Source organism: Dama dama, chromosome 18, assembly GCF_033118175.1.
Source record: "Dama dama isolate Ldn47 chromosome 18, ASM3311817v1, whole genome shotgun sequence".
Taxonomy (NCBI): domain Eukaryota; kingdom Metazoa; phylum Chordata; class Mammalia; order Artiodactyla; family Cervidae; genus Dama; species Dama dama.
Window position 1 is genome coordinate 111,167,815 of NC_083698.1, and position 69,976 is coordinate 111,237,790.

At 56.2% G+C, this 69,976-nt stretch overlaps 1 protein-coding gene across 1 annotated transcript; it reads left to right on the forward strand.

The window, feature by feature from the left end:
- Window positions 1-1,624: 1,624 nt before the first annotated feature.
- Window positions 1,625-15,121, forward strand: INSIG1 (insulin induced gene 1). The gene is made up of 6 exons (XM_061166196.1): window positions 1,625-1,750; window positions 2,424-2,858; window positions 5,595-5,719; window positions 6,908-7,074; window positions 7,611-7,710; window positions 13,208-15,121. Exons 2-6 carry the CDS (start codon window positions 2,447-2,449, stop codon window positions 13,235-13,237), a joined length of 834 nt encoding a protein of 277 aa, XP_061022179.1. The 5' UTR covers window positions 1,625-1,750; window positions 2,424-2,446; the 3' UTR covers window positions 13,238-15,121.
- The last annotated feature ends 54,855 nt before the right edge of the window (window positions 15,122-69,976 follow it).

The following is a 69,976-nucleotide window of genomic DNA, read 5'->3' on the forward strand; positions in this document are numbered from 1 at the left end:
AGTCTTTTACACTTTTATAGAAGTAGATTAGGTGAGGTTCATGCCAGGTTGGCACCTTGGACTGGGGTGGGGGAGGGGGGAGGGGGGAGGGGGGGGTGTATGACATCCACACAACCAGGCTGTGTCTAGCCAGTCAGGTGGAGGAGATTTAGAGAAACTAGTTCTGACCCTGGGGTAACAGGAAATGTCTACTCAGCACTTCTCAAGTTACCTAGTGAAACATCCTTATGGTCCAGGAGAGTAAACACACCCCCTGAAAGCATTACTTTTCCTTGAGGTCTCTGGATTATCACTCATGTGAATCCCATCCTCACCTCCACCCCCAAAATGAAGTTTGAGAAATGTTGGTACCTCAGGAAGGCTTTTTTTTTTTTAAGGAAGGCTTTTTTAATCTTCTGGCATTAAGTCAGAAACCCCAGTGTTGAAGAGATCACACAATATGGCATTTCACACTGCCTAAACCTGTAGGGTCTCTTGGCTGTGAGCAGATTTGCTATTTAGAGCACAAACTTCCTCTCAATCTCTGCTCACCAGCAGACAGTGGGAAAAGACCAGAGTTTTTCTCCTGTTCTTCAAGGACATCTTAAACAATACAATCTTGCTCAACGAGATGTGGGTTTTCAGTTGGCATGGGGCCTGCCCTCCTCTTTAGACGGCCAGACTCATGTGGCAAACAAGATATAAATACATGACACCAACAAGATAAAATAATATCTTATTTTTATCCCAAGTGGTTTTGATGGTTTGTTTTCCACTGAGAGACAGTTAGAAACTAGAAGAAACTATTTTATGAGTGAAGATTTCATCATTTACATTTTCGTAAAAGGGGCTCGGGTCAGAAAAGGTTTCTGAAACCGCTCTGGTGGCTGGGAAACACGGCTGAGCCCTTAGACGTGCCAGCACCTTCTGGTCACTGCAGGCACTAACTCACTTTATACCAGCAGGTGCGGTGACCGATCAGGAACCTTAGACAGCAGGGCATGGAACGGAAGTCAGAGCATCACCACGGGACTCGCCGGGGCAGAGAGTGACCATCTGGAGGGGAGGCTTTTGAACGGGTCATGTCTGGGACAGGGTCCGGAGGCTAAGGTCTTCCAGCACCGGACGCCAGGCTCGCGGGTGCCAACTGCTGGGAAACCGCCCTCCCGCGGCCGCCGTCCACCCGAGGCCCCGGGCGCTCTAGGCCAACCCCGTCCGTCCGTCAGTCAGTCAGGCAGTGCTCCCTCCCCTCGGCCGGTCCATCGGCCCGTCAGTTAGTCAGTCCCCCTCCCCCGCTCCACCCTCTAGCCAGCCCATCGGTCCCCCCGCCTGTCGTCCTCTCGAAGCAACGCGTCCCCTCCCCCGAGCCCGTCGGTCAGGCCGTCCCCCGTCATCCCCCACCACCAGCTAGCGTCCGGCCCCCGGGCGCGCTCAGCCCGCCGTCCGTCCGTCCGCGCTCCCGAGCCAGCGCGCCGGGCGCGGGGCGGCGGTGGCGTGTGATGACGTCATATGGGCCGCCCGCCCGCGATTGGCCGCAGCCTCCTCACCAGACCCCGAACGGACGGGCGCGCGGGCAGGGCGGGGCGCGCGGAAGCCACGTCCCCGGGCGGCGGGCCGGGCGCGGCCACGTGACCCGGGGGCCCCGCCGCCCGCCTTATAAGCGGCGCGGCGCGCGGACCGCCGCGGGCCCGACTCCAGGCGGTCTGGGCCGGCACCCTTCTCCGTGTCCCTCCTCCCTCGGCGAGCCCGCGGGCGGGCGCCCCTCGGCCAGGTACGCGGGGCACGGCGAGGGCGGCGGGGTAGGGGCTCCTGGGCGGGCCGGGCTGGGATGTCCGGGTGCCGACCTCTCCACTCCGGGCAGCCGCCCCTCTAGGCCGCCTTCCTTTGGGGGTCCCTCGGGCCTGGGCGCAAGCCCTGACCCCAGCCCCGGTCCCTGCGCTGGGGGCCAGCACCCCCGACCCCCAGGTGCGCACCCAGCACCCCCGACCCCCAGGTGCGCTCTACCGGTGCGCCTCCCGGAGCGGGAGGACCCCGGCAACTTGTTCTGGGGCGACCTGCCCCGGGTCCTGCCTGGCTGAGTCCGCCTCCTGCAGACGGACGGGGTCTGGAAAACTTCTGGGCTGGACGGGCCAGAACTTCAGGGCTTCTGTGGAGGGCCGTCGTGGCGGGAGCGCAACGCTCAGGTGCACCCAACCTGCCTGCCTGCCTCGGAAAGCAGTCGGTGCATCTGCTTGGCTGGGGCTGTGGGCAGGGTCCTTGCAGCCGCTCCCCACCCGCGGGCACCTGCCGGGTGTGACTAACTTCCGGAAGGCCTTGGGGGTTTTCCTGGACCTGCTGGTGGTGAACCAGAGCAGAGCCCTCCTTGACTGGGCCTCCCTGGACCCGACCTCTTTTGGAAGTGAACTTGGTCAGGGTTCCACCTCCACGCCCCCTTTTCGTTCTAGGAAAGCCTGCAGACGGGTGGCTCATGCCCAGACTGGACGACCACCTCTGGAGAGGTCCCTGTGCTAAGGGCACGAAGCACAGAAGCCGCCCGAGGGCTACCAGTGCCAGAGGGCTGGTAGCCAAAGCGGGAGAGATGATCAACTCCTCGGGGTCAGGCCCCTCTCTGCTGGCGGCCCACGGCGCCCTGGGCACCGACCCTGCTCATGGGCCTCAGAGCACTGGTGTGGGGGGCCAGGGCAGCAGCAGCCACGTCAATAGTTGGCATCACCACCTGGTGCAGAGGAGCCTGGTGCTGTTCTCGGTGGGGGTGGTCCTGGCCTTGGTGCTCAACCTCCTGCAGGTCCAAAGGAACGTCACCCTGTTCCCAGACGAGGTCATCGCCACCATCTTCTCCTCCGCCTGGTGGGTTCCTCCGTGTTGCGGGACAGCAGCGGGTGAGTAGACACCGGAGATGTCTGTTGGGTTAGGAAGTGTGTTTGGCCTCTGAGAACTGTTTATTTGAGAATGGAACCATCCAGAGAGGGGCAGTGTGCATCTCCAGTGAGTGTATCTAGAGGAGAAGGGGCGAGAGGAGGAGCCCACATGCCAGGACTCTGGATGCCGCTGACAGGGACCAGGCGGGCAGTGATTGGCTGTTCCTCGCCCGTGCCAGGCTGACCGAGGTCCTTCCCTCTTACTGATCTGGCCCTGAGGACAGTGTTGAGGGGCCCACAGCTGTCACCTCGAGCGAGCCGCGCCATTGGCCACCGGTGGAACTGGTGAGCCGAGGAACTGCCACGTGATTGGCTGGCCTCGGGAACATGCTACCCGCTGGGCAACCGAAAACAAACTGTCACGTGGGCGAGTGGGCAGAGCTGCCCCAGGGCCTCCCTGCACTTCCTTTTTCAGGACTACCCCGTGAACGTGCCAAAACCAGGCCTTCTCCCCCACCCCCACCAAAAAAAAAAACAAAACAAAAAACGCCAGGGTCCCTGGATGAAGGAAAACAAATGTCTTATCCAGAGTTTAGATTTTAGTGCACCTGGCCAGAGTCTGACCCAGACAAAACCTGACTCAGAGTCTGCAGTCTTAACAGACTAGACAGATGGACTATATCTCTGAGTAAAATTTCCTGGTCATCTGGCTGGTTTTAGGAAAAAAACGCTGAACTGATCTCAGCCCAGTAGGGCGCTTAGCACTTCTCTGGTCACCCAGCATTCTCTGTGGCCTGAGGTCTGCCAGTGGTTGAAGTGCAGAGTGAGCAGCCTGACCCTGGCAGGCATCCTAGGCTGGTGGGCAGGACAGGTGTGAACCCGGGTGACCAGGCCGGCTCCTGTCTGCCCTGTGGCTGGCATTTATGGACTGTTTTATATGCTTTGCTTCCCCTGGTCCTTACGAGACTCTGCTGCAGCTCCATCTCACAGACATGGAAAGCGTAAGGGGACACGCCGAGTGGCAGGCGCACCGTCCGTAGCTGGGTGTGTCCCCTGCACTGAGAACGCAGCACTTTGTCAGCAGCCTCCCTTAGAGCAGGGGGGGAAGCCCCAGGCTGGAGTGGGGAGCCTCATGGGAGGGGTGCTGCAGGGAGGAGGCTCTCATCGTTCTCAGGGAGTCAGGCTTCTGCTGTTTTCTAAGCCCCATCGGTAGGCCTTTTTACTATCCAGACTCCTTTTTGGGCACTGGACCTAGGTGCACACTTCCATTTTTTCATTCTCATGTGATATAGTAGTTCCTTTGACTGGAACAGTTGATCTCAAAACCATTGAACCATTTGGTTTAGGCTTTATTTGTAACAGAAGCTTCAAGGAATTCCAGGGATATCTGATACATGACGTCTGGTACCCTAGCTGCTTTTTTTAAGCCATCAGTCAGGGGCATAAAGGGAAAACGCTATAGTACATTTTCACCTACTTGAATCTGAAAGGCTAAGATTAAGATACAGTGACTTAAGTGATGGAACTGTTTGGGTTCTGTTTTTCAAGACTCCAGAATTATGGGGATTCCCTGGCAGTCTAGTGGTTAGGACTCGGTGCTTTCACTGTGGTGGCCCAGGTTCAATCCCTGATCAGGGAACTAAGATCCCACAAGCTATGCCATGTGGGTCCCCACCCCCCCCCAAGAAAAAAGTCCAAAATCAGAACTTGATAAAATGTAATATGGAATTGAAATTGTTTAATCGACTCTTGGGTTAAAGCTGTGTTCCTCGTTTCTCTGTTTGGGAGCTGAACTGGGTCCCTCTTCTCTTGGGACCCCAGGGGCACCGTGCATGACTCTCAGGCCTCAGTACCTGGCTGACGTCACCTGGCCTGCCTCCCGGCCAGTCACCACGTGCCCTGGTCCTTCTTGCTTTGGCTTTTTCCACTTTACTTTGCCCCGGAACACCGAGCCTTCCCTCTCTAAATTCTCTGGGAACTCTCAGGCTTTAAAGTCCTGTGTCTGTGAAAACGGTTCCAAGCCAACAGTACGCTCTTCCTCCTGCTCCCTCTGGTTACATAACCCTCATCATTTTACACACGAGGGGACAAACGCGAGCGCCAGGTTCCAGCGGGGCGAGCGGGGGGTGAGGCCTTGTTTCCCGTGCTCCAGCCCTGGTTCGGGGCCTGGACGCAGGGCCAGTGGGGCGAGGTTGTCCTGTGCACTGACCACGGCAAGGGTGCACGGTGCACACACGGGTCTCCTGCAGAAAACGCTGCAACCCCTTAGCCGTCAGGGGCAGGACCACCCTCTGGGAACGTGGCCTGCGTGACCCAGACGGCACAGTCGGGTCAACATGGGGGTCCCAGGCCTGCATGGTGTCAGAACGGGTGCTGTGGCCTCCAGGCCCTGCAGGTGCGCCCCTCTCACTGGGCTGGGGAGGAGCACCGAGGTCCCCAGGGCGGCCCCCCACAGAGGTGCGGGGGTGCTTCCCATGTGGATGATTAAATCCCCCGGCTCCATTCCTTCTATAGGGCAAGCCAAAGAGCCGCAGTTTTATTTAAAATTGTAAAGAATGACATGGATTTTTTTGGTTTATATTCGAGGAGAACAAAGATGTAACAGTTTAAAAATAAAAGATGTAAAGTTAGTTTAAATATCTGATGGCTGGTAAATCTGGGAAAGGGAATGGTTTGAATAACGCACTAATGATCGCCACGTAGCGGTCACGTGTGTGCCGGCGCGCTCAGACCCTGCCGCCTCGTCTTCCCCCGCAGCTGTGGTCGGCCTGCTGTACCCCTGCATCGACAGCCACCTTGGGGAGCCGCACAAGTTCAAGCGGGAGTGGGCCAGCGTGATGCGCTGCGTGGCCGTCTTCGTTGGCATCAACCACGCCAGTGCTGTATCCTTCCAGAGCAGCCTCTCACGTTAATGTCAATGGGTGTCTATCGCGTCCTGGGTCAGTTGAACTATCCTCTTACAAATATCATTTCAAACCATGTTGCTCAGTTTCCTCTCAGCAGAGCTTTCGAAATGGTCCTGAAAAGTCCTTTTGGTTCATTTCAGGAAACAGTTAAAACAACCCTGGGAACAGAGTGGAAATCTTTATAGTCTGTCCCTTTCTCGGTCACTACCTGTTGGATCCTCGGAGTTTGGTAAATTCCCTGTACGTTTCTGCCTCCCATCCTTCCACAGCGCAGACCTGGTTCCTCTGCTGCAGTGAGAAGTGGGGAGAGCTTCACTCTTCGTGGCCGACCCTTCCCGAAGGCAGAGCAGAAGCCCGTCTGCTTCTCCGCCCTCCCCGGCCATGATCAGGGAAGGCCCAGGGCTGATCAGAGGAGGTGGCCTCAGGAATAGGGTTCCCAGTGGAGGTTACCTTCAAGGTCAGGTTCTGGCATCCACTGGTGGGCTGCCTGGGAAAACACAGTGCAGTTTTCAGGAAGATGGGCCATGGTTTACCAGGTCTCAGGAGACGTATGGTTTCTTTCTCACAGAGAGATTATATTTTTAAATTCTGGAGGAAGCTGTTTTTAGAGTTTCTGCTGCATAAATCTGGTCTACCCTGATTTTAATGATAAGAACGTCAAGAAAAGGTATTACAAGAGAGCCTGGCTCTGACGAGTTTGTCCGCAGTTGATAAAGCAGTGTTGTGGAGGAGGCCAGCTGTCTCCATCCGCTGTGACCACGTCATGTTGAATGCCATTCCCATGAGATGTCTCCTTGCAGACATGGAGCAAAGACCGGGCCTGCTCAGTTCAAACTGCTAGTAAGAACAAGAAGTAAAAGTGGGACTGTGGATGACTTACTAGAATGTAGTTGTTTTGTGGTTGAAATAAATCCAAGCAGGGTTTTGTGCACAGCTTTTAGGACTTTGACGGGTAAAGTCAAGTTTTCAACGCAGGGATCCCAGAGGCACCCCAGGGCATCCTGATCAAGTAGCCTTGCATCCAGCACATGCTCTCTGCAGCTCTCCCCGAGGCTTCTGTGGGTGGAGAATTAGGTGGTGCACACGTGTAGGCCCCGGGGCTCGCTTGTGTGTTGTTGACCGTATTAGAAATTGTTGCACTTTTCCTTAACTTTGCATCGCCAGAAACTGGATTTTGCCAATAACGTTCAGCTCTCCTTGACGTTAGCAGCCCTGTCTCTGGGCCTCTGGTGGACATTTGACCGTTCAAGAAGCGGCCTGGGGCTGGGCATCACCATCGCCTTCCTCGCCACCCTGATCACGCAGCTGCTGGTGTACAATGGGGTCTATCAGTAAGCACGTGCTCTCAAGTGTCCCCTCTGTCCAGAAGCTGTCACTCCACTTTTACTCAGAATACCCACGAAGCTGAGGTGCCGTGTTCTGTTTGTAATTACACGGCATGAGCTTAGACATGAAATCTTCAAAAGCATTGCTTATTGTTGATTCCCATAAAAATGCACCGTCTGTAGTTTAAGGAAAACCAAGCCATGGTGGAGAGCTTTGCATTGTTCTTCAGTCTCTTAAGCTCTGTCCAGGTCTTTGTGACCCATGCTGGACTGCAGCACACCAGGCTTCCCTGTCCTCCACCATCTCCCGGAGTTTCCTCAAACTCATGTGCATCGAGTCGGTGATGCCATCCAAGCATCTCATCCTCTGCTGCCCCCTTCTCCTGCCCTCAGTCTTTGCCGGCATCAGGGTCTTTTATAGAGTTGACTCTTCGCATCAGGTAGCCCCGGTGGGTGGTGAGCATAGGTGAGACGTGTTAATGTGGCTGGCGTGCTGTGTGCCTGCCCACCATGCAGGGCTCACGTCTTCCTTTCCCCCGCAGGTACACGTCCCCAGATTTCCTCTACATCCGCTCCTGGCTCCCCTGCATATTCTTCTCGGGAGGCGTGACCGTGGGAAACATAGGACGGCAGCTAGCCATGGTACGTAAATTTGTCACATTGGCACCTGATGGTAGCTTTCAGCTTGATCAGCTTGGTTTACATAAGACGTTATCATTTGTGTCAATAAATGTATAGTCAGGAGCAACAGTTATTCAGATAAGCATGCATTTTTTAAAAAGCTATATCCCCAGGTCATTCTTTGCTAACTTGTAAAGGTTCAGGGGTTTGTAAGCTCACAGTGAGAGTTGCAGAGGAACCGGAGTTCCCCTCACATGGCAGGTCTGTCAACAGCTTTTCTGAACTGCCGCTCCTGTAATGACTGGCAGAGACGAGTTACAGAAATAGCTAAATGAATGATTTATGATGAGTCTCCTCCCGGCTGCACGGCGCGGGTACAAGCGACACCATGCTAGGGGCAGGGTGCCATGCCAGGCCCGTGAGAGTGCGGGTGGGGCTGGGAGGGCACCGAGTGTCCCTGGGTGGGTGGACTCCAGCATGTACCCTGGCTAAGGACTAAAGGGAGTCACGCTGAGTCCCGGATGGAGCCGTTTCCCAAGAGCCAGAAAGGCAGACACAGTCAGGATAACTTGGCAGTTCTGCTGGCGGTGAAAGACCATGACACTTGAGCACTTTGATGAAGGAGCGTGCAACATGGACATTTAACTGTTTTGAATGGAGTTCAACTCGAAGGCTTAAATAAAATGAATTTAGAAAAGGAAACTAGAGTCTTATCAGGGCCATTTCTCTGAGACACGCTCTGGGACTTCCTTAGAAACTTGTCTTGGTCCCTCATGCTTTTTTTTTTTAAAAAAAAAAACATAAAAACAGGACATTTATTTGTGCCCACTGAGCCTGGCTTGGGAGCCGCCTGCTTGGCTGTTTGACAAAAATGGAAGTAACTTAAAAATGAGAATCTGTGATGTTTCCCACTGGCTCCTGAGTCCACGCCATCCTTCCCCCTCCACCCTTGTGATTGTCTGGACCCGCCGCCAAAACAAAAACTGTCGACGGTTTGTCTCTGGACCCCTTGTGAGCATGCGTGGCCCTGCCCGGTGACCACAGCCTTGGACCCCCGTGCTGATCCCCACGCCCCTGGTGGTTCCGGGGAGAGGGAGGCAGCTGCATGCTTGCCGTCTGCCTGGAGATGTTCACTCAGTGCCGCTTAGTTAGGGTTCTTAGTAAGGCTTTCGAGATAGAGGTTGTCTTCAGCTCCCGTGACTCTTCACGGAGTTAAAGTTGACAACATTCAGCAAACTGGTTACTACTTGGGGAGGAGGGGTGGATGCTGTCATACGTTTACGAAGAAGGGTTTTTGAATGAATTTTGTAAATAAGCGTCCTTTCAATAGAGGTAGATGCTGCACACCACACACAGGTTTGTAACAGCAGAAACGGTTGGCGGAGACTCACAGGAGTGCGTGGTCAATTCTTTGGCAATGACACCAAGTGAAGGTGGTTTTAGCAGCTGTCCTTCCATCCTTGTCTTCCTGCTGCTGTTCAGTCGCTCACTCGTGTCCGACTCTTTGCGACCCCATGGACTGCAGCACGCCAGGCTTCCCTGTCCTTCACCATCTCCTAGAGCTTGCTCAGACTCATGTCCATCGAGTCGGTGATGCCATCCAACCGTCTCATCCTCTGTTACCCCCTTCTACCTTCAGTCTTTCCCAGCATCAGGGTCTTCTCCAATGAGTTGGCTCTTTGCATCAGGTGGCCAGAGTACTGGAGCTTCAGCATCTGTCCTTCCAATGAATATCCAGGGTAGATTTCCTATAGGATGGACTGGTTTGTCATAGACATTTTCATTTTTTTTTTGAAAAGATGAAAAGAAAAGTTTTAAACAGAACTTAAGATAACTGGCATAATTATAGTTCCCCTTTCTTAAAGGTGTTTCTTCTTTTTTACTCTTCAAAATTGGGGACCATCTTATCTTTGGATGTTACTGTTGTGTCTTGAAACTGGAAGAGGCTGGTGAGTGTTGCAGTCATCAAAGGGAAAGAGCCCCCACCGTGGTCTCTGAGTCCAGCCCTCCCTCTGTCTTTCCATCTGTGCACATATTTTTATGTGTATATTTGGCCACGCCTCATGGCTTGTGGTACGTTAGTCCCCAACCAGGGCCTGGACACCAGCCCCAGCAGGGCGAGCTGCTGACTGGGAGACCAGTAGACTGCTTAGATGTGTGAAGCCGGAGGGGCAGTCACAGCTGGTTTTACAGATGCCCCCTCCGCTGCCAACCACTCCAGGGAGGGAAGGAGCAAAGCCCCTTTCCCCGAGCCCCCAGACCCCAGCAGAGGACACGGTCTGTGTGATCACAGGCAGGGCGGTCATGGCTCGGGTTGCAGCCGTGTTTCTGGGAGAGTGGGGGAGAGAATGAGGCAGGGTTACTTCTGTTATAGCTACTCGGGGCCCGAGAGTGAGGCACGGGGTTCAGATGGTCTTAAAGGGTCGGCCTCTACTGGCAGAGGTGGGCAATAGTGAGGAGCCGGATTGGTGGGGGCAGGCGGGGGGAGCGCTCTGCAGGAACGAAGTGGCCACTTCTGACAAGTAGCTGGTTGGGGTTGTTCTTTTCTCTTTTGCAACTTTAAAGTTTACCATTGTTCTGCAGTTGACCCTTGAAGAACAGATGGATTAGGGGCACCAGCCCTCCGAGAAATTGAAAACCTGACTGTATTGGATGAATCCTATATTAATGGATACAGCCACCCAGGGACCGTGTTGAAAAAATCTGCCCAAGTGAAGCCTCGCTGTAACTCTCATTGTTCAAGGGCCAGCTATACTTGGTAACCGCAGCACTGGCGGTGTGCAGGAGCTCGTGGCTGTGGTCTCTGCAGCGGGCAGACCTGTGTCAGGAGGGGGCAGGCCCGTCAGCTGTGTCCTGGGGAGGTTGTCCGTGGCGCGGTGACCGCAGGACTGTGGCCCTCTGCCTTTGCACAGCGCCACCTATGCCCTGGGAGCAGAGCCTTGGCTCTGGGTTGTGGGTGACAGGAAGGCAAAGAATCGGTTCCCCAACCCCCTGCAGAGCCCCCGGACCCTCATCCCCACCCCGGCCTCCCCTCCCCCAGTCTGTCCAGCCTGGCCCCTGCCTTTCTGTTTGTCTCTTCCATCCTTCAGGGCATCGTAAGTGAATTGAACTGAAAATCACTCTGTCATGTCCAACTCTTCATGACCCCATGGACTACACAGTCCATGGAATTCTCCAGGCCAGAATACTGGAGCTTTTCCCTTCTCCCAGGGTTCTTCCCAACCCAGGGATCGAACCCAGGTCTCTTGCATTGCAGGCAGATTCTTTACCAGCTGAGCCACAAGGGAAGCCCAAGAATACTGAAGTGGGTAGCCTATCCCTTCTCCAGGGGATCTTCCTGACCCAGGAATCTCGAACCAGGGTCTCCTGCATTGCAGGTGGATTCTTTACCATCTGAGCTACCAGGGAAGTCTTCTGTAAATGACTGTCCCCTGACAGCAGTAGGGAATCTTAAAAAGCCCCCCTTTGTCCGGCAGGAATTACACGGCCTTCACAGCCTATCAGTTGACCTCTGAACCTGACACTGACCCCTCCTCTTCACAAACCCTCCATCCACTTCAGCCTTTCCTGCCATCACCATGGGATGGCAGACCGCCTTTCTAGAATGTGATGTTGCAGGAGCAAAAAGATACGCGTGTGAAGCCAAAATTGTATTTTTCATGCAACTAGAATTGGAAGTTACATTTGCTTCAAATTGCACCAGGGCTGAAGAACGAAAAATATATTTATAATAAGGTTTGTCTTAGACATCTGTGACTACCCGTGACTTGACCGTCCCTGCCGGAAGGACCTTCTGCTTTCCCCACCACCCGGCAGCCAATGGCTGTGATGGGCTGGAGCAGGGGCATGGCCTCTGCCCTCTGACCCTGCCTGACCACCCACCGCCCAGTCCCAGTCCCCCAGAGAAGTGCCAGGGCCAGGCACAGAGGCTCGTGCCCCCCAGCGCCCTGGGGTGTGCACCCTGGTGGCTTGGGTTTGCGTCTGTGGGTGCCTGGACAGCGCAGCACCTTGTTAGACTCTTTCTTGCCTAAGTCTTTAAAAAGATCAAGTTAAACATTTTTTTAGAGAAAGAGAATATTCTAGCTAGGTTTTTCTTTTCTTTCTTCAAAGAAAGGGGAAAAACTAACAGCTGCTATGTAAAGGTGAGCTTACTCTTCATTTAGAATTTGAAAGCTCACTTCCAACCCAGGAAAGGACTCGGTGCCTTAGAAATGGGGTCGGTTGGCACCTCGATGACGGTCCTGTTCGCACGTCCGTGGCCACTGTCCTCGCTTTCAGAGCAGCCTCCCTGCGGTCCTCGGACAGAGGACACTTCTGAGACATATTCTAGCAGCAGTGTTGTAGGATGAACTTTTGGTTTCAAATGTCTCCAAGTGAGGCTTTGTAGTGGAATGTGATTTGAGTGCAGAAGACAAAGGGCTGAAGGCGTCGACCCGAGGTGGGCACCGGTCAGCACAGGCCAGGGTTTCCAGTGTGACAGGCCTGCAGCCCACCCCCTCCTGTCCGCTCAGTCCTGCCCTTAAACGTGCTTCCTGGCCCGGGTGGGCGTGCCCCAGAGCCACAGGCTGGCTTTGCTCGAGTGTTCCATGGTTCACGTTGCTTTTTCTATGCGGTATTTGTTGTCTGTTTCTGTGTTTAAACGAGAGTCTGTAGCATCATTTTATCGAGTTCGTGCCTGTTGTTTGCAGATGAAAGTCTCTTCTCGGGAAAAGTAAGGCTTCCCACTGCTGCCTGAGGAGTGTGGCCCTGTTCCCAGAGCCCAGGCCCAGGACGCTGGGTCTCCAGTGCACTTCCCCGGCCAGTGGGGCGTGGTGTGCCTCTCCCGTCCGCGATGCGGCGGCTCCTGGCCGTCACGGCGGTGGTGTTGTCAGGCTGGCGTCCGTTGGCACTTGGCCGAGTCCTGCGGTGGCGGTGTGTGGCCAGGACTGTCAGCCCACTTTGGAGATGGGGGTTGGAGCCCAGGAGGCTGAGCGCCTGGCATCTGGTGCAGAGTGGGCTGGCCCGTGTGGCTCGCTCGGCCTCTCGGCAGGGGTTAGGATGAGACGCAGGATCCCCGGCTCTGGCAGGAGGCAGGGGCCTGTCCTCACACAGCCCCGTGACCTCAGGAAGGTCAGCCTCTGGTCTCGGACCTGCTCCCCCAGCGGGGTGTCTTGTCTTCAGTTGAGGGCCCACCAGGCCTGGCCCAGACGGCGGCCGCAAGTGCGGGGTGCCCTCCCCGAGTGTCCGCGCCAGTCGGTGAGGAGGTGCTCGCAGACAAGGCTCCTGGGCGGCGGTGCCGCCTCTCGTCCTGTCTGTTGCACCCCCGGACAGACTGGGTCGGCTGAGACCCAGCTCAGGGCCCCGAGGGCATTGCCGTGGGGCTGGGGGAGCCTGCCTGCCGCCTGTTTCTGGTCTCCACCCTCGCCTCCAGCGCAAAGGAATTCTTCGTCTCTCACTTTGTAGGGTCTGCTTAAATTGCTAATTAAAACACACACATCCAGTGCTAACATGCTCTCTTTTTTTCTCTTTCTCTACACAGGGTGTCCCCGAAAAGCCACACAGCGATTGAATCTTCAGACCCACGGATCCTGAAGAGTGGCGAGGTTTGGGAAGAAAATCTGTGATACTGGGTAGTGACGAAGACTATCTCTTTTCCTCAGTAATCTTTTCGGATGGGGCTGACTGTTCCAGTGACCCCTGGGACACACTTCACCTGTGTCAGAGCAGCAGCGCGGGCGGAAGGCCGCTGGTGTTGGCCCCTTGCGGGACGGTGTCCGGACCCGCATCCGCCGGGGGCTCCGCGAGCAGGCCGGCCGGGCACCGGGTCCCGAGGACTCAGTCTCCCGTGTTATTAAATGCCAAGTTGCCATATTTCCCAGCCTCGAACTAAAGCCTAACTACCAGCTCTGGTTTCGTATCAGCGCCCCGGGGATGGCTCGATGGTGCTTACAAAGATAAAGTGTGGTAAAATAGGAATATTACTGATCCAAAAGATTTTAAAAATAGGGCTGTGTTGTGAAAGAAGAGAAGGCGGTGGTGGCAGCAAGTGCAGGGCGGCCGCGCCGGGCGGGCGGGCACAGCGTGCCCCCGGTGGCCGTGTGGGGCGCCGCGCAGACAATCGTGCAGAGAGGAGGCGGTGCGTGGGAGGTCGTGGCTCTGCGCTGCGATGGGTTGGACTTTCCACCCCCGTATTCACAGAGTTTGCCCAGAATCCGCATCGTCTCGAAGGGGGCACCTGCTGGCCACACGTCTCCGTCTTGGCCCAAACCGTGAGTTTTCTTTGATACTCGCTCGGGAAGAAGAGACCACTTTTTCCCCACAGCCCTATGGGATTTGCAATCTGTGATTGCCTTGTGAAAAGAAGAGTGCGTACGTCACTGCATTAAACATTCGGTGTTTCTAAATACTCAAAAGACGTGGTGAGCACAATGTATTCATTTAATGGCATAGACCATGTTGGACCCGGTCTGCAAGTCCTGGGTCTTCAACTTCAAGTGCAATGTATAGGAAAACCAATCTGAGCCTTGTATTCTCTTTAAATATTTATTATTATTATTTTTTAAACGTATGAGATGTTAAAGAGGGTTCTCCATTTCAGTGCTGCATGGAGGCAAAATTCAGCAATAATTTCTTTTCAGTTGTGAAGTTACTTTGTTGTCGTGCCCTCCCGCTGAGCCCCAGTCCTTTGAAATACTCCCAGTTTGGGGGGTTTAGTAAACTTGTAATTTTTACTTACAAATTCACCCTTTCTATATTTTGCAATTGAAAACATTTCGGTTGTTTTGAATCCTGTGAATGTGGCTTGATGGTAAGATTCCTCGGGCAGCCGGCAGTCGGGGGGCTGGGGACGTGGGAGCCCCTGCCGGCAGCTGTGGACTCTCCACGTCCCCAGCTCCTCTCACCCAATGGTCCCCGTCTCAGTTTGCTTTTGTTTTAAGGAAAATATCCTGGAGTAAATTTTAGGTTACCGTAGTGACTTTGTTTTAGAGAATTTCCTTTAAAAGAAAATAGGACCATTCTGAACTTTGCAGTGACCCCCTTATGACATTTTCCGAAAACGAGAACCATCAACTATGTGAAAAGATTTTTCAATGAGGATGTCAGCTTTTTTGTGAAAAAAACCAGAAGTTATTAGATGAAAGCAGTCATTGAATCTTTCCAATATACTTGATCATGCACAATGAGTATTTTTCTCTCTTAAACTGGAAATAAATTTATGTCTGTTAGAAGCAGTGTAGCCAAAAGATGTGAATCTGAAGAATTTCGTTGCCAATATTTTCTAGCAAGTATATGAACCAAAGTCATTTGAGTTTGTGAAATTGTTAAATAGTATGAGCAGAATTTGCACTATACCAGATTGGAACATCTAGTGAGATTCACATTCATACTAAGTTTTCAGCATTGTGTTCTTTTGCATTCATTTTTTTTACTTTTATTAAAGGTTCAAAACCAACCATTGGATTTATGGGTTTTTCTTTTAGAGAGAGGAGTGGGAGCTCCCTCTGTAGGATAGTCACACTTGGAATGGAAGAATATTTTATAGCTTTCCAAAATTTACTAAGTTGCCACACAGTCTCTCGGGAAAAATATTTTTTCCTCGTGGTGGAAATGGATGTGTTTAACCTCCCGCCCTGCCCACTGGTGTTGGGCAGTGGGACATCTCCAGCCTGCCCACCCCCAGGAATACTGTCCTCCATCTTGACGTGAGAGGGCCCTTCTCCCTGTCGTAGGACACGGGGTGTCTGGACACCCAGGAAAAGGGTAGAGGAAGCCTCCAGGCCGTTAACGGCCAGTGCGTCCAGGGCCCTGAGTGAGGGCCCGCGTGGCAGAGGTCCACTGTCCCCGGCGCCTGCTGGACAGGGTCATCCCCGGTGTTGAAGGTGTCGCGGATGTGCTGCATGCACACACACCGCCTGGTGTGAACGCCTGCGCTGCCAGGGCTGGGTGCTGGGTGGGACAAGAATCAGAACTGGCCTCAGAGGCGCTCATCCCAGGGTGAGAAACACAGACCCCTGGGCCAGGCTGGGGAGGGCGCGGTGCTGCCGACTCTCTAGAGAAGTAACAGCTGTGTGGTTAGGCGCCTAAAGCAGCCAGAGCATCCTTCCCACATGACCTGCATCCACCTGAGGGCAGGGCTCCTGTCAGCGCAATCCCACCTAGGGCTTGGCACAGCTGGCTGCGGCCCGGGCTCCACACACTTCCAGGAAGCAGCCAACAGGCCACCTGGGCGCCCACCTCCACCCTCCAGCAACTACACCGTGCTTGACGTGGTTTTGCAAGATTTATTTTCAGTTGTGAAACAGCATTGCAATGATAAAGAAAGCCCTTACCTTCTTATACTCAAACCCAATACATGTACAATATAGTCCAAAGCCATAGCTTTCTCCTACATGGAACACAGAACTGTTCATGTATGGAAAATTGATAGAGCCGTCCCACCACAGGGACTGGAAGGTTTTGCCTGAGGTTAATCCAATCTATGAGACTCCTGGGCTTCCCTGATAGCTAGTTGGTAAAGACAATGCAGGAGACCTGGGTTTGATGCCTGGGTTGGGAAGATCCCCTGGAGAAGGGAAAGGCAACCCACTCCAGTATTCTGGCCTGGAGAATTCATGGACTGTATAGTCCATGGGGTGGCAAAGAGTCAGACATGACTGAGCGACTTTCATTTTCACTTGTACTATAAGACTCCCAACACAGAATAGCAAGTCCCCTACCTAACAGGGAGCGGTGTTCCAAGAGCGAGTTTGTGAAGGTCAGTTTGTTCTTAAGTCCAACAGAGCTAGCCTAGGTACCCAACTAATACAATCAACTATACAGTACTATACTATAATAGGTTTGTAATACTTTCCATGCAAATAAGACATAAAAAATAAAAATAAAACATTTTAAATCTTACGATACCTTCAAGAGTACAGTAGTACAGTACACCAGGGGCTTCCCAGGTAGCGCTTGTGGTAAAGAAGCCACCTGCCAATGCAGGAGATGTGAGAGACTCAAGTTCGATCCCTGGATCAGGAAGATCCCCTGGAGGACGGCACAGCAACCGCCTCCAGGATTCTTGCCTGAAGAATCCCACGGACAGAGGAGCCTGGTGGGCTACAGTCCATGGGGTTGCAAAGAGTTGGAAACGGTTGAAGCAACTTAGCACGCATGCACAGGACGGCAGCTGGCATCAAGTGAACAAGAAGAGTGAAAATTTGTACTTAAAGGTTCAAATGTAGGGGACTTACTGTGATGCCTGCTCTGAACTAGTCTCAGCCTGTGTTTTAGAGTAAAGTTTGGGGAGTGAAATGTTTTCTGGAATTTTTCTGGTCTGTGAGCAGGTGGTTGAATTACCCCAGTTCACTAAAGGTCAGTTTGTGAGTCAACAAGGATTTCCGTGTCCTGTCTCTACAGCTGCAGATGCGAGGCTGAGCAAACAGGAGCTCAAGATGGGGATATGGGTATTGTGTTTATTTAGCCAGTTTCCAGAGTCTCCTGAGATCCTACCCAAGGAGTGCTTCTGGAAATTTGTCTAAAGAACAGGATTAGACATAATCAAGTCGTGTGGATTATAGACAATGCCTTTATATTGGTGGTGAAAAGACAGGAGTGAAAGGGGCCAATTTAAATCTAAGCTTGCCTTTTCTACTTCATGTTTTAAAATAGACCTTTTGCTAAGAAGGTTCACCTTCTGAGAGTTTCAGATAATCTCTTTGTAATACTATAACTAGCAGATAAAGTCTTAGAGTTGGAATATACCTTTGAAAAGTATTAATATTGTTGTTCAGTCACTAAGTCATGTCCAACTCTGTGACCCAGACTGCAGCACACCAGGCTTCCCCGTCCTTCACTATCTCCAGAGTTTGCTCAAATATGTGTCCATTGAGTCAGTGATACCATCCAACCATCTCAAACCCTGTCCCTTCTCCTGCCTTCAATCTTTCCCAGCATCAAGGTCTTTTCCAATGGGCTGGCTCTTTGCACCATGTGGCCAATATCACAAAGTATTAATAAAGATATTCAAGCTCAGCTCTAACACATCATATCTTACACAGAAGCTGGCCAACTACCCAGTTACCTACGATCACACTTGCTCCTGAAGAGGCAGCAGACTAACCAACAATAAACTAGCCACAGAGGGGATTTGATCCCAGAACATGGCCAAACTATGCAAAGAAAGATGCGTGAGATGTGCTTCCAAGTCCTAGGACCCGCTTGGTCCTCTGTCGGTTTTCTGAGTATATCTTCAGAGACGCAAATGTGAAGAATCTTGTCCTGAACAATTGTTAACCCCAAGTGCCTGGCTCAAGGCTGCGGCTCTGCTGAGACGGTGTCCTGGGTGTGGTCCTGCCTATGTCTGTAATTTGGCAAGATGGTGGCATGTGAAAAGCAGTTACCACGTTTTCATTCATTAGCCACCATTTTTCCAGTGCTTTGGCTCCGTCTTATGAGTTCTCTACGTAAGAGAGACCATGTTGTCCCCTGTGATATGTCTCCCCCAGTTCAGGGTATACGACAGTCAAGGGCAATGAGTTGAAAGTTCACTAATTTTCTCATTAGAATCTGGCTCCTTGTGTTTTTTCTGTCTTCTCTCAGGTAGGTTCTCTATTGAAAATTTTAGAGTTTAGCTTTGGTGGAAAGTGGCCTAAGTTCAGTTCAGTTCAGTTCAGTTCAGTCGCTCAGTCATGTCCAACTCTGCGACCCCATGGACTGCAGCACGCCAGGCCTCCCTGTCCATCACCAACTCCTGGAGTTTATTCAAACTCATGTCCATGGAGTCGGTGATGCCATCCAACCATCTCATCCTCTGTCGTCCTCTTCTCTCGCCTTCAATCCTTCCCAGCATCAGGGTCTTTTCCAAGGAGTCAGTTCTTCACATTAGGTGGCCAAAGTATTGGAGTTTCAGCTTCAGCATCAGTCCTTCCAATGAATAGTCAGGACTGATCTCCTTTAGGATGGACTGGTTGCATCTCCTTGCCGTCCAAGGGGCTCTCAAGAGTCTTCTCCAGTTTCAAAAGAACAGCATGTATACTATCTATGATGAAACAGATCACCAGCCCAGGTGGGATGCATGAGACAGGTGCTCGGGCCTGGTGCACTGGGAAGACCCGGAGGAATCGGGTGGAGAGGGAGGTGGGAGGGGGGATCGGGATGGGGAATACGTGTAAATCTATGGCTGATTCATATCAATGTATGACAAAACCCACTGAAATGTTGTGAAGTAATTAGCCTCCAACTAATTAAAAAAAAAAAAAAAAAAGTCTTCTCCAACACCATAGTTCAAAAGCAGCAATTCTTTGTCGCTCAGCTTTCTTTATGGTCCAACTCTCACATCCATACATGACTACTGGAAAAACCATAGCTTTGACTAGATGGACCTTTGTTGGCAAAGTAATGGCTCTGCTTTTTAATATGCTGTCTAGGTTGATCATAGCTTTTCTTCCAAGGAGCAAGCATCTTTTAATTTCGAGGCCTCTAAAAATGGTTCACTATTCACTTGACCCAGAAAACCCCACAAAATCATGCAAGTCAAGAGGTTCAAGCTACGTGTTTACTTTAGGAATCGTCGTGATGCTGCCCAGGCCGTGAAGGGTGTGTGGACACTGTGACTGGGCCCGGGGCGCCCCAGCTGCTTGCTGTCCTCCTCGCATGCTGGGTCATGTGACTGCCGTCCCACCGCTCTTCAGACTGCGTCTCATTTGCCATCTGACGGCTCCCAGGCCTGTCGTGACCCTCCTTCCCTCCCAGGGGCCCGGTGACCATGCCAGTGGGTGCCGCTGGGATCACCCTTTCCGCCAGTTCAATCTCATTAGTTGCAAAAGGACCCAACTAGGACAGGGTGGGGGGGCGGGGGTGGGTGGGTGTGAGCAGATAAGCTCTGAGGGAGTCTGAGATGAGGGGGCGACTTGACAGGAGCCCCTCCAGCCCACCCCTAACAATCTGCTCTGCGGCCCCAGCCTGTGCGGGCAGACCTCCAGCCCACCACGTGACCAGCTGTCAGCCCATTCCGGGGTGGGGGGGTGCACCCGCCGACGAAAGGTCAACATGCCAACAGATCCCCAGAAAGCTCCCCAGGTCCGAGGCAGGAGTGTGCACTTCACTGCCCTCACGGGATCAGAAATGGCCCTCGGGTCCTCTCGGAAACCTGGGGTACGTGGGGAAGCCCTGTCTGGGGGCTTCTCATAAAGGAAACCCTTGTTTCCCAACATCCACAGACAGCTCTTTGCATCTGTTTTAAATGGTCGTCAAGAAACAGAAAAAATGTTCCTGAACCCTTGACCGACGTGCACCAGCAGATGCAGTGCGTGCACCATGGGCAGGTCAGACTCCTGCCCTGACGCTGGGGTCCCGCTGTCCACCCAGGAGGTCCGGTTTCCGCTTCCAGACACACACAGCTCTTTGGGGACTGCGTTTCTGCTTGGCAACCCTAATCCTTCTCCGTAACAGGTTTTCAAAAGGAATCTGAGAAGGAGGAAGATGGGTAGGTAGGTAGGGTGTCAAACACTCAGCTGCCGGTCATCATGAAACCAACTTTTAACTTAAAATAGCCCAAAGTTTTAAATCCAACACCTGGACCTAGCACTTGGCTGTCCGATAAAGGCATTGGAGGACCCTGGCTCTCCACTGAGCAAGAAGAAAAGTCAGGAAAAGCTTTCTTTCCTGAAACAGTGTTGCCTCCTGTTTTCAATCCAAAGGCTGCTTCCTCACAGACCCCAGGGGTCTCTTCACCCTTCACCCTTGTGTTCTGGACGACACTGTGTTCCCCAAGAGAAGCTACGTGGAAGGCCTAGCCCCAGCCTCGGATGGGACCTTACTTGGGAAGAGCCTTTGAGGATTTAAGCTGACCCAGCAGGATGAGGGCTTTCATCAAAAGGGGAGCCGTGGGGGAGTTCCCTGGTGGTCCAGTGGCTGGGACTGGGCGCTTTCACGGCTGGGGCCCCGGGTTCAAGCCCTAGTTGGGGACGGTGGACACAGACCAAGTGGAGGCGGCAGGGAGGACTCCTCTGCGGACAGGGGATTGGCCCCGAGGAACGCCGGAGGCTGTCCCGCGCACAGGAGCCCTGGGCCTTCGGAGGGAGGGTGGTCCTACACCTGGACTTGAGTTTTCTGACCTCCAGAACTGGAAACAACAAATCTCTGCAGTTTTTTTTTTTTTTATTTCCTACAGCTTTTACTTCTCCAGGAGCATAAATGGATATCCTATGTATTCAATCATTTCATCTGAACTTGGAGAGTGTCTTTTTCTGTACAGTATGTTGAAATCTGGAAATCTCTTGTGGCTCAGCGGTGAAGAATCCTCCTGCAATACAGGAGACACAGGTTCAATCCTGGGTCAGGAAGATCCCCTGGAGAAGGAAATGGCAACCCACGCCAGTATCCTTGCCTGGAGAATCCCATGGACGGAGGAGCCTGGCGGGCTGTGGTCCTTAGGTTCACAAAGAGTTGGACACGACAGAGGGACTAAACCACCAACCCCCACCATGTTAAAATCTGATCCGAGTCAGCCACCCCACCCTAAGATGTGCTATCCAGGCCGCACTGCAGATGGCTGAACACGACAGAAGTATTTGCCACAGAATTTCTTACGTGGAAGACTCTCTTGTGTGGGCCCACTTTATTTCTCAGGGAGGGAAGAGAGACGGGTGGGAGAATGCCACCCAGTAAATCAAGTGGAACTAAGAGGCTTTACTTAGTCAACAAGGGAGAGTTTGCTGGTCTTTGAAAACATAATTGGTTGAGATTAAAATCAGCACTAACCAGGTAGAATTTCAACACCCAGGGTCGAATTCTCCTGCTGAGAAGCTCAGTTAATCTCCTCTGTGCAACTGGCCCTTAGGGCAGCTGACTTGAAAAAGGAAAACAGGAAAACAGAGGCCAGGGTTCCCTCCCCAGGGGGCCCTCACCGTGGGTTCAGTCCAGACTTGACAGCCAATCCCTCTCCTCCTGCCCCGCAGCTGCCCAGGGGCCCACAGACGCTCCAGACCGTGGGGACACAGGGCTGGAATGCTCCTTTATTACTGGGCACGTGATCACGGTAAAGAGGGGAATATCTCAGGAACTGTCCACACCCGCCCCGTCCCCACTTCCACATCACAGCTGAGGAGCTGACCACCCCAGAGGAGGCTGGGCTAGCCGAGCCTGTCTAGCCAAGATCCCTGGGACCTTCTCAACCCAGGGGCTGAACCGAGTCTCCTGGGTCTCCTGTGTTGGCAAGCGGGTTCTTTACCACTGTGCCACCAGTGCTCTCCCCGGCTGGCTGTTCTTTTTGCTCACTCAGTCATGTCCGACGCTTTGCGACCCCATGGACTGTAGCCCACCAAGCTCCTCTGTCCCTGGGGATTCTGCAGGCAAGATTACTGGAGTGTGCTGCCATGCCCTCCTCCAGGGGATCTTCGTTTGTTCTTTGGTTGTAACTATTTCTCACTTGTAGGGCCTGCTTGTGTATTAAGATGCTCACTCTGTCTTTCTGTTCAGGAGACTGTATGTTCTGGCTTCCTGAGACAGTTCCAGCTCCTACCTCTTTTCTTAGCATAATTACTAGTATCTCTCCCTTCATGCCCTGAAATGTCTGAGTTGGAGGGACAAACAATATCTAACCTGTTCTGTCTCTCTCTGGGTTCCCAAGTCTTATTTACAAAGGCCAAGTATTAATACGCAACAGATTGTCTATAAGTTGACGAGGCTGTCTGTCACTGGAGGTAAACATTTCAGTTCTTCCTTGGAGCAGCTCTTAGTTTTAAGAAAAATCACCAGGACAGACCCTTCAGCAATATAAATACAATACACTATTACAGTACTTAGCATAGATAATCTGTCTAACGTCTGCAGAATCAATGAGCAAATGGATGGAGGAATCGAGCAATAGGGTGTTTCTGTTACGTCTTTAGCTGAAGGCGAAACAGTGGGAACACACCAAAGAAAAATCAGATCTAAACCAAGGCTCTGGAGGGACTAAGCAGAATGAAGCACCTCTGACCTCCCCTCCTCCTAAGTGTTCTGAAGAACAGAATCTGCCTGGGACTGTGCTATCAGCCACATGCTCTGTTATGCAATCAACAATCTCAGAGGAAGCAGAGAAGCCACAAGGTGCATGAACAGCTTGGTGGGTGGGGAGCCGGGGCCTCCTCACCACTGAGCGCCCAGGGACACACGGGTGCTTGCTCTGGAGCCTGACAGATACGCACGCTGAACATGCTGCTGATGGAGGCCCTACCGAAAGCCGCGGGTTACCATGGAGTGGCCAGCACAGCGGTCATAATGACCAGCGCGCTCACAGAGGGTCTCCTGGGGCCTGGGTGTGTGCCGGCCACTCTCAGCACTTGGTCTGTGTCGTCTCGTTTAACCCTCATAATAATCTGATGCGTTTGAACTGTGGTGTTGGAGAAGACTCTCGAGAGACCCTTGGACTGCAAGGAGGTCAAACCAGACCATCCTAAAGGAAGTCAGTCCTGAATATACATTGGAAGGACTGATGCTGAAGCTGAAACTCCAATGCTTTGGCCACCTGATGCGAAGAGCCGACTCACTGGAAAAGACCCTGATGCTGGGAAAGATTGAGGGCAAGAGGAGAAGGGAGAGTCAGAGGATGAGATGGTTGGATGGCATTGCTGACTCAACGGACCTGAGTTTGAGCAAACTCTGGGAGATAGTGGAGGACAGGGAAGCCTGGCCTGCTGCGGTCCACGGGGTCACAGAGTCGGACACGACTCAGCAACCGAACAACCACCACCTGATAAGGTGGAGCCTGGTCCCATTTCAAGATTAGGGAACAGGGCACAGGGCAGTCACGCAACTTGCCTAAGGAAACACAGCAAACGTCAGAGCCGGGGTCAGAATCCAGACAGTCTAAGTCGTAACCACAGGTCCAAAGAAGAGTAGTTAGAGCACCTCAACAGATGAAGACCTGGGAGTCAAAAACAGAACAAAGAAGACAAGTGAGTGCCTGGACTAAAAGCTTTAAAGGACTGACTCATGGCCCGGTTTCACGGAAATGCCTCTACAGATTGCATCTTCTAAGTCACATTAACTTTAAAAGCAGCCTTCAGAACCCAGGCCAACCTAAGTCAAGGAGTCCTTAAGCCCTAGAGCTCAGGGACCAGTAATCAAGATCGAATGCCTGGAAAACGCTCATCAGCTGCTCAAGTGGTGCCCTCTGGCCCTCGGGGGCGGGAGGTGGCATTTCCAGCCACTTGGCAATAGTCAGTGGCCTGACGTCAACCCCGTAATCCTTGACTCATTCAGAATTATATCCAGGAGTGGTTTGGGGGTTTTTGCTCTGTTTGTTTTTTAAGGTATTGAGGTTGGCCAAAAGTTCATTTGGTTTTTTCCATAAGATGACCCTAGCAGCGCTCAGTTATCTTTAACTTCGTCCGGGACAATTTTGTTAGACTGTATTGTGACAGCTGTCATATCAGCACTTAAAAAACTTATCAGAAGTGGTGAATTTTTGTGTGGCCATTTTAATTTAAAGACGGAAGGAAGAAAGCAACATTTTTAGCATAGTATGCTTTATTATTTCACTAAAGCTAAAAACGCAACTGAAATGCAGAAAAAGAAGCTCTGTGCAGTGTATGGAGGAGGCGCTGTGACTGGTGGAACACGTCGAAAGCGGTTTGCAAAGCTTTGTGCTGGAGACTTCTCACTGGACGATGCTCCAGGACTGGGTAAACCAACTGAAGTTGATAGCAACCAAATCAAGACATTGATTGAGAACAATCAAAGTTATGCCACGTGGGAGATAGCTGACATACTCAAGAATATCCAGATCAAGTGCTGAAAATCACTCGCGCCAGCCTGGTCGTTCATTGCTCTGATGTTTGGGCTCCACATAAGTTAAATGAAAAGTCACCTTGATCATATTTCTGCATGCGATTTTCATTACGGTTTTGAAACAAATTGTGACAGAGGTACAGCTGGAAGCCGGTTCTGTGTCCTTCCCTCACTGGACCTTGCTTTATGGGGATACCCTCTGGAGAGAGTCCCAGCCTCCCCAGTGCAGAGGAGGAGGGGCCAAGCTTGTTGGGAGGGCAGAGGACCATTCTATCCTGTAGCAGCGGAGATGTGTGGGTTCCACTGGGCTTCAGGCCAAGAAAGGGGGCTTCTTCCAAAGGGGGAGCTCCAGAGCAAGACCCCCTCTGCCCGCTGACCCAGGAGGCCCTCTCCAGCCCCCACTGCCGCTGGCCTGGCTCCATCCCACAGAGCAGGGCCAGCAGTGGGGCTGGCCAGCCTGGGTGATCAGCGCTCAGACCTCTGGGGCCAGGCTGACCCAGCTTGAGAGAGCCACACCCGCCATTCAGGACCTACAGCTGAGACCCCCACACAACCAGGCTCCCAACACTGCCCGACAGCTCACACACAGACCCCTCGGTCCTGGCCACTGCACAGCAGTTCAGTTCAGTTCAGTCGCTCAGTCGTGTCCAACTCTTTGCAACCCCATGGACTACAGCACGTCAGGCTTCCCTGTCCATCACCAACTCCTAGAGGTTGCTCAGACTCATGTCCATCCCGTTGGTGACGGCAGCCAACCATCTCATCCTCTGTCATCCCCTTCTCCTCCTGCCTTCAATGTTTCCCAGCATCAGGGTCTTTTCAAATGAGTCAGCTCTTCGCATCAGGTAGCCAAAGAATTGGAGTTTCAGCTTTAGCATCAGTACTTTCAATGACTATTCAGGACTGATTTCCTTTAGGATGGACTGGTTGGGTCTCCTTGCAGTCCAAGGGACTCTCAAGAGTCTTCTCCAACACCACAGTTCAAAAGCATCAGTTCTTCAGTGCTCAGCTTTCTTTATAGTCCAACTCTCACATCCATACATGACCACTGGAAAAACCATAGCCTTGACTAGACAGACCTTTGTTGGTAAGGTAACGTCTCTGCTTTTTAATATACTGTCTAGGTTGGTCATAGCTTTTCTTCCAAGGAGCAAGCGTCTTTTAATTTTATGGCTGCAGTCACCATCTACAGTGATTTTGGAGCCCAAAATAACAGTCTGTCACTGTCTCCATTGTTTCCCCATCTGCTTGCCATGAAGTCTCACCGGATGCCATGATCTTAGTTTACTCAATGTTGAGTTTTAAGCCAACTTTTTCACTCTCCTCTTTCACTTTCATCAAGAGGCTCTTTAGTTCTTCTTCGCTTTAGGCCCAGTGACTTCAACCAGTTTATGGGTCAGAGAGGGGCTGCCCCAAAAATGTGGATTCTGCTGGGAGTGGTCATCCCCGGACAGGGGACCACCTGTAGCCCTTTCCACTGCCAGTGAGGGCAAGACAGGGCCTAGTGAGAGGGGCAGTGGAGAGGCAGAGTGGGGTGAGGGGAGGGACAGGCAGGGTGACCACGAGGTTCTCACCCGTTTCCATGACGTGGGGACAGAGGCTCAGCCAGACCCTGTCTCAGACCTCCTCCTTGGGCTCCAGCTTGGAACCCTGCTCACTTCCTGGAGAGCACCGAGGCAGAGACGCCAGTCCAGGGCGCCTCAGGCCAGCTTCCCCAGCCCAGCAGCCACATCGATGGGCCTGCGGCTGATTCGTCTGAACAGCTTTGTCCTGGGTCCTGCATGAGGGCCCGGGAGCACAGACCCAGAATGTCTCTGAGATGGAAGGACCTTCCCTCCGGAGGTCCGCATCCAACAGCCCAACTGTACAGAATGCCTCGTTTCCTGACAGGGACCCAGTGGGCACTCCTCTCACCCAGCCTGGCACAGAGCACGTGCCCATAGGTACCCGAGGAGCGAAGGCTGGGAGGGGTCCAGTTGGTGCTAGAAGAGGGCAAATCCAGTGCCCAGAGCCGAGGGGTGAGGGCGCTGTGCCCCGTGCCCAGACGAGGGGAGTCTGGAACGCGGCCCTGGTGCCCGCCCAGCCCTGGGGACTCAACGTCAGGACACCCCCGCCCCGGATCGGGGCTCCCCGGCCTCAGCACTGACCATGGGGACCAGGGACCCGTTAGCCGTGGGCTGCCCTGGGCCCTGCAGGGTACTGGCAAGCATCTCAAGCCTCTGCCTAGCTGCTCCTTTCCAGTGAAAAACGTCCCCACACGTGCTCCGTGTCCCGGGGGGTACAGCCTCATGGACGGAAGCACAGACCCGCCACCTGTGTACCCAGCAGGGCCGACCCCACACCAGGGCCCCAACCCTAGGCCTCCCCTATCTGCACCCCAGCACACACCTGGGGAAGAGAAGGGGACCCTGCTTCCTCAGAGCCGGTGTTCCGGAAAGATCAGCCCTCCCCCCGCTGTCTCCTACCAAGCCCTCTGGATTTCTGATGACCCGGGACCCACCTCCCCGGAAACCACTTCCCGCTGCTGCAGGCCCATCCGGGCAGGGCCGGCCTCTGCTTCTCAGATCTCCCGCGGCTGCCCCCAGTAGCGATCCTGCTTTGTCGGTGGTCAGGGAGCTCCTTGGAGCTTGGGCTTTCCCGGACACCCGGGGGGCTGCATTTGAGGAGAAAGGAGTTCCTGTCCAAGACCGCCTCCATCACTTCCCACCCCTGCACCCCGCCTGGAACCCGGCCACCCCTACAGACACATCCCCCAGGATCCCTGCGGACAGAGTCACTGGCGGGAAGGCCCCCGGGTAGAGGGGCGGGGCTCATCCCGGATAACGCGGAGATTCCCGCCGAGGCGCCGGGGCCCCCTAGTGGCCGCTGCGGCGCCTGCGTCCTCCCCTGCATCCCACCCCACCCCACCCAGCCCACTCCTCATCAAAGACCAACTGGAGGCTTAGAGGTATTTTTTTTAAAGGCAAATCTCAATGGGAATTTGATGCTGGGAAAAAAAAAAAAAAAAATGTGGTACATATCCTATTCTGTTTCTTAAGCTGCACGCAAACTGGATGGAGCTTTTGGCAATTTATTCACTGAGGTTACAGGGGCTGGGGCTGGGGCTTGGGGCTTGGCTTGCCAGATTGTTGAAAATGAGAGTTTGAGAAAGGGATGACATGTCAGCGGCCAAAACGTACACCAGCAGAAAGCCAAGTTCTTAATGCAGCGGAAAGAACCGCCGGATCCACCCAGACCACAGTCCCGCCACCTCACGGCCTGAGGGTTTTAACCAGCTGCCGCACCACGCGGTGAACTGACTCCCTCCAGTGGGTTCCCAGGGTCTGCAGGAGCCCCGCAGGAAGCCCCGGGCACCCCTGGGTCCCAGGAGGAAAGTGGATTCTCACCTAAGCCCCGTGTGGAGGACTCAATCGGGAGGCATCAGTGCAGCGGGCATCGTCAGGATTCAGTATCGAAGGGAAGGGGTAGCGGGGGCCCCGCCAGGTGTGCACACCTGCCTTCAGGCGTCTCGGGCTGCCAAATCCGGCTGTTTGACCTGGCGGGGGAAGGGGGCCTCCATTAATTCCCAGCAGCTCCTGCCTGCTGTCGACACCTGGGAAGGAAGAGTAGACGCTTGTGCACGACCCTCTGAAGCCGGCAAGGTAAGAACCTTTGCCCGTGGGGCCCAGGTAAAAATGGTAACAGATGCTGCAGCCTCTGCCAGAATGAATCCTAAATGAGTCGCTCTGGAAGCAGGCACATTAATGAAGGAAAATGACTTGTTTTTCATTCATGGAGGCAAACAGCTGGAGATCATATTAGTAAGGGGGAAACCCAGAGAAAAGGCTGGGAATTCTTCCCGCACACCAACTGGGGAGGGGGCCCCGCAGTGCCGGAGGGGAGGGGGTCACGCTGTCTGCTCGGCCCCCCAGACTCCAGCTTGGCTTTCCGCTCACGTTGCTTCCGTGTCACTGCACAGCTTTGCCCTCTGCAGCCAAGGACAGACCGGGAGCAGGGGGATGACGGAACCTGGCCAAGCCTGACGGGGAACGGTGGCTCTCAGCCACTGGGGTCCACGGAAGCCCCTGAGGACACAGAGAGAGCTCTCTGGGAAAAGGCACAGGGTCCCCAAATGCTGTCTACAGGCCCCAGGAGCCTGTCCTCGGTCTTCTCCTCCTGCCGGCAAAGGGTCAGCTGCCCGTGGGCAGGGACAAGCTCCCTCCAGCCCCTTCCGATGGGACCCTGGTCCGAGGGAAGCTCAGCGAAGCCTGGTGTTGGGGTGTGACTGAGCAGGGGGGGAACGTCTCCTCAGGAGCGGCTGTTGGACCGTAGCAGCTCTTCAGGGGCTGTGGCAGAGATCACTCCCCACCCCCAGAGGCCTTTCCTCCTCTTAGAACCTTCTAGAACATGGGCCGCACCTGGGGCATACTGCAAATGGCCTCACTCTCCGGATCACCTGCCATCAAGCGGACGCTGAGAGCTCCCCAAGGCTAGCGGGTGGACACTGAGCTTCTGGGCCAGTATTTCCAGGAGGTGGCTCCCCTGCTGTCCTCTGAAGGGACTCAGACGCCCCGCCAGACCCGGGGAGTGCTCTGACCCTGGGGATGGGGGAACTGTCTACACAGGGCCCACACCGCAAAGGCTGGGGAAGGAGAACGGTTTTCCCTGTAACCCGAACAACTGTGATGAGTGCTTCCAACATAGCAGAAAGGCAAAGGCGTTCATTGTTTTCTCATTAAGAGTCTAAATTACAGATTGGAGCAGGTGCGATATTATCATTTAATTTGTCTCTATTCCATTTTTCAGGCTGCAAGGGCTCTCCTGGGCCCTGGGAGGTACCAGTCAGTTCAAGTGCTTTTCACAATTTCAAAGCAGCGAAATAGCAGAGCCTCCCACCACCAAGACAGTGAAGCCGCTGGACAAGACACTACAAGATGTTACTTAAAAGAGCGCTTCATGTAGACACAAACGCAGGTCCCATCTCAAAGGAAGCCACAAAAACAATCTTCCCTGGCGCACGGGCAGTCTCGTTTACAGATGTTAGGTGTTCAGGTGCAGGTCTGAGTGCTGACCTTTGGAAAGGGCCCTGGGTGTCCCTGCTCTGCCTCTGCATTGGGTCCAGGCAGTAGACCGCAGCCAGGCTGGGCCCAGTGGACCCCAGAGACCACCGCCCAAACCTCCTGGTGGCCTGATCTCGCCAACCACTCACAGGGCAGATGGAGTGGGACCTCGGGAAACAGGACCCCGTCCTGGGGCCCAGTACAGACCTCCCAAGTGAAGGGATGTGCCAGGCGTCCTGACTCAAGGGATGGGCCTGGGGGGTGGGCTGCTCCCAGGAGACGAGCAGAAGGGGGGCCCACGTGGGAGGCCCCCCACACACACACCTCCAGTGACGTGGTGCCTGTTGTATGTGGAAGGCAACCCCCACCTTTTATTAGATTTTAATCAAGAATGATCCTCTTAAATATTTCAGATTGCCTGCTGAGGCTATTTTTAAAGGACTACGTGATGAAGAGAAGAACACGGGAAGCATAAATTTTTAAAATTCATTCCCTCCATATAATAATCCACGGGGTGTTTGCGGCCGCTCCGCACAGGGAGAGCCAATGACTAGCCTCTTTCATGTGGCCAATTACTCCCGTCCCTCCGGCCCCATCCACCCGCCCACCCAACTCTGCAGACAGCCACGAACCAACCCAGACTTTGTAAGAGGGCCTCTTTGCAGCCCCGCCAAACCCACGGCTTCTCTTAGGGAACTAAAGCTTCTCTCTGCTGACGCAGGAAGGCCCAGTCAGAATACATGCACGCATACACATACACGCATGTGCCCACATAACACGTGCCCGTGAACACTCACGGGCCTGCACACACAGCCTCCCCTCACAGGCTTCGTCTTGCACCCTTGCAGCTTCGCCACCAGCAGAGCCCATTATCAATGCCTGAGGGATAAACATAGAATCTGGGTAATAAAAAGAAAATCTTTTTTTTTTACATATATATGTGTTTATATATAAGCACAGTTTTCTTCCTGGTGTTTCCTGTGATTCCACTTGCTCACAGCGGGCCGCATGCAGAGGATCAGAGTTTCTGCTAAGAAATGGCCGCGTGGGGCACCGCACTTTGGGCCGTGTGCAGACACGCTGCACACGGCACCGTGATTCAAGATGGCGGCGGTGACGGGCCGTGTGCAGAGGCGCTGGGCCCCGCCCCCGAGAGCCCCGCCCCCCGCCCCTGAAAGTGAACGTGTTGGTTGCTCAGTTCTATCCGGCTCTGTGACCCAATCGACTGTAGCCCGCCGGGCTCCTATGTCCACGGGATTCTCCAGGCAAGACTGCTGGAGTGGGTTGCCACTTCCTTTTCCATGGGATCTTCCCGGCCCAGGGATCGAACCCAGGCCTCCTGCATTACAAGCAGATTCTTTACCATCTGAGCCCCCAGGGAAGCCCTGAGCAGACCCAAGAAGGCCGCCTGCCGCCGCCTGGAGGGATAGCGTGTGCCCTGGAGCCTGACTGGCCCTTCCATCAGAGGACGGAGCTCTCCTCTGCTGCTGACTGAGCTCCGTCAGGAGGGTCGGTTACAAGAGCAGGACAGAAGGGCAGGAACCGCAAAGGGTCCCTGGCTCCCGTCTGGGTGTCCACGCTGGAACCCAGGGACCCCCTCCAGCTTCCTCTCCTACCGGGCAGGCAGGCCTCCAACACCCCGTTTATCCACCTCAGCCACAGAGGCACAGACGCACAGACACGCCACCCGAATTTGGGGACACCTGCGGTCGGCATCCCTCCTGCCCCCACCTTTCCTGATGGGCTCTTCCTGTACCACGGGTCTCTCCCTGCAAACACCACTGTTCAGACCTCATTTTGCCCCCGGTTGGCAACCCTGGGCCCCCTCCAAGGTGTGACAGGCACCCAGGACAGAGAGCCAGGACCTCGGCCACACTGATTCAGGGAGCATTCCCTGGATGCTGTCCTGAGGGTTTAGTTGGAGGGTGTTTGTCTCCCAGGTGTGGTGGTGGAATGCGGGGCCTGGGGAGCGGGGAGGATGCACTGGTGGTTCTGCACCTACTGCCCCCCTGCCACACGGCCTCCTGGCCTCGCCCAGCTGAGAGGGGATCAGAACCGGGCCTCTGTGAGCAGCTGAGCCCCCGACAAACAGGAGAGCAAGTCCACCGTCCAAGGGAGAGAGGCTGTGTCCAGGGAGACGGTCCCTGTCTCCGCCACACTAAGAACGTGCACGGGCCTCTGGGTGATCGCCACACCGCGCGGGACACAGCTGAGAGAAGAAAGACGAAGGCCCATCTGCACTTGAACTTGTGACTCAGAAAGGAAAACCTTCCTGCTCCCAAACTCCAAAAGGTAGGCTTGGGGAGCTGCCTTGGAGACCCCAAGGGCAGCTGGGGAGAGGGAGGGAAGCTTGTAGGTGGACACACTGGAGCCCCACCCCCTCACCCCTCCTCCGACGGCTGTGGCACATGGCTGAGACCCTGGTTGTACTGCTGAGCTGGGCCAGACTACCTTCGGTAGCCCCAAGGCACAGGGTGGCAGGGAAGGGGAAAACAGGAAGCGGTCCTCTGTTGCGAGGCAAACACCCCAGGGCCTGCGTGTGGTATGCACAAAGCCTCCTGCCCACACCAAATTTAAGCACTATCAGTGAGCTAGTCATTTACACAGTATAAACAAGCTTTCCATTCTGGTCATGAAAGGTGATTTCAGGGAGCGGAAAGATGGGCAAAATCACAAGACGGGGGATATGAGCAGGTTGAGGAGAGGGGACACCGACAGGGAAGAAGTGGCCAAAGCGTGAAGCCCGCAGGCAGTGGAGACAAACTGACTCTCCTCCATCATCTCCCCCGGGATCGGCCCAGACAGCAGCCCTCCAAACCTCTTGGTGGGCCGAGCTGTTCAGTTACAAGGTCACAAAATGGAGACGATATGCCCGTTTGATTTGCTCTCAGACCATTTCCCATCCACATTGCTAAACAGGATTCTCCCAGACAGTTGCAGATGTGGAGGTTTCACTATTGCTCCCTGGGGAAAGATACCGGGGAAGATGCCTGTCTGTTTATGTAAAACCACAGGGGCGGGTTCACCTCCAGCCTTCTCAGAGCCTTTACTCTTCCTACAGGAGGAGACCCTGACCGCTTCTTCCTTGGAAACCTCCCCCTTCCCTTCTGCAGGACAAACAGCATCAACACCTGGAGAAACCGGTGTTCCGAGGGAAACTGTTGGGGAAACACTGACACAGAGGTTCGGTCTCTGCAGAAAGTTCCCAGGGATCCCAAGGAGGCGCCTCACTGCAGGGGTAATTGGGCGCAGGGAGGCCTAAGTGAACATCGGCTCCAAGTGACAGTTTCAATCATTCTGATGGAGACGCTGCAGGCCTGGAGCCACACGGCAGACAAAGACGTGCACGCTTTGGGGAAAAAAAAAAAGGAAGCAGACAGCGAGTCGCGACACGGGGAAGGAAGGAAGGAAGGGGGCTGAGGGACGCGGTCGGAGCGGTGGGCCGTCCTGGACGCGTCCTGGGCTTGTACACAGGCCCACCCTTCCCCCGGCCCCTGCGTCCCGACCCCCGCAGTGCAGCAGTGGAGGGACCTTGCCCTCTTCCCTGCCTGGACGGCACCTGGTCTCGTCCACGTATTTCCTAACAGACATGCAGCCAGACCCCACCTGCCCCCCAGAAGGGCACCTGGCATGTCACAAAGCTGTGTCCCCCTTTCAAGGTCATGCAGCCCCAGCTCCTGCCTGCTCTAAGCAAAAAGCCCACAGAACGCTGGGGGGTTGGTGGACATCGGGCAGCAATGTCACATCTCCTGCGGGCTCCGCCACGCCACGACACCATCGGGGACACCGGGGCAGGCCGGGCGGGAGCTTCAGGTGGGGCCTGGGGGTGGCCGGAAGGAAAAGGCAGAGGGCTTTCAGGGTGCTCAGAGCACACCCTGGAGCCCGGAGGGCCCGGCTTACCCGTCACAGGCACACGGGGCATCTGTGGGCAGCAGACCACAGTGGCGTCACGGCCAGTGGGAGGGACCCCGGGCCCCTGGCCTCGCGGCCGCCCACCAGCCACCCACCTCGTCCTCTCCTGCAGGGTGTTTCAGCCTCACGTGGGGTTTCCTGTGGCAAAGCCCCGCGGGCCGGGCACCTGAAACAGCAATAAAGTGCTCTCCACAGTTGCAGGCTACAAGTGCGGGGTCAAGGTGTGGGAGGGCCACGTGCCCCCGAAACCTGTCAGGCCTCGTCCGGCTCCTGGGGGTGCCACGCCGTCGGCCACCTCAGCTTGGATGAGCCACCCCAGTCTCTGCCCACACAGTGCCCAGAGGCTGCGTCCTCCGGGGGCCTCCCTGCATCCTGTGTTGTTCTTGTAAGGACACCAGTCTGCGTATTTAGGGCCCACCTACCTAGTGGTATCTGCAAAGGCCCTGCTTCCAAGTGAGGTCACCTCTGAGGTTCGGGGCAGGACATGACTGGGTGGGGGAGATACCACTCACCCCAGGAAGAGCACGTTCAGGTCGAGCCCCCACTCCACCAGGAGTCCTCCCCGGCTCCTCCACGGGAGGGACGGTTAGAAACCACACAGTGGGGCTGGAGCAGGGCCGGCTCTCCCCTCAGGCCTCTGGAAAAGGAAAATCTGCCGGGAGAGATCATCTATCCACTTCCCTCCAGGCCCCAGATTCCCACTGCACCACCCGAGGGAGGCGGGCGGCCGGGCCACGGCAACTACCGGCCTGCCCGCGGTCACGAGTTCTGCTGTGACAGGGCATGGGTAAAACCCGCACCTGGCCCTGGGCCAGTGCAAGCTTATGGTGTGGGCTGCCTTCCCTCCTGGCACCCCGGGCCTGTGCCCAGCACCCCAGGCCTATGTCCAGCACCCCAGGCCTGTGCCCAGCACCCCAGGCCTGTGCCCAGCACCCCGGGCCTGTGTCCAGCACCCCGGGCATGTCCCCAGCACCCCGGGCCTGTGCCCAGCACCCCGGGCCTGTGCCCAGCACCCCGAGCGTGCCCCCAGCACCCCGGGCCTGTGCCCAGCACCCCGAGCGTGCCCCCAGCACCCCGGGCCTGTGCCCAGCACCCCGGGCCTGTCCCAGCACCCCTGAGCTTGTCCCAGCACCCCTGAGCCTGTCCCCTCCCAGTGCTCATCCCTCCTCTGTGATCCTCCACCTCGGATGCATTTCTATTCTCTGGGTGTGGCCGGCAGTTGCGCTCCTGCCGGTGGGTGTTTGCAGAATGAAGACACAGCAGGAGAGGAGTGAACTGGCCACTGCAGGGAGGCTGGGGGTCCTCCCCCCGCACCTCCCAACCTCCAGGGGCCAGGGCCCCACTGGGTCACAACTGTCCACGGACACCGTGGCAAAGCTGCCTGGCGTCCACTCACTGGACTCCGGACAGGACAGGATTACCGCACAGCCTGCAGCAGCCACGCCTGCGCCCAGAGCAGCATCGCAGGAGTAAGAGGCCACCAGCTTCCGGAAGCAGGGAGGCCAGCACACGGCCCATTTCTCCCCCACCCGTCTCTCTTCTGGCCTTTTCGGTTTGTCCTCACGGTCTGTTTTCTCCGAGCACCTGGGGATGGGTTCAGCACCTAGATCTAGATCAGCAAGTCGTGGGTGTTCACCGTCAAGGTCTCCAGCAGGCAAGAAGAGTCCTGCGACGTGCCCCACAGCTTTTCAGAAGCTCCAGATGCCGAAGCAAGAGAAGGCGCGGGCGTCTCCAGCTAAGACTGCATCTACCCGAGCGGTTGCCGCTGGTTACAACCAAGCCCTCCACGTGCAGAAGGCACAGGGCGTGACAGGTCACCAGCGCTTCTCCAGGCACGTGGGAGCTTCACGCCTTGTCGGCTCATCGTCGGACGAGACTGAGGGGGGCCCTGCCCTCAGGAAGCACAATTTCCCAGGAGTTGTTGGAAGTGTGGTGGCTGTGCGTGGGAGCCCCCCAGGTGCCGTGCGAACCCTCAGGGGCACGTCTGAGACCTCAGGAGACACTCTGCACCAGTAGACCACGCTTGGGTTTCAACACCCTCGTGGGATGCTGAAGCAGTGCTCCCGGGCTCCTGCTGGGGGGACGTCCCTGGGGGAGAGGGCGGAGGGGCGGGGCACTTCGGGGCTCAGGCTGGGGGCGTGGGTCAGGGGCAACACCGCCCCCCCCGGGAAGCAGTCCTCCTGCCCCCCGACCGCTAGACTTCAGTGTCTGCCCCCAGCTTCTCACACTGGGCACCCTCTCGAGGGATTTGATTTTGTCTGAATGACAATCCATTTGTCCACCTGCAAGGTGCACAAGCACTCAGCCCCTAACTTCAAAGGCTCCCCCCACCCCGTCCCAGCCCCCAGCCCTGCACAGCCTCCTCTGCACAGCGAGAGCTGGGCCCCTTATAATTTAACTGTAATTTCCTATCAGGATGCAGTAGCTGTTGTCAGGGTTTTTTTTTCCAGGAAAGGTCGTGGGAGGCTGGGTGAACGTGACCAAGGATTTTCGTTTCTTTTACACGAAAGTGAGACGACACAGGCTTCAGAGGTGGGAGCAGGGGTGTGGGAGCTGTTCCTCGGGGCCCCCAGCCCCGGCTGCACCCCACATGCTGTGCTGCTCACCAGCGCCTCCTCCTGGGCTTCCAGAAAAAGGCCACAAAGGGGAAATCTGAGCCCGCCAGATTCCCCTCCAATCAGAGGTCTGAATTCCGGCTGGCCACATCTTCCGTGTCATTTCAGATACAGGAGGGCTCGTCCACCCTCGTGGACCCGGCTGAAGGAAAACTCGCTAGAAATAGGTCCTCTCCCCGAGACTCACCAAGGTTCTTTCCATCTCGGGTGGCCTCTGACTTTGAAACCTGGAATCTGAACAGAAGCGCAGTTTTGTTTTCCAGGCAAGTAGGGTGCAGCTGTCCAGCCAGCAGGTAAGGGAGTCCATCGTGCGTCCTCTGCCCGCCCCTGCTCCTGCCAGGCCCACCTCTCTCCGCACCCTCTCCTCCCCTAGCATCCGGGCCTGCTGGGCCCAGGTCCTGCTGGAGCATAAGGACTGGCAGAGGACTTCCTTGGTGGCCCAGTGGTTGAGACTCTGTGCTCCCACGGCGGGGTCACGGGTTTGATCCCCAGTCAGGGAACTAGATCCCATATGCTGCAACTAAGACCTGGTGCAGCCAAATAAGTAAAAAAAACTTTTTTAAAAAAAGAGTGGTCCAGAGGAAAGTGGTGACAAAAGGTACCGAGCCCCAAGTATTTCACAGCGACCCCTGATTACTGCTCCTGCCCCACTTAACTGCAGGAGACGAGACTCAGAGAGGGTGGGAGACTCAGGCAGGGCCACACAGCTAGTGAGGAGCAGGGCAGGTCTCTAAACCACATCTGCTGGGCCCCAGAATCATGCAGGGCGCCTCTGTCCTGGAAGCCACCTAAGTCTTCACTGCTATTTTCAACTTTGGGGTTGAAAGCCTTGAAATGAACTAGAGCAAAACGCTTTGTTTTCTCGGGGACCTAAGTTTTCTAGAGTGAGTAAGTGAGTGAAGTTGCTCAGGTGTGTCCGACTCTTTGCGATCCTATGGATGTAGCCTGCCAGGTCCCTCCATCCATGGGATTTTCCAGGCAAGGATACTGGAGTGGCTTGCCATTTACTTCTCCAAGAGTCTCATAAGAAAGCGCCTAACTTTTAATATTATTTTACCCCCTTCAGAGGAAATCATCTAATCTGTTATTAAACACACCGCCTGGCTCCTCTCTGCTGTGTATTAAATATGCTTGACTTTTTCTTGACTGTTTAAAGGACATTTACTTGGGGAGGCGGGGTCTGGGCCCTCCGTGGGAAGGCGGGAGGTTTGGGGAACAAGAGTTGCCGGTGGGAACAGGTGTTCAGGCCAGAGAATCCCAAAGAGGCCAGCGCTGCTGCCTGGAGAGTGGACAGAAACAGATGGACAGAGGCCGGGTCATCAGCGGGGATTAAGACTCATCAGATCAAAGCTGAGGAGGAGAGGAAGCGGGAGCCGGGGTCAGCGAGTGGAACCCCTCCTGGCGGGGGTGACCGGACTTGTGGGGCCAGCTGTGTCCCTTTGTCTGGGAAGATTTGAGGCATCCACCCTCCCAGACAGGACTGGGAGGCTCTGAGGATGACAGGCCGGCTCCCGGCGGCTGGGTGGACTTCTCCTGCCCCTGCTCACTGATGGAGGCGGGGCTCCTCCTGGGGACAGGGCTGAGAGGTGATGCTGTGCAGGGCCAAGCTGGGCACAAACCTAGGCTCCACCACCTACCAGGTGGGGGGCTCTGGGGCAAGTCACCAGACCTCGTGGTGCCTCAGTTTCCTTGCCTGTAAAATGGGAAGAATGAGCACAGGCCCCGTCTTCTGGGCTCACTGTGGGGCTGCACCCATGAGTGCAAAGATGAGATGTTCTCCATTCACAGAGCACACACGTGGAGCGGTGGGGACACGCTTGTCTCCCAGGTCAGACACAGCCTCTGCAGGTCCAGGGACGCAGTGCCCAGGGGCCAGGACTTACAAGAGGACTGGGGCGGGGGGAGGTAAATCCGCCCTGGGGCCCTCTACCTGGAGAGGCAGGACTCACTCCCCAGAGAGACTGCTCCAGGTGGTGCAGCGCTCAGACCCCGTGGGAATGGAGAGGGTCTGTGTCCCCAGGAGGACCGGCCCCTCACTAGTCCTTCACTCACGGGTACGCACAGGAACACTGCACCCCAACAGCTGCGGTTTCACTGGGCCAGCCACGAAGGGGAGAGAAGCAGCCACCGATGTGAGATGCAGGCAGGCCTGTTGGGGAGGTTCCGGACAGGCGGTGGGGGCCGTTCATGTCCCGATGTTGCTAGGAGGCTCGTCGGGCGGGGGGCACCTCCTGTGGAAACACAGAGGCTGGAACAAGCATGGGGGCTGCCCCCCATCACCCTGCACCCCCCCAAACACCCTGCACCCACCCCCCCCCCTCCGAGTGTGCCAAGTGCAATATCGGGCCCACGGTGGGAACTTAATAAAACCTGTTGGTCTCGGACACCAGAAACCCCGGGGGTCCAGATGGCTTTGCCCACAAGACCCCAGCTCACCCTCCCTCTAGCCACCCCAGCTCTGAGACTCCCCAACTGAGATTCTCTGATGACATCAATAATTGAAAGCTATCAAGGTACAAAGTGCTGTCTGCAGGGGGGGGGCCCACTGCTCCGAGGGGGATGGTCAGGACCACTGCACTCACCCACATCCTGTCTGACCCACCCCGCGCGAACCTCATAGGCTAGGACGGTTCTGCTTCTGCAGAGTCTGGGCTTCACTCCACGATGAAGTCAGCAGGGTGGACGGGGTCATCGTCACGTCCCAGGCCGGCAGCCTGAGACCCCGGCCGAGCAGGCCCCGTTGTGAGGGGTCCCTGAGGGCGTCAGGGGAGGAGCAGTTCTGGAGGCCAAGTCTTGCTCAAATTCAGCCATGCCTAAGCTGCTCAGCCCGGGTTCCTCAGAGGTGCAGGGGAGACAGTCACCTACCCACCTCAGTGAGTGGAAAACTTTAATAAAATAAGTCGTGTGGGGAGGAGAAAAGCAAACCAGTCTGCGGTGAGCAGGAGGGACCCTGGGGATCGCTGTGGACGCCGGGGGCTCCCCTTTCCCCACAGTCCCGGAAGGACGCGCAGACCCCAAGCCCCGAGGATGGCCCTGTTTTAGTCAGGCTAGGTACTTTTTGCCAGGGTTCTGCAGGGGCTCTGGCAGGCTCAAGGGGACAGTTTGGGGCCCCAAACGAACATGGTCAGGATCCGCGGAGGGGCCCCTAACCCAGCAGCCCCGAAACCTACAGAGGGGCGCGGGGACCCCACCCGACCTGGACGCTCCTGGCGGGCGAGCGTCCAGGTCTTTGTCAGCCGAACAAAGGAGTTTCTCTGCTCCTGTGCGCCGGGGAACGCGGAATTTCGAGGAGTAAATAAGTCGTAACCCGAGCGGCGGTTGTTGGCGGAGAGTTGAACAAATTCCTCTTGGCGTCTTCTGGCTCCATGATCGTGGATGATAGGGCGAGACGGCAGAACAGGAAAACCACCCCCGTCCTCCCCTCGCCGCTTTTCGGCGGAAGACGCTGCGCGGGTGCGGGGTGCGCGCGCTCCGCGCCCCCCTGGGGCGTCGAGGCGGGGCGGGGGGTGGGGGGGGGTGGCGGGTGTTGCAGCCAGGGGCCTGGGGCGCGACACTCCCCAAGTGCGGGGAGCGCCACCTGGGCACCCAGCCCGCCCTTTGCGGGGAGCCATCAAAGGCGCCAAGGCCTTGTCAAAGGCTCCGTGGCTCCCCCAGAGGTTCTGGAAAATATGCGCCCTTGCCGTTCCGGCCTCCCCAAGCGGGAGGCGCCCTCTCCGTGGGGCCCGCCCAACGTTTGAGCAGGTTCAGTAGGGCAAGAAAGGTCAGGCTGGGTGGGACAGCGGCGCCAGGCCACGCAGGAGCCTCTGGGTGCCCAGAGTGCCCCGCCTCCCATCCTCCTCCCCCAGCTGCCTTCCTCCAGCTTTACCGTCTTTCTTCCTCCGGCTTTACCGCAGAGGCCCGGGCTCGCGGGAATCAGACTAGGTATTCGTTTGGGAGTTATTCCCGAACATTCTAGAGAGGCGGCAGATCCTCCTCTAGATTTGGCCCGAAAGTTTATGTAAGGAGTGGCGGTAGGGATGCGTGAGTGCCCCAGAATGTGTGTCTGGAAAGATCCAGGATGTGTGTCTTGGTGGGGCCCTGGACCTAGCACATTTTCTTCCCATCCTGGGACAGCAGAGCAAGGGAGCCGAGCTGCCCTGCATGCATCACCAGCTCGGTGCCAACTCCCTGGTCCTGCCCACGACTCCAGCCAGCCCACCTTACCCCCTGGGGCGCTGGGGTGAGCACTCCCTCCCCCAAATCTATGGGAAGTGACCCATGGGACAGGTGCCCATGCGGTTCGATAGAAGCACCGCCCCCCCGGCCCCCCAGACCAGGAGAGAAGCTGGAGGCTCCCTACCCCAAAGGCGGCCAGCGGGGCTGGAGGCCAATCGCATGCAGTCAGGGCATAGCCACCTGCCCTGGGGAGGCCTGGTTCCAGCTGCAGCGAGGAGGAAAGCGCATCTGTTACCAAAGACTATTTGGTTTTGGAACAAAATCTCCCGAACTAAGAAAAACAACAAACCAACCAGGTGGGAGTGAAGCACAGTCAGTGTTTCCCCTTAAGTGTCGATGGGCCAGGAGGGAAACGTTTGGCCAGGGGGTAAACAGAACTCCTGCCCAGCCCACCTCCCCCAGCAGAGCTGGAATCCTCTTGTGCTGGCCCACCCTACCCATTAATCAGGCCTCCCACTGAGTCTACTGCTCAGACAAAACTTTAGGACTCAGGGCATCTGTAAAGTGTGAAACTTAAATAAATTAGAAAGCAGAAACTGGCTTTCAGAGGCCACCTCGCCTCCAAACATCGGCCACACCAATGGCCTGCTCCCTAAAAAGGGCCGGGCTGCTCAAGCAAACCGACTGGAATCTGTAACTTGGCTGGGACACGTCCACAGCCCAAGGCAGCCAAGATCTCACCATCATCTCACTCCTTACACTCTAGGCAGCAAAGGAGAATCGCCGCCACCGCTCGGAGTTTTGCAAATCATGTTTGCTGCATTCCCTGGTGTTTCTTTTGGAGAGCCGGTCCCTGAGACCTCTCCTCTGTGCCCACACCCCCAGCCCCCCCAGCCCCTTCCCAGGGAATAATCTGCTCGGAATGCTTGCACTCAGGGGCCTCCTTCCGGGTCCTAAGTCCCCCGGAAGACCCCTGGGGCGCACATGGCCTCTGTCTGGTCTCTGAGGACGCTGAAAATCGCACCGCTGCGGGCCTCCCAGCGCGGAGACCTGACTCGAGGCCCGAGTCCAGCTGCTCAGGCTTCTTTGCAGCCCTTTCAATCCTCCGAACACAGATTCATTTATTTATGTTTTTTTAATGTAGTAAATGGACAGCTAAATGAATTGCAATTTGTAATTTTTATGGTTAATTTGAAATCTCGCTCTTGTTGGCTAATCCTGTTAGTTGGTGGCAAAACCAGGAGAAACTCGTGTAGCAGCAGCAGTAATTCTAATAGGCATTTTATGTTAAATTACGGCCACCGGCCAGAACAAAAGGCGCGGCCGGACTTTCGGGCGGAGCAATCTCGCCGGGTTCGCGCGGCCTGCGTGCGGCAGACAGAGCGGAGCGCTCGGAGCGCGGGGCTCGCGCGCTCCAGCCATACCGGTCCTCCCTGACTTCGAAATGCAGCAGCCAAATTCGGCATCCGATTGTGTTTGTGAATAGCCTACGCGTCCCAAATCCGCGACCCCGCGTTGTCAGAGCCTCCCCAGCCTCGCACTAAGCGCGGGGCGTTTGGGGTGCGGAGGCCCAAGGGCGGGACGCACGCCAAGGCCTCTCTCCCCTCCCTCGTCGCCTTTCTCTTTCCCTTTCTCTCCTTTCTCTCTTCGTCTTGGTCTGTTCTTCGCTCGGGTCCCCACAGGAAGCGAACTGAGAGCGCGGCTATTGGGGGGCGACGTCCTTTCCCCGTCTCCCCGGCACCCCAGCCCCGGACTCGCCAACAGCAAGCGCCCGCCCGGTTTGCTACGGAGACTGAAGCGAAGGGCACGGGAGTGGGGGGCGGGACGCAGGGGGCGTCCCTGCGTCTGGGGGCGAGCCCGCGGGCCCCAGCTCTTTCGGCGATCGGCGCGGGCCGGGTGGGGTCCCGGCGAGCAGAGCGCGCGTGGTCGAGGGCGCTGGAGCGCGCGGCTCGGCATGTTCGCGCGTTGTCGCCCTCGCCGTGTTTCTTGTCCCTGGCGCCTGCTCGGTGCCATCCCAGTGAGTTTGATTGAAACGCGGCTGCGAGAAGGTTCGTCGAGCGGCGAACGCGGGTTGCCGGGCGGGAGGGGCCCGGAGCGGCTCCGGAGGGCGGCGGCCGGTCACCGCCGCGCGGCGCTGCTCGGGGACTGCTATTTTGAAATCGGGCTGCTGTCCCCTCCAGGGCGCAGGATGCAAGGGTCAAGTGTCACTTCCTCTGGCAGTCAATCTCCAATATTCCTTGTAATGTTTCTAAATGGACGAATTCATTACTCGAGGACGGGTGAATGGGGGAGAGGCCGCCAGCGCGCTCGGTCAATAGCGTCCGCTAATGGTTCATTTTGCACAGCGGAGCGCGGCCCCGTGGAACCCAAGGAAGAACCTGATCAATATTGTTTACTTCCTCGCCGCCACGGGCGTAAAGGTCACTTAGGGAAGGCGGTAGAGTGCAGGCACCCCGACAGGTCCTAATTGTCTCTTCTTTCCCCTGGACCCGCTGCCCCTTCGACCTCTTGCACCCTCGCCCGCCTTTCAAACGCAGCCCGCGGCTGCTGCGCCTGCAGGAGCCGGTCTGGGCCGCGGACGCCTCGCACGGCGCCCGTGCACACGCGTCCCCGTGCACACGCGTCCCCGTGCACGCACAACGCGCCCACGCCCGGACCCACGTGCTGGCAGCCAATGCAGCTCGATTCAGCCAAATCTCACAGCCGCGTTTCTAGCAGTGTAGGGAACGGGGTCGCTTTGTACAGTACAAGGGCAGCTCTTAGCTGAGGCGAAGGCAGCCGGGATGGAACGCTAATAGGGGAGCTCTCTGTCTATCCGCCCCCCCCCCACTCCGCTGTCTTTTAACAGGCAACATCAAGCAAAAGTGAGAGGGAGATACCCCCTTGTCCCTTCCTTTCCCACCCCTTTCCATCACCAGCCCCACCAGGGCAGGAGCGAGCCAGGAGTGGGAGCGCACAGGACTTGATGAGTCTCCAGTAAAATCCCTGGGAGGAGATTCACAGTGATGCCGGAAAGGGGAAGTCTGCCTTCTCCGTTGTGTGCCAGCGAGGGCTTCCCCAAGGTCGTCCTAGATCTCAGAGAGAGAGGGAAGCTTCTCTTGGTACATTTAAAATGGTGTTGGCTACAGAGTACGTTATTGAACGAATTACCTGATGACCTGCTAAATCCCTGAGTCTGGTGAAAAAAACATGACCCCTAGAAGCCCCGCCATCCTTGCCCACCTCGGAAACCTGAAAGCTGTGTCTCCCTTTCCTTTCTGCCCCCAGGGTGGAGGGGGCTTCGTGGACTCAAGCTGCCAGGGGCCCACAGACGGTTATATTCGACCCGCTAGAACCTACGTAGCTCCGGTTATACATGGCCACCCTCTCCACCTGTGCGTCATGCAGGGGACATGTGGATGCCGTAAAGGGCAGACTCCATGTGAACCCTGCTTGGCCGAAAAGAGAGGTAGGCAGTTCAGGTCACTCTAGGAGATGCAGGGGGCATTTGATTCAGTAGGGTTAACACCTGGTCTAGGGGAAGAGAGAGGCCTTAGTGTGCGTTCCACAAGAAAGGAAAACGAGCTTCCCCTCACAGAAGTAGGCAGGCGGCATCTTTGTTTCCTTAAGAATTGGAGGATAAAGCAGAGACCAAGTAAATGGCTCGCCAGTTAAGACAGTTATTACGTGACTGTCGTGTGCCCAACGCTCATCTCTCTAAGCGTTAGATGCATGTTTCCCAAAAGGGCCCTTTTTAAAAAGTCAGAAATGAAAAAAAAAAAATAAAAAGTCAGAAATGAAGATGTGGGAATACTGATCCTTTATGATGGCTCCCGCCTTGGTTTACGGTCAGACGCGCACCTCTTCTATCAGACGCGGATGTTAGTTTGAGCAGGATTTTTAAACTGTTTGCAGTTTGATTAGCCTGGAAACACCCCTCCGCAGAGAAGACAGTTCTCCGCGGTTCCATTCCCAACGATGTCCAGGTGAGGTGGGAGGCTATTTCCAAACCTATGCATATTCTCTGTCACTTAGTTGCACTCAGCGAAGAGCGATTTGCTAATTCAAGAAAGTGACATGTACAAATAGGTAAATGAAAAAAATGCCACACAGCTAAAATGTTTGGCAAATTAAACCCTGAAATTCTTTACAAAATTCCAAATTTACTTATCCAATCTTGTATTATAATATTGAAAAGGACAACTGTTAACAGGACTTTGGTGCCAATATTTTCTGTGAAGTAAGCCCTTTTACAGTTTTCCACAAAATACATTCTTTTACTTAAACTGCTCTATGATCAAGCTACTCAAATAATAATATGAATGCTGTGTCCTTTGTGTCCTGCCTCTTGGACCAAAGTACCCTGAGGTCAAGCACTTGCTCTTTATTTGTACATATTAAAATTTCTTCTAAGAATGGAGTTTTTAAGCACCATGTGTCAGGGCAGGAAGCAAATGCTGTTTTAAGAGAAGGTTCTAATAACAAGTCCATTTATGCATGCACATTAGAGCAGAAAGAATCATTTCTGTTAGTTAACATGTTTGAGCCAGAAAATTAAAAACAAATATTTGACTTCTCGATTTGGAATTTGGGCTGGCATTTGACTGCGAAACTTTTACAGTGCATACCCGATGAGTTAAAGGCTTTACAAGCCGAATAAAACTGCCTTCAAAAATAAGTTTGAATGAACTGAAGGGTAAATAAAATGCATGGAGACACCCAGGGAGGGAGCTGCTGTGTGTGAGCTTGGCCAAGAGACAGCTTTTGGACTCTGCTCAATTCAGGGGGTGAAGACACCCAGTGAAGCTATATTTGGAGAAGACTAATATGAAATAAGCATATATACTTACACACATTAATAGTTTTTGCTTTGTTCACTTCAAACCTACTTTATAGCAGTCCAGTGGAAATGAATTTGCCTTCTCCAGGAGTGGCAGGCTTCCAAAGCTCCCCGTCTCTCCCTTTCAAATTGGGGTTCCCCACCTGATACAGGGTTCTGTGATTGTGCGGGAACTTGATCTCATCTCCTCTAAGCGGCCTGCAGCGGGAAGCGGGGCTCGCGGGACTGCCTGAGCCCCTCTGTGCTCATTGCCCATCCTCCAGGCTTGCAGAGGAAGGGGGTTCCCAATGTGGGGGTCCACCCCAAAGTGTCAACCCTGCAGACCCAATGTGGTGTCTCTCTAGCGCCCACAAACCTGACCCGGGCTTCCTAAAACGTGGCTTCGCTGACCTCCTCAGCGCCGGGGCTGGATTCTTGCCAGCATTCTCCTCGTATTTCCCCTAGGCTTTGCAAGCATGTCATGTCTCCAAAACCCCTCTCTGAACAAAAACAAAGGCCCTCGGAGGTCAGGCTCAGGCCTAACCATGGTTTGGGCAGCCATGCTCCTCCCAGGGCCTTTGCCAAGGACAGCCGCTGCGACTCCTAAAACCCAAGCCCTGCAGTCATCAGCAAGCACCCAGAGCCCGGAAGCAGAGTGAGCTCGAGGCTGCCAGTCCCAAGACCAGCCAAGGCACACAGGCAGTAGCCAAGGGCCTGCCCACCTCTCTGGTGTGTGTGTGGGGGTCATTATCTGCAGTATCTGTGGGCTGGAGATGGAGAGGCAGGCGGTGCAGGCCGAAGGTCCTGAAGGGAGTTTGGGCTGTCCTCTTTCTCCCTGGAGGATGCTCCATCTTTACTTTTAATTTCCAGGTAAAAGAACAATGCTGCTAGTAGGAAGGAGGACAATATCCCCCTAATAAATACATCTGCTGGTTACAAACCAGCTCGGGGAAACTGAAAACCAGCAGAGGGGTCTGAATCCCAAGCTCAAAGACGGGTGTGCGAGCGAGTGTGCGCGTTGATGCTTCCTGCATATCCGTCAGCACACAGCCACTCTAGAACTCTCCTTCTGTCCTTCTCTTCTATGGGGACATTTGTGCAACGTGTTCCAGTCTGGGAACCATGAGCTCAAGGCTCTGTCACCACGAGGCAGAGGAGGAGGGTGGGGAGGAGGGGAGTGGACCACAACTCCTCCGGGCTGCCTCTGGGCTCGGATACTGGAGCTGACACCTGAGAAAACCGAAACCTCACTGACAGGTGTGAGCTCTGGGAAAGAAAGCCCTTGAAAGATGTTACAGCCTAAAGATAACGAGCGAGAGGAAGAGGCAAAAAGGTCCGGACCCTCCAGGCCTTTAGAATCATCTGCCATCGAATGGAAATAAATAACTTTAAAAGTGTAGGTACTGGGTAACCAGAGCACAATCAGGACTCAAAAGGTGGTGAGTCTTATTCCCACCTAAGAGAAAATTACAGGTCCTGGACCTCGGCGGCCTCTGCAATGAGCTAGATTATTGATCAGTTGTAAAAAGAGGCATTCGTGCATGAATCTGCAGACCGAGCCATTAAAACAAGGAATCAGTGAGATCTGGCCTTGCAAAAGTTCATTCCTTCTCATATATACACACATATCTGCATTCAACCCAAAAAAGAGGCAGAAATTTAAAAAAATACTGAACAGAACAAACCCGGACTCTCTTTTCACTAATCAAAATGGAATTATAGACTTCTTGGGTTTACTAAACGCATCACCCAGAGAACACTATAGAAACACACCATCAGGAATTCTCCAGCTTCGCTGCGGGAAGACTGCAGGTAAGAAGGCAGGTCAGAGCCAGTGCTCAGACAGAACAAACTTCCGTTGCTTCTGCAGAGCTGATGGGAGCCCAGAGTTCCGGCCCTGCCTAGTTTTCTTGGGGACCCTGTTTTGTCTCTGGAGATTCACGTTTCCAAACCTTGCCTTACCGCCTACGATAAGTCTGAAATGGAGGCAGAAATCCTTTGACTGTCCCGGCCTCCTCCAGAGGGGGAAACGCTCATCAAGCACAACTTTCCTTTCCTTTGGCCTTGAGCTTTCTCAAACACGGTTCCCTCTCAGACAGAACCTCGAAAGCCTCTGGGGTGGACTCTTTCTCCTCTGGCGTTCTGTCTGCAGTTCGTCTTGGAAAGGACCTTCAGAAATGCCCCAGACAGTGGCAGGGCAGCAAGTTCCTTGGGGGGACTACCCAGGGAACCGCAGCCCCCTGCCAAGTTTATTGCTAAATGATCTGCAAACTGAAACAATGATAAATGCCCCCTTGCCTTGCCCCAGATGAAGACAAAATCGGCACGTGACAAAATGCAGGGCAGATATCTGTCTTTCTAGTAGTACAACCAGTCTTTGCCATCAAACTCTTTGCTCCCCTGGCTTCACGATCGCCAGTCCCTGTTCATAAGTGTTTAAACACCAACTCGGGGTATTTAAAAAGCGGCTGGGCCGGCAGGCATCTCTCCCTGGTTGCCTGCGGGGACTAAGCAGCAGGCAGACGCTCTGCTGCAGCGCGAGGGGGTGTCCTTCCATCAAAGCGACGCCAGGGGGCAAGAGGCGTTAACAAAGAGCCGTCGTCGGCACTCTGCCTTTATCTGCCGGAGCGTGTCACACTCTACAGGGCGAAATGTCATTTTGCAAGGTTATACGTTTCCAATTCCACACAGAGCCTTATCGCTCATCGTCTACCTCTTGGGCACAAACAAACAGCCTCTTTAAATAAAACCAGGGAAGGGAAACATACACCTTTGTAGAATTAAAAACTGCACAGGAACGCCAAAATGAACCTTGCTGTTAATCCGACTTACCTTGCTGATACTTTTGCCTAATCCTATTTTCTCCTCGCGTTAGCATGATTCTGGAAGGCCTGTTTTGTTCTTCCAGAGGACAGCTTCCCCGGACAGAGGGCGGAGGGCCGCGCAGAGGCCCAGCCTGCTGGACGTCCGAAAGCGGAGCCTGCTCGGCGAGACAGAAAGCAAACGAAATCACTCAAGGGAAACTTGGCTGGAGACAAAACACATTCAATTTCCTGACTCCTCCGCTTTCTCTCCCGAATTATTTGCTTTTGCAGAGGCACATTAAACAAATTAAACACTAAAAATGGAAGCTCCTTTGCTCCCCGGCTCAGAGAAGTGTGTGTGTTTTTAAAAGGATATAGTAATAATAATAATAAAAACGAGAGAAAACAATAGCACTCTAGCTCTTTAAAATAAACTCATTTTGTCACCTAAAGTAACAAATGTCACCTAGACCTTGACAAAAATCTCATCTTGCCGGGCAGTGCAGACAATGGGAGCTTGTGCTAGTGGCTGTGGGCTTTGCTAATAGTCCTGGAAGCTTCCACGGTGCTTATTTGAGCATCTTTTCACACCTTCACCTGCAAACGGCAGCCCCTGGCGACGCTGACTCCATCAGCCCGGCTCCCAGTGCAGCTGTGTCTTGAGAAAGGGACTTGGTCTGAAGGGCTCTGAAGGGGGCCGCAGAGGAGGACCGGGGGCCAAGGAGTCAAATTTTGTTATCTCCTTTTAGGATTTTGTTTCCCCTGCCCACCCCACCCTCTCCCTTCCCACCCCCCACTCCCAGTATCGTTTCTCTTTGAAATGTCATGAACTTGGCGCTTTCAGACCAAACCGCTGGGCTCAGGCCCCAGACAATGGGATTGTCAGAGGGCCAGCGCCTAGCTTTTTCTGCGTGTTCACCGAGCGTTAAGCCTTTATCCCACAAAACGGCTGTCTGACCAGGTCAGACAAAAGCCAGCTTCCATCTTCCGCCTCCAGGGGATCCGGGCAAAGCCGGGCGCACAGGACTGTGCTGCCCGGGCAAGGCAGGGAGGGGGCGTCGGCGCGCGGGCCCCAGCGGCCCCCCCACCCCCGCCCCGCGCCCCGCAGGCGGAGGCCAGCCTCGGTCAGTCCTACCACCCCTCGTCTCTGCGGGCACCCGCTTTTCGCGTCCCCTGCCCGAGGCTCCAGGGTCTCAACTCCGGCTCCTGCCTCCTGCCCGCTCACGGGATTGGAGGTGGACCGGCCGAGCTCTCTGCGGCCGCCGCCCCTCCGGCCTCGGACTCATCCCTTCCTGGAGCCTTGCGGGGAGGCCTGTGGACCCTCCCTCCGCACCCCAAGGGCCAGGGCCTGCGGTCCCCCCGCCACCCCGAACCCGGCCTCCGGGAGCCAGTGCGATGCTCGGGGCGCGTGTGCAAGGGAGCCTGTGTGTCTGCGCTCGTGTGTGTGCACGTGTGCGTGTGTGCAAGAGGCAGGCGGCGAGCCAGGCGGAAGGCTGACTCCGACAGCGGCTCTCAGAGGGGAAGGAAGCCCCCGGGTTCCAGAAGGAGCGCCTGCGGTGAGTGTTGGGGCGACCCTCCTTTTCCGGCCCCGCCCCTGCTGGCGGGCGGTGGGTGGGGGCCGACACCCTGGCCCAGCCCCGAGCGCGCCCAGGGACCACCCGCTGGACACGGCTTGGCCCCGGCTCGCAGTCGGATGTCCAAGACCGCCGAGGCGAGTGTACGGGGCCGACACGGGCCGGGGTCGCGACGGGGTCGCCGACGCCGGCGCCTCGGAGCGGGGTGAGCCGGCGGGAACCGCAGGCGGCGGGCGGGAGGCTCAGGGCCGGTCGGTCGTGTCCCAGGCGGTAAGGAAGCAGGGCCTGGCCGTCTTTCCCCCTCCTCCACCCGGGCCTTGAGTTTTTTGTGATGGGCCAGGGGCGGGATGCAGGGAGCGAGAGGCGTGAGCTAAGACCACCCGCCCCCACCTGCAACCCTACTTGGATTCAGGCTGTGGTCCCAGAGCCACGTCTGTAGTTACGGACTCTGGGAAAGAGAGGCGGGCGGGCTTCCTGGAGGCGGCGGAGGCAGCGGCCGCCAGGGAGCTGCGGCGGCGCTGGGACGTGGAGAGCCCCAGGCTGGAGATGGGGGCGGGTGGGCGAATGGGCTGGGGACCTGGTGGCAGGGGGCAGGGGTGGCCGTGAAGGAGCTGGAGAATGAAAGGGGCAGATGAGCAGGCAGGAGAGACCTGCTCCTAGGGGCGCCCGGCTGTCACCAACCAGCTGAGCGTGACCCTGTGACTCTTGGTGTGACCTTGAGCAGGTCTCATCCAGAAAAACCCTGAGTGCGTGTCCACTTCTCAAGTTGCTTCTGGGGGGAGCATTTTGTTTTCTGTGCAAAGTCAACCTACCAGGAAAGACTAGTGCAAACATTTTGCTTAAACCCCATTGCCCCAGGGGGCGGGGGGCCCTCCCAGAAGTTCCCAGAGGCCTTAGATCCCCACTGGGGGATGGACCACCTAGCATGACCTGGGGTGGGGGAGGGGCTCGTATAAGAGATGATGGAGTGAAGCTAAATCAAGACAGAAGTATTTCTCCAAGTGAAACAATCAGGGAGAGTGGGCGCAGGCTGGAGGGAAGGCTAGAGGGCCAGTGTGGGGTCCTGGGGCCATCCCCTCCGTGGAGTGGTCCTGGCCAGGCTGGACTGGGCAGGCGAGTCACAAGGCTGCATGAAAATAAAGATATACTTTGTCCCAAGCTCCTCCCGTCCCCACCCCAGAGGCCAAGGCCCTCTCACTGTCTGGCTGAGCAGCTGGTTTCATTTTGGGAGGGAGTACCCCGGCGCTGTTCTCAAATCTCTCAGGCTTCAGTGTTTCCAGGCTGGCATGGGAAGGGGGCCAGGGGTCACGTGGGTGCCGGCCAGTCCAGGGGCAACAAATAGCCACCGGCTTGTTCTGAGCCTCTTCTGTGTCCCAGACACCCATGGTGGGCTGGGGAGGCCAGGAGGGCAAGGGTCATCTTCTGGGGACTCACACCCACCCTGCTTCCCAGGAAGGAGCCTCTACCTCAGCCCTCTCTACCCCGATGCCCTTGCTGGGCTGTGCCTGCCTGTCACACGGGGTTATGGACTTGGGCACCTCTAAAGTTCCCCCTCCTCCGTCCGTCTCCCTGCATAGCCTCCCCGCAAGTGTTGGGGTTGCTGGAGGCGGCCTGGACAGTCTACCCTGGCCTCCCCATGGTTCCGTCCAGTGGCACTTTACCCATCTCTGTTCGCTTCCTGGGGTGACCGTGACAAAGCCCCAAAAACCTGATGACTTGAGACCACAGACAGGAAGTTCTGGAGCTGGGCGTCTGAGAGCCTCTTCCAGGGCCTGGGGGTGGCCCCAGCGCTGCTTGGCCTGCGGGTACAGCACCCCCAGACCGGCTGCCTTCTCCCACTGAGCCTCTGAGAATCATTTCCCCTCTGTGCTCTGCTCCTCTCGGGCCTGAGGGTGGCCCCGGGGGCCCCTAAGAGATGACCGTGAGTCCTAGAAGGCCACGAGGCCCTGGCAGCACAGAGTGGGGCTCCTGGCAGGCCCCCTCGCGGCTCCTGGGAAGCAGGCCGGCCTTCTCCTTGGCCCCCTTTCCTCCAGGAGACCCAGGATGCTCTGGCCACCGCTGTCCCTGGAGCCGTCGCCCCAGCCCCTCGTCCCTTGAGAGCTGGTGTCCAGGGGGTGCCGGGACTAAGCATGGCAGCCCAGGCTTGCAGCCCCCTCGAGGCGTCTGTGATGAAACAGCTCATCCCGGGGGGACGCAGGGCCCTGTGGTCCCCTCGGAAGCAAGGGGTCTCCCGGGAACTCACAGCTGTGCCCTCGGCAGTGGCTCCGCTGAGTCCGGAGACTCATGGCCAGGACCTCTGGCCGGCGGGGGGCAGGCTCTGGGCTCGTGGACTCTACTCCACGCTTATCACATCTGTGAAGCTTGACAGGGTCCTTGGCCCCCGCGAATCGGCCTCCTCTCTGAAACGGGAGAGCCATCCTCTGTCCCACACACCCAGCAGGCTGCACACACCAAACAAGACACCGCCGGAGTGAGCGACGAGGTCTTCCTGTAGACACAGGGGACTATATTCAATATCCTGTGATAAACCATGGTGGGAAAGAATATAAAGCAAATGAATATATATATACCATAACTGAATCACAGCTGAATTTAACACAACATCGTAAATCAACTAGACTTCAATTAAAAAAAGATGTTAAAATCTAAAATAAACCTGGACACAGGATATCCAGTTTTGTGCACCAAGCTCGGGCCTCTGGATTCCAACACCTTCTGGCTGCATGCGGTGCCCCCAGGGAGCATGTTAAAGCCCGTCTGGTGATTCTAAGCAGCACCAAGGTGGAGACTCTCTGGCTTACTTTGGGGTCTCTTCCCCCTAAGCCTGCCCCTGCTAGCTAGTCCCTGGCGGGAGGACCTGGGTAGCCTCCCTCAAAGCCCCGGGAGCGGGATACGCCTGGTGGGGCCAGGCTGGGGGGCCCAGGAGCGGAGGAGCCACCTGTGAGCCACACCTTTCACTTCCAGAGAGACTGTTCGTTTCTGTTTCTTTAACTGTCAGAACGTCCTGAGCACAAAGGTCTCTTTCAGTTCAAACTCTCGGAATCTGTATCATAAACCAAAGCTAGACGCCTCCCCGTGAAGGCCTCCTCCGGGTACTGCTCCGCAACCGGCTCCCCATCCAGGCTGGGACGGGCCCCGCCCTGGGCCTCCTTAGCACCAGGACCACGGTCTGTCGCGGCGTGCCCCCCAGGGTGCCGTGGGATGGTGTTTCCCGGCCTGTCCTGACACTGAACCTCACTCCGCCTGTAGTCCCAGGTTGGCAGGGCCTTTCATAGGCCTGCATGCGTAGCTGTCTCATTAATGCAAGTACAAGCATTTCTGGGCTTCCCAGCTGGCTCAGCTGGTAAAGAATCTGCCTGCAATGCGGGAGACCTGGGTTCGATCCCTGGGTTGGGAAGATCCCCTGGAGAAGGGTAATGCTACCCACTCCAGTATTCTGGCCTGGAGAATTCCGTGGACTGTATAGTCCATGGGGTCGCAAAGAGTCAGACACGACTGAGCAACTTTTTCACTTTCTCTTTTTCACTTTCACTACCACCTCTTTCTCTGTGGGGATATAAGCGACCTTTTACTGACTTAAGTCCCTTTGCCTGGAAATTGTGTCCCAAGAAGACAGGACTTATGGTAGCATCAATTCAAACATTTCTTTTTCTACCCTAAGCTCTGGTATACAGGGAAAAGAAAGTCTTGTTTCCATATGGAAGGAGATGACACGGATTAAAACCTGGACAAGCGGTCCCCAACCCAGAAAATTCAGGGTTCCAGCCTGTGTGTGCTGGAGTTCATATCCTGCCTGGGCAGGGCGGTGTCACAGAGGGCAAGCAGGTAGACCAGATCGCTGTGGTGGCTCTGTAGCCAGGACTTCTGCACCCCTGGTAAGTGACACATGAGGTCAGTGGCTGGAGTGAACATGAGACTCGGCCACAGCTACAGGTTGATGCCTCAGGCTGAAGAAGTGTTCTGATCTCAGACGGAGCACCTTCACCTCCCGAAGAGCCTGCTGCTTCCTCCAGCCTGCGGAGGAAGCAGATGCTCTTCCCTGCCAGCTCATCATCTCCCCGACCTTGAGCACGGGTGGAATCGTAGGGACAGTGGGGCATGCGCAGCAGAATTCTGAGTGAGTGCTTGTCCGGAGCTGAGACGCTGTCACCATGACTCAGACCCTCAGGCAGCAGGTACTGGGGACCAGCGCCGTCCCACACACACTCTGCGGACCAGCTCACACGGTCCTCGTGGCAAGTCTGTGACGGTGGCATTTGCATCACTCCCCACTTTCTAGAGCGAGGGGCAGATGTGTGGGGGTCAGACGGCACCAGGCCAGCGCCTACAGGAGCGTCAGCTCTGCTGTTGGGAGTGAGAGGTTATCACAAGCCACCGCCCAGGCTTTGATGCCTGGGCGGCCCTCTCAGCCTGACTCGGTGGCCACCCCTGCCCCCTTCTCTGTCTCTGAGACCAGGCACTGGAGTTCCTCTGGGGGAGTGTCTGCACAGAGTGTGCGGGTCAAGGCGATCCACCCAGCCAGCACAGGGCATTCTGCAGAGCTTGGGGAGTGTGCCAGAAGGGGCCGGGGCTGGGCTGCTCTGTCTACATCCAGGTATGGAAGGGGCATTTCCTCTCTTCACATGGTCTCTCAGGCAGGCTGTTCTGTCACCGCAGAACGAGGCTACGAAAGCCAGCTCCGTGGGTTGTGAGATGCCTCGACAGGAACATGGAAGGGACTTTGAACAGTGTTAAGCGGTGTCCCAAGGCAGCCATTCGCCATTGTTACGGTGTGCCTTCTTGGAGGCGTCCTCACGAAAGAGCGGATGACCTGGGGCTGGGGTTCTGGCTTCTTGGACCAGGGCGCTTGGCCTTCCATCCCGGCTCAGGGAAGACAGAGCTGGTCTGCGGGCCACATCACTGGGTTTCAAAGCCTTTTGAGTTTTCTGGTCTGTCCAAGGGCATTTTAAGTTAGCTTACTTTAAGGTCTCTTTTGGGTTTCCCAGGTGGTGCTAGTGGTAAAGAACCTGCCTGCCAATGCAGGAGACATAAGAGACATGGGTTTGATCCCTGGGTGGGGAAGATCCCCTGGAGGAGGGCATGGCAACCCACTCCAGTTTCTTGCCTGGAGAATCCCAGGGACAGAGGAGGCTGGCGGGCCACAGTCCGTGGAGTCACAGAGAGTCGGACGTGACTGAAGTGGCTTAGTGCACAGCACAGGGTCTCTTGTGGGAAAAACTGTTCGGCATTTTTAATTTGGAGATGGGGTTGTGGATATACCCTCATCAGAGCGTGAGTGCCGTGGGGCTACTGTGCTAAAGGCGGTCAGTTAAACTCCATTTCATCCGTTCTCTTTCCTTCAGTTCCCCTGTGTCTAAAAAACAATGCATTCTTTTCTTTTTTTTTTTTTTGCTGCAAGGCATGAGGGACCTGAGTTCCCTGACCAGGATTCGAGAACCCTCGCCCCTGCATTGGAAGCGTGGAGTCTTATCCACTGGCCACCAGGGAAGCCCTGGCAATGCATTCTTACTGGGGATGCAGTCATGATCATGGAAAAGCCTTTGGCCTAAGATTCCTGGGGCCACAGGGCCATTGGATAAAGGAGTGTTGGGAGGAGGCAATCTGAACTGTGAGCCAGAACAAGATAAAAAGGACGATTAGCTCTAGGAGGAAGAAATTCAGACTGGAGGAGAACATGAGGTCCAGCCCCAGGGGCTGCCCCCTCTGATAAAAGGTCAGACACTCCTCCAAAGCCACAGTTTCTCGAAGAAGAAACTGAGGTTCTAAGTGGTCCCATGATACCTCAGACTGCCCAGGTTGCGGGGCCAGTGCAGAGGCCTCAAGCCAGTCTGCCTCTTCCCTGGGTCAGGTGAGAGTGGGGTGGGAGTCACCCTTACAACCCTCCAAGGCAATGCGAGACATCCCAGGCCGGAAGGTCAGGTCCTGGCCGAGGTGCCCAGCCAGCAAGGCGTGGAGGCAGAATTTCAGCCTGATGTCTTGAGGCCAAAGCCTGTCAACGCTCCGTGATTCTGCTGAGTTGACCTTCAGCCCAGGTGCAGCCCCCGGCATAGGAGGTTCGTGACGCCCTTCTGAGTAGAAGGAGGCAGCCCCCATATGCAGGAGGGTCCAGAGGCCAGCCCAGCAGGGGGACTGTGAGCTGTCTGTGCTGGGGTGGGGGTGGGAAGGGGGCTGCTTCCAGGAATGTGAACGTGATGCTTGCCTTAGTACCTGGTCTGAGATCAGGGAAGGATTTTGGCAGGAAAGGACATGAGAACCAGGTGCTGGGTCATTAAAGGTGCTACTAGGGTGATCCAGGCAGAGACGGGCCAGTTCCGGCCAAGGAGCAGCCTCGGGGAGGCCAAGAGGAGGTGGACGTGGCCTGTGGGTGCTCCTGGAGGAGGTGCACCTTGGCTGAGGTCAGCATGGACGGGTGGCTTGGGAGAAGCTGGTGGAGAGTCGCTCAGTTGTGTCCGACTCTCGGTGACCCCATGGATTGTAGCCCCCCAGGCTCCTCTGTCCATGGGATTCCCCAGGCAAGAAGACTTGAGTGGGTTGCCATTCCCTTCTCCAGGGGATCTTCCCCACCCAGGGATCGAACCCGCGTCTCTTATGTCTCCTGCATTGGCAGGTAGGTTCTTGACCACAAGCGCCAAGCTTGACCACTGGGAAGCTGTGAAAGGGTGGGCTTCACCCCAAAGATAACACGTTGTCTGTGAACGACTTTGAGTTAATCATCAGACGGCAGGAAGTGCCAGCCCCTTCCTAAGGGGGAAAACGGAGAAGAGTGCTGAGATGTGGGTTTGGTGTGGGGAGCCCAGGTGACGGTGTAGACGCTGTGCCGGGGAGCCGTCACCACCAGCAGCCCGAACCCCAAACCTCGAGGGCAGGGCAGGGGAACAGGCAGCGGCCCTCGGGGACCCAGCAGACACCGCTCACTCGCCTCCGCCTCTGGCTTCCGGCTGGTCCTCTCGCTGCCCAAGCCCGCCCGGAGCCCAGGGCGAGGAGCTCACTGGCTGTCCAGAACGTCCGTCCCGGGCTGAGAGCAGGTGGAGGAGGGCGGAGGGCACAGCAGGGCAAGCCGTGATGCTCAGCCCCCAGACCCCTGCCCCTGTGATGGGGAAGACTTTGCACACCTCGGCCCCCGTCATGGAAAGGGAGGAAAGTCCTGGATCATTTACTCACTGGCTGTGGGAGTGACCATTCTGCAAACCTTCAGTGACTCATGGGAAGATAACAGTCCGGAGCCGGGCCCCCTGTGGGGTGGGGGGCTCGTCCACCCCGTTCCCCCTCCCTTTCCCTGTGCGAGGCACTGTCCTCTTCCCCCAGTCACCCCTGCTGCCGGTGGACAGGCAGGCTGGCGGGTCCCTCCACCAGCGCCGGGGAAGCGCAGAGGTGTGTTGCTCAGAGTCTTGCTCTGCGCCCGGGGTGCAGGGCGCCCCGTGTTTAGTGGAGGGAGCACGCGTGTCTGAGGGTCACCATGCTGAAGTCATCACCCCCCCCAACCCCCGCCATCAGTCTCCAAGGGGACCTGATGCTCTGAGCCAAGCCAGGGAGACCCGGACTCCAGTCCCCCCTGGGAAGCTCCGTGTGTTTCTCCCGCGCAACGAGAAGGGGAGTCTTACAGACATGCTTGGCTTATGCTCAGGAATCCGGTCCCAGAGCCCACGGTGCTTGGTGTTCACAGGCTCCGTGATGTGGACAGAGAGGCCGAGGAGGACAGACAGACAGGCGGACAGACGCCAGGCCGCCTCACGCGGTTCAGGAGTCTACTCGGGCCCAGCACCGAGGTGGTGGGGCCAGGGGTGCCTCTCCACGGGCGTGAACTCCGTTTGGAGTTTTGGTTTCAAAACACACCCAACATTATTTCTTGCGAACAGGGAGAGTCTCTTCCCACATTGTGCCTGTGTGAGTGGGGAAAAGCATTAACCCTACAGACTCACAGGATGGTGGCTCTTGGAAAACGTGGCAGAATGAAAAGAGGAAAGCAGGTATTTTTCCAGTTTTATTTTAAAAAAAAAAAAAAGACAAAAAACAGCTGTGACAGCCCCTGTGTGTGAGGGCAGAGGGCCGACCTGTGGGCTGGCGGGCTTGCAAGCTCCCCGTCCCCGTCGGGGAGGACCCTCCCTTGGCCGCTGGAGCCTTTAGGATGCCAGAGAACCACTTTCAGGATGCAGAGCCCGAGACGGACGCCGCGGGATTAATAATGCACGGCCTCACGGGAACAGGTTCCAACGCTGCCTGTGGTGTTCAGAGAAGAGCAGCCGGTGAGGCCCGAGGAAGCGGCCTGCCTACAGCCCAGGGTCAGCATTTACAGACCAAACGGGACGAGAATCTGCGAGTCACCCAGGAACCCAGGTGTCTGCGTGTCTGCGCCTCCATCTCCGCATCTGCAGAGTGGACGGCTGCGGGACCAAAACATCTGGGAGTCCACGGGGCCCGTCTCCAAACCTGTCCCTGGATCACGGCTGAGTTGGTACCGCTGGGACCCCATCTCCTGGGGAAAGGGGTGCTTTCTCCATGTGGTCGTTGGCGTGTGCCCGGGTGGTGAGGATGAAGACACAGGAGAGAGGGCAGGGGGCCTCCTCCAGGGGACGGAGGGGACAGGGGTCCTGAGAGCGAAGAGACTCTCAGAGCAGAATGCTGCTGCCTCGCGGGTTGCGGAAACAGAAAATGGGAGCACTGCGGAATTCGTCAAGGTTTTGGGCGTTTTCATCCTAAATGTTGGAAAGAAGTTGTAAAAACATAAAAATACGCAAAAAAATCAACAAATGTTTAAAAAAAAAAAGAGTGGTCCACCACTACTTAGAGTAGAAGCATTTGTTTTTCTGTGGAAAGAATGAAAACAGAAAAACAGTTTTGGGTTTTTTGGTTTTGTTTGGTTGGGCTTCAGAAACTGGGCTTCAGGAATTAGGCTGGACTTTGAAAGCTGGAAGAAAAATGAAAATCCTGTTTTAAATGAGTGATACTGTCTCTAGAATCTCCATTCTGAGCCCATCGCCCTAGCCACACAAGAGCATGTTTTCCTTCCGTGTCAAGGTAACCGCTTTGCTCGGAAAGCCAGGCACCGCCCTCAGAGAGTTCAGGGCCACCTTCTCCATGTGTAGCAGCAACTGCCGGGGGCAGCCAGCCTGCTGTATATCTGGGACAAGGTGGGGAACTGTGATTTTGTGCAGACTGGGTTTGAAATGCGTGCTCCAGGCTTGCTTTTGGAAAGGCCCGGTTTCACCTTCAGAAGATCTTGGGCTGAGCGAGACCGCGGCCCTGAAGGAGCCTTGGTGGTTCTTTCAGGGCTGGACACCCCGGCAGGACTGGAGGGGGCGGCCTGGCGCTCCCCGCCTGGGTGATGGAGCCTGGTCAGCGGCCACCGAGGCCCAGGGCGTCTGGACCGGTGGGGCCTGCCTCTGCCCGCAGCCTGGAAGCCCACCCTCACGGTCCTCACCGTGCGGCTCCGTCTCAAGTCGTCTTCCGGGCACGACGACGGACTGGGATGGGGGTCTGGGGAAACGTGTGGGTTCTGGAGCGGGCGTTGCCCCCAACAAATGTCCTCTTCTATCATGAGTGTTTTGCTCTGGCAAATTGGGACGTGAGGGCTTGATGCTCCCCACCCCCGAGAGCCAGCCCCAAGGAGCACTTGTCCGCTGGTATGATCACAAGGACGGGCCCACAGCCCCACTGAAGACATAGCTGCTCACCCGGTCACTCCTTCCTCCCCAGACACTGCATGGCCGCCTCTCTGAACACTTTGCTCCTCTGACTGCTGTTTCGAACGCACAATATTTGATTTTAGCTTGACGAGAGAAATGACCCCTGCCTGAGGAATGGCTCACGATGGCAGTAATTGAGCAGCAAGGGGCCCGGGGTGACTGCAGCCAGGCGGAGGGAGGGCCTGGGGCAGCCGCTTAGGGTCCCTGCGGTCCTGGGGGCCCACGCGCTTGATGAAAACCCTCCTGGAAGGGAGTCCCGCTCGGCTGTGCTTTTAATATCCGTCTTAACACGGTTATGCTTTTAATATATGTCTTAACACCCCCGATAGCTTCCTCGGCTTCATCCCCAGCTGCAGGCCATCCAGCTGCCAAAGGCCCGGGGTGGGGGGCGGTTATCACCACACACCCCTCCCCAAGCAAGGTCCTCGGTGAGTCTCTTAGCAACACTACTCCAAAGCAGGAACAGGGGAGGAACGAACCCCATAGGCTGCCCTTCTGACACCACGCCCCTACCATTGTCCTCACCATCGATATTATCAAGTCAGTCTTGATACTGGGGACAGGGGCGGCGGCCATGATGGGGGCTCTTACATGCTTCATGCTTCGGCTTTCTTTGAGCCAGGGAGGCCGCTCTGCGGCGGGACCCAGCAGTGTCTAGGAGAGCCACGGGCAAGGTGAAACCAGCTCAGGACGGATGAATATGCATGGGCTTCGCGTCAGCCAGACTGTGTCTGGGTCCTCTGCTTACTGGCTGTGACACAAGCAACTTAAATCTTTCTGAGCTCCCCCATCCTTATCTGTGCCATCAGGCTAAACCCAAGGGTCGGCGATAAAGAGAGACACTGGCTATCCCTCAAGTTCACGGTCATGCTCAGCACATGTGGTTTTACCTGCTGCCCGCTCTGATCATTCCTAGAGCAAGTTTCAGCTTCTTTCTGCATCTCTGCTGAGCACCTGCTAGATGCTAGCAGCCGTGTGCGGAGAACTCCTCCCCGGAGGAGTTCATGGATCGGGGCGGGACGTCAGGACGGACAGGTGACGAGGCAGGGTGACCAGTGCTAGCTGAGCCAGTGATACCCGAGGGGGCGGTGGGGCTGGAGGGAGCGCTGGGGAGGAGCTGACCTTCCAGCCGCGTGTTCAGGAGGGAGCCGAGCTTGGAGGCGTGGACACAGTGAGGAGGGGCGCTTGGTCAGAAAGAATAGCTGGGAGGTCAGAGGGTGCGCACGGCTCGGGCGGGTGGGTGGGATGGGGGGCCATGGCTGGGTCTCTGTGAGCAGCAGGACACCAGAAAGGCTTCCCATCAGGGAAGTGATGTCGTCGGCATTTGTTTAAGGATGGTAATTCCACTAGGAATGTCTGGGCAGAGGGAGGTGGAGGCCAAATCACCCAGAGGGTGGGAAGGACCTGGAGGAGGGGCAGACCTGGATGCCAGGTCAGGGAGAGGATGCCAGCCCAGCTGCGGGGGCTCCAGGGGCCAAGGCGGTGCTTCTACTTCTGGTAGGGTCAGGCGTGTCCCAAGGACTGTGCCTGGTCTCATCTCAGCAGCCCTGTGGGATCGGCTGGGTGTCGGGTGTTTTATACCCATTTTACAGATGCGACTGCTGAGGCTTGGACAAATGTAGCCCTCTGTCCAGGAGCCTGTCATGAAGATGAAGGGCAGAAGGCAGCTTCCTGCTCCCAGCCCGGTGCTGTACGGAGTCCTCCAGTTTGCTTCCAAGGATTTGAAAACAGTGGTGTAGGGGCTATGTCTCAATCCACTCTCTTGACCCATTCCTCTGTCCCTGGAGACAAGGTTCGGCCTCCGTCAGGACTGGCCATGGGGCCAGCTCCACCCTGCGCACGCAGACCTCCTCCACTAGCGCACTCAGCCCGGGGCTCCTGCAGGCCCACTTGGCCCACAAACAACTGGCATCCTGGCTGTTGGCTAAAGAGACGTCCACTCGTGAGAGGGACGCGGGTCATCCCAGGGTTGCTCAGAGGCTCTCGAAGAAGCTGGGAGAAGCCATTTCTGCTTAGTGAACTGTTATGGGAGCAACAGTTGCAGCAACGGGAACTGCTGGGTGTTTTTAAAGGGGGCGGGATGTTGAGAGGATGGAGACTCTCGGCCGTGGCTCCGGAGCTGGACCAGCCGCCCCTCCTCAGCTCGTCTCACTTGACTCTTCGTGACCACCTGCTGTACCTGCCGTGGGCTGGTCCCCTGGGCAGGATGGAGCCCTGGATGCTGTCTTCTCTGTCCCCGCGGCCCTGGGCCCTGTCTCAGAGCCGTGAGCCAAGCAGGGGTCTCACCTGAGGAGGGAGAACGGAGCTGCGTCCGAATCACCTGTGCGGTTCCTTCCACCCACACCCGCAGCCAGCAGACGCCCAAGACAGGGAAGGGCTGGACACAGACGCCGCCGTGCTGTCTGCTGCAGAGCCAGGAGCCAGGCCGGCGCAGGCCGGGGGAGGTACCCCAGAGGTGATGCTTTCTTCTCTGCATCTCTCTGTCACTCCTTGTTCGGTCGGTTTTCTGTCTTTTTTCACTTATTTATTTTTATTAAAAAATCTTCAGTCCATCCTGGCGTGTAGCTGACTTATACTATTGCGTTTCAGGCATGCAGTGGAGTGACTAGGTTATACACAGACACGCACATCTGGGCTTCCCCGGGGGGGAAGCAGTGGAGAATCCGCCTGCCAGTGCAGGAGACGGAGGTTCGACCCCTGGGAGGAGGAAATGGCAACCTGTTCCAGTGTTTTTGCCTGGAGAATCCCGTGGACAGAGGAGCCTGGCAGGCTACGGTCCGTGGGGTCGCAAAGAGTCGGACACGACTGGAGCGACTTAGCACGCACGAATAGGAGCGTTCATTTAGCACTCAACACAGGCCCCGTGCCAGAGGACTGCACACCCACTAACTCATCCTCTTCAAAACCCTATGAGCCTGATAACATTTTTCTCAGCTTAGATTTGAGGAAACTGAGTATTACGAGTTCAATTGTGTCTCCAAAAGGTACACTGCAGTCCTAACCACCCAAGAACGTGACCTTGTTTAGAAGCAGTCATTGTGGGTGAGAGTAAGACCGGGTCATCCTGGCGGTGGTGGACTCTTAATCCAAAATGACGGGCGTCCTTTTCACAAGAGGGAAGTCTGGACCCAGATGCACAGGGAGAAGGCCGTGTGGTGATGAAGGCGGAGACCAGGTCGGTGCGTCTACAAGCCGAGGAAGTCAGGCACCGCCAGGAGAAGCCTGCCGGATGCTACCTGTCTCTGCCTGCCCGTCCCCCTACAGGCCCAGCTTCCCTGGGCCCTCCGCCTCCCCGCAGGTGGGTCTGAAGGCTCTAGGGTTCTCCAAGGAGAAATAAACAGGATGCCTTCTCCACGCTGTGACCATCTTCCTCCCCACAACTCTCTCCAGTCTGTTCTCTGTCCACTGGGGAGAAGACTGGATTTCAACTTGCCTGCTGACATCCGACACTCTCCCTTTCACCCAGAAAAGCCCAGGCAGCCGCCAGAGAAGGCTCAGGTGGGGCAGATGGAGGGCTGAGACACACCCTAAGGTGGAAGTCCCAGAGGGGCACCTGCAGCCCCGAAGGCTGGCGAGCACCTTCCTCTCCCTTAAAGATTCCCACCCCACCCCCACCCCCAGGCACATCCCCTCGGGTCTGACACTGGCCACACCCAGCGGCTGGGCAGCCTGCGGGGGGAGCTGCAGTCAGTTCAGTCGCTCAGTCGTGTCCGGCTCTCTGCGACCCCATGAACCGCAGCACGCCATGCCTCCCTGTCCATCACCAACTCCCGGAGCTTGCTCAAACTCATGTCCATCGAGTTGGTGATGCCATCCAACCATCTCATCCCCTGTCGTCCCCTTCTCCTCCCGCCTTCAATCTTTCCAAGCATCAGGGTCTTTTCCAGTGAGTCAGCTGTTCGCATCAGGTGGCCAAAGGATTGGAGCTTCAGCTTCAGGATCAGTCCTTCCAATGAACACTCAGGACTGATTTCCTTTAGGATGGACTGGTTGGATCTCCTTGCAGTCCAGGGGACTCTCAAGAGTCTTTTCCAACACCACAGTTCAAAAGCATCAATTCTTCGGCACTCAGTTTTCTTTATGGTCCAACTCTCACATCCAGACATGACCACTAGAAAAACCATAGCTTTGACTAGATGGACCTTTGTTAGCAAAGTAATGTCTCTGCTTTTTAACATGCTGTCTAGGTTGGTCATAACTTTTTGCCCCGCACGGATCCTGATTCCACACTGAAGCTTCGTGAAGATCAGCCTCCTGCTCCGGGCTCCCAGCTGTCCTGCCACGTGCCTGCTGTGACCTTTGCTGTGTCCCCCACGTGCGCCTCCGTGGCCTCGTGCGTAGGGGGCGGCGACAGTACTGGCCTCAAACGGCTGCTGCGATGGGGAGAAGGCTAATATTTGCAAAGGGCCTAGAAGGTCAGAAGCACAGGGCACCACGCACTCACGGGGCAGGGGAACGCAGGACAAGTGCGGTTCCCCGAGGACATGGGCTCATCCAGGGCTGGGCACCCTGGCGGGGCCCACCCGCTCCCACCCCCCAGCAGCCCCACCCGGGGAAGGGGGCCCTCGGGAGCAGCGGCTGCGCCCACCCCACAGGCTGAGCGGGCTCCAGGCCCCGTCTGTCCTGTGGCCCCGAGAGCCACACACAGTTCGGTGTGCCCCCACCCTGAAAGAAAGAAAACAAAGGGAAGTCGCTCAGTCGTGTCTGACTCTTTGCGACCCCATGGACTGTAACCCACCAGGCTCCTCCGTCCATGGGATTCTCCAGGCAAGAGTGCTGGAATGGGTTGCTATTTCCTTCTTCAGGGGATCTTCCCAACCCAGGGATTGAACCCAGGTCTCCGCACTGCAGGCAGACGCTTTACTGTCTGAGCCACCAGGAAAGTCAGGCCCCACCCTGAGGACCTCCCATTCCCCGTTTAGATTCATCTCATCCGCGGATGCACGGCCATCACGTCTGGCTCACAGACGCCAGGGAGGCTGAGCGCCTCCCGTTTTCCCGGCGAGTCTCGCCGCGGAGTACTGTGTCCGTTCACAGACACACAGTTTGTATCCCTCGAAGTCAGGGTTTGAACCCAGGCCCGCAGCCAGTCCCCTGGCTCCCGCCTCCCTCCACTCTGCTTTGTCCGTAAGAATCAACATAACCACGACTCCCCGATTTACAGAAAACCAGCCTGATTCGACCGGACTTGAGCTGAGACCTTTAGAAGGAACAGTGATGCAGACTGCAAGCCTCCCTGGAAATACACTGGCCTCCCGGTCCGCTCATCCTTGGAGCCGGCTTCCACAGCAGCCCCGCTCAGAAATGCAAGTCACAGGGGAGGGCTGCTGAAATGCTGAAGGCGCCGCTGAGCGCGCTGTAAGAAATCAAATTTCCCCGACGTTGCCAGCTCGGTTATGCTGCCAGGTGCCAGCTTGTGGCATTTCTGTCAGAAACCCAGCTGGCATGAAAGTGCGTTTTTAATCCAGCCTGGAGTAGCCTCCCACACTCAGAAATTCTTTGCCTGACTCCAGAAGTCTAAACCCGGCCTTGCTTTCCCTGGAGGGAGAGGAGGCGGGGATGGCAAAAGCCGGCCCCATTCTGGGAGCCAGATTAAGGCGCCCCAAGATGGGGTGGGGGGCGGGGGGGGGTACTCTGCAGCCTTCCCAGGACCCCAACCCCTCCTGGACGAAAATGACAGCTTTGTGTGGCGGGAGGATTATTCAACTTGGCATTTAAGCACAGGATTGAAACCAGAGAGGGAAATTCTTTGGAGAAATGGGATGCAACTGACTTTGAGAGAAATAAAATCTGCGGCCAGGGCTTCTGCCTCCGTTTGCTCCCTGCCATGGCCTCCCCAGCCCCCCACCCCGCTGGTATGCCGTCCAGCCTGCAGGCCTGCAGAGCGACTCCCCCACAATCTCATGACACAGCCTCCTGCTCAGAAGCGTCCGGTTCTTCCCCTTTGCAGGCAGAATCAAGTCCAAACACCTCGACTTGATCCGTCCTTCTTTTCTTTCTCAAATACAAAACATTTTAAAAGCTGACAATGATAGCCACGGCCATCCCAGCTTGCTCCTGTGCTGTTTCCACCCGCAGCCAGCCACTGGGGCCTCAGCTGGGGCCCATCCATGGGCAGGGACACCAGCCTGCAGCCCGGGCCCGGCCAGGGTCCTTGAAGGACAATTGATCACTGGGGCTTCCCTGGTGGCTCAGCTGGTAAAGAATCTGCCTGCAGGACAGGAGACCCGGGTTCAATCCCTGGGTCCGAAAGATCCCCTGGAGAAGGAAGGGCAACCCGCTCCAGTATTCTTGCCTGGAGAATTCCACGAAATGAGGAGCCTAGCAGGCTACAGTCCATAGGGTCGCAAACTAACACTTTCACTTTCACATTCTCTAAGGCTTCCCACATGGCACTAGTGGTAAAGAACCTGCCTGCCAATGCAGGAGACATAAGAGACGTGCGTTTGATCCCTGGGTTGGAAAGACCCCCTGGAGGAGGGCATGGCAATTCACTCCAGTATTCTTGCCTGGAGAATCCCACGGACAGAGGAGCCTGGCGGGCTACAGTCCATGGGGTCAAAAAGAGTTGGACACAATTGAAGTGACTTAGCACACACGTTCTCTAAGAGACCCAGATCTGCTATCGAGGCCCCAGCATGGCAAGTGGCTAAATCCTGAGTTTCTCTGCATGGGCCCCCACGGCCTAAAAATACAGTTCTGCTCCGGCAGCCAGAGTCCTCTAAGACCCTCCCCCCCCATCTCTCCTTGCCCTTAGCTCCCTGCCCTCAACCTGAAAGTACTCAAACCTTGCGCCCTCACAGGTGCGATGCCTTTAGCCACAACATCCTCCCTCACCCCCACCTGCTCCCTTCAGGGTCCAGAACCAGTGCCCCCGCTTCCGAGAAGCCCTCCTGCTTCCACAGCCACAGAACCCAGTTTGCTGCTCCCTTCTCCTGGGCACAACCAAACACAGCACTGCTTTTACCTCTCCTGGGGCTTCCTGTCTGTGTTCTGGGCGGACGTCATTGTCTAATAGGTTGCGAGTCCCTGAAAGAGAAAGATCATGCACTGGTCACCTCTGTGTCTCCTCCTGACTTGTGCCGTGGATGTGACCCAATCGTCTTTACAGGTGGGTTGTTGTTTAGTCGCTCAGTTGTGTCCAACTCTTTTCGACCCCATGGACTGTAGCCCACCAGGCCCCTCTGTCTGTGGGATTCTCAGGCAAGAATACTGGAGTGGGTTGCCATTATTTCCTCCAGAGGATCTTCCCGACCCAGGGATCGAACCCGCATCTCCTGCATGGGCAGGTGAATTCTTTACCACTGGGTCACCTGGGAAGCCCTTTACAGGTTGGAAAAAGCACGTAAGACAGATGTGTTAGGGGTTGAACTGTGCCCCCAATTCCTATGTTAAACCCGCGGTCCCAGCACCTCAGGCTGTGGCTGTGTTTGGAGTGGGCCTTTAAAGAGGTGACTAAGGTAAACTGAGGTCATTAAGGTTGGCCTGGATCCAATGTGCCTGGTGCCCTTATAAGAAAAGGAGGTCAGGACAGAGACACAGAGGGACGGCCACGTGACGACACGGGGAGGAGGGAGGCCTCAGGAGGAACCGGTCCTGCCCACGCCTGGACCTTGACATCTGTCCCTGCGGGTCTTCCCTCCTCACTCAGGGGACGAGCAGACTGCGGGAGGCCATCCTCTTCATCCCCTGGACTATCAGGGACGCGGGAGACAGCCCTGACCGTGGACACACCCTGACACCTGCCCAGAGTGACGGGCCAGGCCCTCTCCAGCCACGCAGGGCCCTAAGGAGCCCCGAGCATCGCTAGTGCCCACAGGCACCCCCATCCTGAGGCCAAGACTCTGGCCCCCAGAAAGGCAGGGGCCTGGGGAAGAGCAGCTCCGAGGAGGGGCAGGGGCCTGTCTCCACCTTCGGAGGCCCCCGCACCTCCCTGCCCGGGAGAGCCCGTCCTGGCTCGTTGTGCATTCACACCCGGCCTTGACGCCCCGGCCACACCCCTGCAGGAGAGCTGCCACCACCAACTAAGGGAGCAGGGAGCCGGAAGCCCGCTTCGGTTTGAAGATGTCAGCATCCCGACGGATCAAAAGTTGAGCCCGGAGGCTGCTGTCAGCTCCTCAAGCACATAACTTCATACAGTTCCCGAGACCGCGGTGCGGGGCCCATGGCGGAGAAGGACAGCGGGGCGGGGCGGCTTGGAGGGAGGGGAGGGGAGGAGGGAGGGGATTAGAGGAGGGGAGGAGGGAGGAGAAGGGTGGGGAGGACGGAGGGGAGGGTGGAGGGGTGGGGGGTGCCTGGGCCCCGTAGGACGGGGGGCATGACCGCCAGGGGGGTCACCGGCACGTCCCTCCCCAGGGCGCCCAGCGTTGGCTGAGACACTGCAACAGCATCACTGTCACTGTGTCCCACTCCTCCAGGGTCCCCCCAGCACTGGGGAGAAGGCAGCTGAGAAGACAGGCCCAGAACTCCCCCGGGGAGGGGCTGGACCCTGGAGTGTGGCTGTGCGCCCACCCATCCCGGGCGCAGGGCCAGTGGGCCTGGGCGCAGGGCAGGGGCTGCCCGTCAGGGTCAACCCAGGACTGAAGGCGGGAGGCTGGATCAGGTGTGTGTGTCCCCTAGCACCTCGACAGCCCGCGTCCTGCCGGGGTTCCTTTTTGCGATCCGCCTTCCAGCGTGCACACCCCCAGTCTACCTCTGTCCCCCTCTGCTCCCCAGCTTTGTCCTCAGCAGGTACTGGGCTCCGGCCTGGTGTTCCCACCCCCTCTCACTGCAGGACCAGAAAACAAAGATCAGAGTGGGATGCGTCAGGTTGAGTATGTCCAGATATTGGCGTTCACTTTATCTTGTTCAACAAACATGTATGTAGTATGTACCACATGCCAGGCCCTATGCCAGGTGATTTACAAATACTAACTCACTTTATTGACTCCTCCCAGTAACCCCGAGAGTCACATACTATTACCATCCCTGTTTGCAAGGGAGGCACAGAGAGGTGCAGACTCTCGAGGTCACGTAGCTGAAAGCTGGTGGAGGTGGATTAAAATCCAAGCAGTCTGGATCCAGAATCTCTCATTTTAACCTGATGTTCTTTGCTACAGAAATAATTCTTCATTTTTAAAAACATTTCTAACTGTTCTTCCCTGGTGGCTCAGAGGGTAAAGAATCTGCCCATAAAATGCAGGAGGCCTGGGCTTGATCCCTGAGTTGGGAAGATCCCCTGGAGAAGGAAATGGCAACCCACTCCAGTGTTCTGGCCTGGAGAGTTCTGTGGCCAGAGAAGCCTGGCGGGCTACAGTCCCTGGGGTCACACAGAGTAGGACATGACTGAGCCACTAACACACAGTTGTAAATACCTGCACAGGAACGCGTTATCACAATATCTGTGTTTTGCTTTTGAGCAGAGATCTCACCAGCCTGAGGTGAAAGACTCAGGGTCCGCTCCATGAGGGTGGGGGTGGTGGGCCTGGAGCTGGACTGTTGACTTTGGGTTTCCGAGTCTCCTCTCAGCCCCCTCGCCTTCCCCCAGCCTGGACACAGCTCTCCTCAGGGTTCCAAAGCCCTCAGCTCTCAGCAGAGGTGCTGTGGATCGGCTGCAGCTCCTGGGAGCCGAGGAATCCCGTCCCAAAGGAGTGAGCCTCCAGACTCAAAACTCCAGGCCCTGGAGCAGCAGGAGAGGAAATGGCGCAGGAGAAGGACTTTACCACCTCTCCACCGTCAGAGCCCGGGCAGGTTGCTCCTGGCTGCGTCTGAAGACAGCCAAGCCCCAAATGGCCTGGGCGCGTTGGGTCAGCGTGACCGTGAAGGCCGCGGGGCCTGTGTCCTGCTGGAGGAACCCGCCTCTTGCCCACGGTGTCTGAATGCGCTTATGTGCAAAGTCCCTGATGCAAAGCGCTGACCCATCGGAGAAGCCCTTGATATTGGGAAAGACTGGGGGCAGGAGGAGAAGGGGGCGACAGAGGATGAGATGGTTGGATGGCATCAGCGACTCAATGGACATGAGTTGGAACGAACTCGGGGAGATAGGGAAGGACAGGGAGGCCCGGTGCACTGCAACCCATGGGGTTGCGGAGTCAAACACGACGACGGAACAGCAACAAATGCAGAGTCCCTGCCGTTGTGCACGTGGGTTTGTGTGAGCTGTTGCGTCCCGTCCCTCGTTCTCGACCAGCCTCACCCTGGACTCTGCCCCGGGTGGGTGTGCTCACACCTGACCCGGGGTCCCAGGAGCCTCGGGGAAATCAGAGTCCTAACAACGCAGGTGCTGGATTTGAAAAGATCAAGAAAGAAGCCCAGGCTGGCTCTGCCGTTTGCAGCCTCTGGGTCACAGCTCCTGAGCATGGGTCCTGGCAGCCTGGCAATTCTAGATGGTTTCAGGGCGCATGGGAGCACACGTGAGCCTGCCTGCCTGTGGGTGAGTCCTTGCCTTGCAGACCAGCCTCCTCTAACAAGGATTTCCCATCCCCCAGGCGAATCTCATAAGCCTGATGGTCTGTGGAGCTGGTCTTTCTGAGAAACTGGCCACTGAGATTTGCTCTGCTCTGCCAGTCTCCAGGACCCTGGATCTCTCTAAATCTCGGCCTGGATGAGGCCCGTTTGATTTGCCACACTTTCAGACATCCCTCACCTGCATCCATTCGGCCTTGACTGCACACGGGTGTCCTTGGAAATGACAGGCTCCGACGTCCGAGCTCTATCCCACGCGCCCTGCAGAGCTCCCGGGCCCAGCAGCTGCCCTCGGCCACACTGGGGCCTCGTTATAGCCCCGTGAACTCGGGATGCTGCTTCCCATTCCAGGGGCCCAGGGAGAACTGCCGGAAGGCCCCGAGCACCGACCCTGCCCTGCCCCGCCACCTGTCCAAGGAGTCCCAGCAGGGCACGTGCAGAGGAGATGCCTCAGCCAGCATCTCCCCTCGAACCCATGCCTGGAACTGAGGTTGGAGCCACTGGCCTGGGCAGCCCACCCACCGGTGCCC

Coding starts and splice junctions, on each gene's coding strand:
- INSIG1 (XM_061166196.1), top strand. CDS start 2,447: ATGCCCAGACTGGACGACCACCTCTGGAGAGGTCCCTGTGCTAAGGGC. Junction 5,720..6,907: donor GCATCAACCACGCCAGTGCT/GTATCCTTCCAG, acceptor TTGCATCGCCAG/AAACTGGATTTTGCCAATAA. Junction 7,075..7,610: donor GTGTACAATGGGGTCTATCA/GTAAGCACGTGC, acceptor TTTCCCCCGCAG/GTACACGTCCCCAGATTTCC.